The sequence below is a fragment of the Strix aluco genome, chromosome 8 (genome assembly GCF_031877795.1).
Source record: "Strix aluco isolate bStrAlu1 chromosome 8, bStrAlu1.hap1, whole genome shotgun sequence".
NCBI classification, from domain to species: Eukaryota; Metazoa; Chordata; class Aves; order Strigiformes; family Strigidae; genus Strix; species Strix aluco.
In genome coordinates, this window is record NC_133938.1 from 22,788,459 (window position 1) to 22,859,350 (window position 70,892).

Genomic DNA, 70,892 nt, shown 5'->3' on the forward strand with positions numbered 1-70,892 from the left:
TTACTTTAGTATTGAAAAAGACAGTATGTCCTTTCTTCCTCCTAAATTAAGGAATGAAGATTAGGAAATTCCAGTGGTTCCCTAGACCAGGGTATGCCATATGCATGTTCTCCTTCAATGTATTGTAAACTCAAATTGCATTTTCCTAGTGGATTTGAAGTCTGAACTATATTGAACACTTAGACCTCAATCCAGCCACTAATTAATGAGACTAATGTGCTTACAGCCTGTGCTTGGAGTGTTTTATTTGAAGTAGTGTGCCTAGCACCACGCATGTAGAACTTTTGGCAAAGTGAGAAATCTATGTGTAACACTTATTGCAACTACTAGGATTCAGTGAAACTGCATGGAATGGTCTTAGCCTAAGGTAATCTGGTCTGAAAAGTATTAACCTTATAGGAAAAAAGGTCTAGTAAGATGATGATCTTTCACTTGAAGACCTCTGCCAGATCATTCTGAAAGCATACAGATGAAGGCATTGTGATGCTTCACTGTGTAGATTTTATCAGTTACACACAAAAAATATTGTTCTATGTGTACAAAATGCTTTGTTAGCCCCACAGCTTTTTTTAACTAGTGTGCAAAAAAGAAGAATGTTTGTCTCAAGGGGAGGATTAATACTTAAATATCATCATATAAACATAAAAATAATTTGCTTTATAAAAGCCAGAAAAAAAACAAGTGGAGTTATGAGAGTGTGCACTTGAAAGCCTTCCAAAACAGTCATGATCTTATTCAGTAGAATCAGAATAATACACACTAGATAAAAACTCTAATTAGGGTACAACAAGGATAAGAACCTAGGGGGAAATGCAGCCTTTTATAGTACTGTCTTAAATGAAGCAGAGCTGCAAAAGAGCTTTTATAGACACTGCACTGGAAAGAATTTAACCACTAGTTAATATTCCTTATGTTTTACAGTTTGACTTAAGATATTGTCCTTTCATTCTTCTTTGTTCCTCATTTTAAGTATGACCTGACTCCAATCTCAGGTTGACTTTGGCACCAATATATACAGTAGATTTAGACATCTGATATTAATGACTGTTTGAGCTCTTCTATTTATCAGTGACAATGGGTGAAATCCACTATCTTCCCATATTTGTCATCTTCTTCTGTGGTTTACACAAAGTCTTAGTGATAAGTGAGCTGCTGTAATTCAAGTCAATAAATGTCCAGATGACTTTTTAAAGTTATCAAAGAAAATTCTTTTTGCAGCAGGGAAGCTTCTTCTGACCAATGAAATTCTGCCAGAGTAGAAACAGATATACCTACTAGCACTAGCATCTAAAAATAGTTGAGACACAAAAAAGTTTTCAAAAAAAATAAAAATCACTCTCTCAGACAAAATAAGTGTTTCTTACAACTCAAAACTCTTCAGGGTTTGGGAAATAAAAAGACTCTACTCCACTCTTGTGAGATCCCACCTGGAGTCCAGTGTCCAGCTCTGGGGCCCCCAACATAAGAAGGACATGGAGCTGCTCGAGCGGGTCCAGAGGAGGCCACAAAGATGATCAGGGGACTGGAGCACCTCCCCTGTGAGGACAGGCTGAGAGAGTTGGGGTTGTTCAGCCTGGAGAAGAGAAGGCTCTGGGGAGACCTTATAGCAGCCTTCCAGTGCTTAAAGGGGGCTACAGGAGGGATGTGGAGGGGCTCTTTATCAGGGAGTGTAGGGATAGGATAAGGGGTAACAGTTTTAAACTGAAAGAGGGTAGACTTAAGTTAGATCTAAGAAACAAGTTCTTCACTGTGAGGGTGGTGAGACACTGGAACTGATGTCCAGAGAAGCTGTGGCTGCCCCCTCCTTGGGAGTGTTCAAGGCCAGGTTGGACGGGGCTTTGAGCAACCTGGTCTAGTGGAAGGTGTCCCTGCCCATGGCAGGGGGCTGGAACTAGATGATCTTTAAGGTCGCTTCCAAACCATTCTACGATTGTATGAAATATATAGATTTATTTAAATGGAAATTCTAGCGATGAAGCCTCTTGTATCAGTTTTATTCCTTACAGTACATCAATAGTTTTAAAACCAGCTAAAGTGCAGGTAGAATGCTGATATCCTTACTAATATTGAATAAATACTTCATGAAGTACCTGGATATCAGTCTAAACAAGGTTCTAAATTGCCCAGTCATGGGGTAGAAGAAGAAAAACAAGTGGCTTTCAGTCTTTGCTCTAGGTCTCTTAGAACCTAAGACTAGCCTCTGGTTAAGCCTGAAGAAGCCTTATGATTGTTGTGCTGCCTTGTTAGAATGTGTTATTGCATGCACACTGTAACTGTGTAAAGCATGCTGTTTAGATTTGAGGTCCTTAACACTGTCATCTAGTGGCACACAGTTTTCAACAAATTTTAATGGTAAATATTTCATTTAAGGACTTCTACTTCATGCACTTGTTGCCTATATAGGTATATAATGACATTTTTGGAAGGTAGTTTTAGATGTCTTTGCAGGTGCCGGTAAGGTTTTACTTGGAAGTAAAATGAGTAATATCCTATATACTGAGCATAACTACTGCAACTTGGTGTCCTTTATATAAGCCTACCTCAAAGTAAATTAGAAAAGACATACACCAAAACAAGAGTTAGCATGCTTATGTGACAGGAGTTCAGTTTCAATATCATTGTTAATGAGTTTGCAAAAAGGAAGCTCACTTTTAAAATGGATGTTGAATTACACCTGGACTCGGAGCCTGCTGTGGATGTAACAACATCATGGTGAAGCTGGCATTGTAGTGCAATGTAGCCATTTCCTGATTAGACCCCAGTGTGACTAACAGACTCTATTTCAGTGAGGGCAAAATAGGCTTTATGTACTACTTATCTCTCAAAGAGGGTAATTTCCTTGCTTACATATTGAAAATAAGATCCAGATCTCTGACTGGCGGAAGTATACTATATGCATATCTAGGAGTGGGAAAGGCTGGTATTAAGCTAGTTCCAAACCTCTTTTATGCTGGAACTGACAGGCAGGGACCTAGCTTACAGGCTGTTCTGAATTGTATAACCTGTTTGCATTCCTGTGCTTTTTTTGACATATGGGGATCACCTGAATGGAGCTGTGCTTTTAACACTCCTATACAGGAGGTGGCTAGTTGAGTATGTATGCTTTGTCTGCTGCAATCAATTCAACCTTATTGTAGTTAACATTTCCCATAAGAAGATAGAAGAATTACTGCAGAAATTAAAGCATTTGTAGGAGTTCATAGAAATGACAAAAGGCGAAAAACAATTAGCTCAAGTGAAAGAATGTTGTTCTTTTGAAATCACTTTGAGAAGATCATCAGTAAAATGGTGTCATCTTTGAAAGTCTAATGGATTCTTTGTCTAAGAGATCCAAGTGTGGATCAAACCACTGCACTTCTTAATATAAAAAGGGGAATGACCTATGGCAATAAAAATCAGAAATAATGCTTATGAAACTAAGTAAGATCATCTCATTTTAAGCAATGGTTGCAAAATAGAAATGTCACCCTTAATTCTAGATACAGTTACAGCTTAGAAAAATAAATTCTAAAACTGAAACTAAAAACACCATTCTAACTAATTATGTAGGACAGATAAACAGAATGAAATAAATATAAATCTGAATTAAATATATCAAATCTCTTCTCAGTATACTTTTCACTTTTTGCAAAAATTTTTACTCAAAGCAGTTTACATATGCATCTATGGAGAATATATATTTACACAGCTTCTAGAATCACGTGAAATTCTCAGTATTAGCAGAAAGAGCTACTGTTAAGATGTCTGTATGGATTTGTAGAAAATATAACTAGTCTATATATGGTAACAGCTACAATGCATGTAAGAACAAGAAAGAAAATACCAACTTTTCATATATTAAAATGCTGCAGGGTTTTATAAAATGAAAGAATAACAACAAAATGTTAACAGTACAGTATCATTTACAATTAAGAGTCACAGCATCATCTAGTGGTGAAATATGAAAAACAGAATTCTAAGTGAATTATCCATTGTTTTGGTACTTTATTCAGACAGAAAAATTAAAAGTGGAAGGCAAATGGCTACTTACACTTCAGGGAGCATTGTAGGCAAGGTGCGGGAAAGCAGTTACCTGACTTGAGGCTTTTTTAAATATCTACTTTTTCTTTTCACAGAAAAGAAATTTAATAAAGCATACTCATAAAGGAGACATCATGTACTCTTACTTGCTTTTTCTTTAACTGTATTCAGATATACTCTGAATTGAAATAAAATCCCCCATGAAATGTACAATCAAGTGAAATGACATTCAGCAATCATTTTGCAGTCTCTTTAGGGTTATATTTATGCTTACATAGCTGTGGTGGGTTGACCCTGACTGGATGCCAGGTGTCCACTCTATCACTCTCCTCCTCAACTGAACAGAGGAGAGAAAATAACAAAAGGCTCGTGGGTCAATATAAAGACAGGAAAATCACTCAGCAATTACTGTCATGGGAAAAAAGACTTAACTTAGGGTAATTAGTTTAATTTATTACCAATCAGAGTAGGATAATGAGAAATAAAACAAAATTTTAAAACCAGCTTTCTCCTACCCCTCTCTTCTTCCCAGGCTTAACTTTACTCCCAACTTTCTCTACCTTGTCCCCACCAGTGGTACAGCAGGCAGGGAATGGGGGTTGTGGTCAGTTCATCACACGTTTTCTCTGCCACTCCTTCCTCCTCAGGGGGGAGGACTCCTCACTCTTCCCCTGCTCCACTGTGGGGTCCCTCCCACAGGAGACAGTCCTCCATGAACTTCTCCAGTATAGGTCCTTCCCATGGGCTGCAGTTCTTCACAAACTACTCCAGCGTGGGTCCCTTCCACGGGGTGCAGTCCTTCAGGAACAGACTGCTTCAGTGTGGGTCCCCCACGGGGTCACAAGTCCTGCCAGCAAACCTGCTCCAGTGCGGGCTCCTCTCTCCACAGGGCCACAGGTCCTGCCAGGAGCCTGCTCCAGCATGGGCTTTCCACAGGGTCCCAGCCTCCTTTGGGTGCATCCACCTGCTCTGGTGTGGGCTCCTCCCTGGGCTGCAGGTGGAGATCTGCTCCACCGTGAACCTCCATGGGTGCCGGGCACAGCTGCCTCACCATGGGCTGCACCACGGGCTGCAAGGGAATCTCTGCTCCAGCACCTGGAGCACCTCCTCCCCCTCCTTCTGCACTGATCTTGGTGTCTGCAGAGTAGTTCCTCTCATATATTCTCATTCCTCTCGCCTGCTGCAATTCCCGTGGGATTCCCCCCCCCCCTTTCTTAAATCCCAGAGGCGCTACCACCATCGCTGATGGGCTCAGCCTTGGCCACTGGTGGGTCTGTCTTGGAGCCATCTGGCATTGGCTCTGTTGGACATGGGGGAAGCTTCTGGCAGCTTCTCACAGAAGCCATCCCTGTAGTCCCCCTGCAACCAAAATGTTGCCATGCAATCCCAATACAATAGTACCTAACAAAATACAGCTCTTGTCCATGCCTGAAGCTTCAGTAACATGTATACATGATGCTAGCAGTAATAGATAGCATCATGTCAGCAGTATTCTGGTCCTTCTGAGACCTTATTTCTAAGGCTACTTTGTTACACTACACTATTCATATTAATATGAAGAAAGTTACAGAACTACCACCATGAAAATCAAATTTTCCCCAGCAGTTTTGCCATTTATGTCTCAAAGCTGCTCTTGTGGTTTTCTTTTTTCCTTAGTAATTAAAACATTTTGTCCTGGGGTTTCTAAAACTCTTAACAAATGCCTTGCTAGCCTTGACTAGCTTACAAGCAATTAGGCAGAAAAAATATCTTTTGGGAACTGAATTTGAATAACATGTAATATTGCCTATACCTCCAATATTCCTGATCTACAGAGTTATTAAAATAATGACCTGGTAATACAGGATGTTACACTGTAGGCCAGTAAATACAGTATTGCCATTAGTAATAACGAGCCACCGGCTTTCACTGAGTTTGCAAAGCCTCAGCACTGAGGCATGTCAGACTTGATTTGCTTGAATTCATCTAGACCTGTCTGGAGCTCTGTCTTGATTCGTTTAGATGCAACATTAATTTTTCTTATCAGGTGGCTATGCCTAATTTAATTTACTTTTTTTTTACCTCTGTACTGAAAAATAGATTTGATATAAACTGTAGTAACAAGTAGTCATTCTCTTTAGAATGAAACATTTACCACCATGCAGAAACACAGGCCTAGTATAACAGCAGAGGCCTTGAAATCAATGAGGTGTATGGAGACATTCTTATCAACCTCTCAATTTGTCTGTAATTGTATGCAAACATACAAGAGTGGTTGTAGAAGCTTTGTAGGAACTGGAATGCTACACAGTATTTGTACGCACACCTGTATTTTGCATCTATCAAGGAAAAGTAAAAGCAGACTTCCCTCAGAGAACCAGTCAAGAGTCCTGGCTGCACGTTCTACAGTTCTGCAAGTCACTGTTAGTATAGTTACAAATCAGCTGTTTCATGCGGAGTTTGAGAGCTAAGATGGAACCTGTACTTTGAAATAATATTAGTATTTCTTTGATACTTGTCCCAAGATTAAGGCTGAGTACCCTAATGTTGGGTATGGTTTGATACAGAGACTTCTACTTGTGATGAGGGCATATTTGAGAACTATATGGTGTATTTTCCTGTGAGGTATTCATGCTCTTCCACAGAGGAAATGTATTTACTTGTCAGCCAACCGATAGAATCTACTCTGCACCATGATCCACAAACTGAGTTCTGCTTTAAAGGATGCAATTGCAGAAACAGCAAAGTCAGCACTGATACCATCCTAAAGAACAAAGTTGAACAGGTCAACATTTTTGATATTTTGAGAAAATCCACATATCAACATACAACTGGAATGCAATGACATTTATGTAGAGCTTTGAATGTCCTTGGTTTCTTGTGCCAAACACTTGGTATGCAAATATTAAAGTAACTAGACAATTTTAGCACTAAAGTCAGAGTAATGATGTCACCAAATCCTATATGATGAATTAACTCTGATTCACAAGTAATGAATGTCCTATACTAGATGGTCTTTGATTAAACCAAGTCTCTTTTGATGACTTTTGAAATAAGACAGAAAATATATTAATTGAAAAAACAGGATGAGAGTGAAAGAATGAATTTTGACAAGTGCCAAATTTGCAACTCTGGACATCTAAAATGATATTCCTGTGGATGATATCATTCTAAAAGCCATTTGCTTGTTATACATTCCTCTTTCTGAAGGAAACAAAGATTCCCCCACCCCTAGCTATTTTTTTGTCACCTATAATTGTTTCTTACATAGTTATCGATATCGTTCCACAAGGCAGGAGGAACAGAAAGAGGGGAAACTGCAGATTGCACTTGCCAGATCTTGCGGTGTTTAACAGCCTGCTGAAAGTAAAATCTCAATTACTTCTGGAATGGCAATGTATCTGAGTGTACAGGCTCTTCATTTCAATATAAGCCAGCATATCTGAAAACTCATAGCCCAATGATCTAGAATGAAGTTGTACTTGCATATAAAGTATCAATTGTATTTGGTGGAAAAAGACACTAAGTGTCTTACATAGAAGTATAACACACAAAAGGCATTGGTCCTGAACCTGATCCCCTGTGGGTAAAAAAACCCAGGCACTCAGCTTATGCAGAGTGTATTTATGCTTTCACATGAAAGGTTGTTGACACTTGCTTTAAGATGTGAAATGCATCACCTTAGCATTAGACATGTAACCTGAGAACTGACTTTGAAAACTGACAAAATGCATCACACAGCTGGCCCCTCAACACACTGAGCGAAAGATAATTTGTTTTGATTGACATGTTACTGTTAAAATGTAGCACTTTATAATACAGTGTTACACTAAATGGTTTCTTACTCCTATGCTGCAAGACATGCTTAAACATGCAGATGCTGTTACAAAAAATTTTATTCAAACAAAGGCTTGGAGGAAAAGCAACCAGCACACAACTGCACAGGGAAAGAATGACAAAAGGCACCACTGTTAGCACAAACTCTGTGAACTTTGCTTAAAAAATAAATGAATTATTAGAACTTGCTGCTGAGGCTTCTCAGTGTGCAGGGACAATGCTTTTCTTACTCTGATACTGGAATTCCAGTTGCCACAGTCTGAATAATGTACACAATACATGGAAAGTAACAAGTCTTTCGTGTGTTTTATTAAAGTGAAAAAAAAAAAAACAAGAAAGACAATCATATAACTGAGGAAAACATTGTTTTCTTCCCTTTAGTGAAGAGATTGTTTTCTTTAAAGAAGCTTTTTCTGACAGCCTCTCAAATTGTATTAAAAGTTCTGTCTGTTCTTTCTGGGGGAAGAAACTTGAATTAAGGTTATTTGGAGTTGCTGCTGTTGTAATCTGAAGGTTTTTTTCTTGTGTCAGTAAAGGATGAATATAAAACCAGAAGAGTCAGTAAATTCAATTTTACACTCCGTAGTTTTGTGTAAATGCAATTTAATTAATGAAATAATGTGACCCCATTATACAGTGTTATTTAATCTGTGGATTGTGCAACCAGTTTTGGGGGCCATTTAAAACTCTGCTTCTAGTGGCCTTTCTGATCCTAGTCGTACAAGAGAGTTCCAAAATGTAGGTTGACCTTAGAAATACATTTAAGTACATGGGTACACCGTATTTTGTAGACAAGGTAAAACAAGCCATACTACCTTGGGCTTATCTTCATGCTAATGCAGCTACTTGTCTCATCACTCAGAGCTTGCTTGTGTGCAGTGAACTTGAACATTCACTGGAGACAACAGAAAATACCTAGAAGCATTAAAAAAAAAAAAAAAAAGAGACATAATCAATAATTATAATAGCAGGGTCCAGAAATCCCACACTGCAGCCTTTCTTCAACATTTAGCCTCTTTCTGGTCTCACTTTGTTAGGATGATGATGTAACAGCATCCTTGTGTATCTTAATTGCTCCAAGAAACAGTAGCATCGTTGCTTTCAAAATTATGCTCACCTTTCCCTGTTTAAGGATGCAGATAAATGCTTTCCAAAAAAATTGTGAGCCTGCTAACTCATACCATCTAAAAGTAAATTCATCTGTTTCAAGTAGGCCCTTACATATTTTTTTTTAAATAAATTTAAAAAAACCAGTTTACCATTCAGTGTGTCACTGATTTGCTGCTTTCATAAATAACTAAAGGACGGGCTGAGTTGGGCTTCTATTATTTTGGACAACTGCATCTGCCCCTGGCCACTGCTGATTTAATGTCACTAATGGACAACTTTATGAGGTGGGTAATGAATGGTGTGCAGAACATCAGGGAAGTCTGCAAAGCTAGCTTTCCTGATTTTTTAAAAAGCTTGTATTTCTTACCAACTCACTACATTTTAATTGGGAATTTGAAATTTTGGCTTTATGAAGTTACCACACATCTATGCAAATATAGTCACTTCCAACTGGATAAAAGGGGAGAAAAAAAAAAAAATCACTGGGACGTTAATTAAGGAGTGGAAAAGCTTGTCTGTGCAGGCTGTAGAATCTTCACCCTTAGGGCCTTTTGAGACCAGGCTGGAGAAAGTCCTGAGTGATGTGGTTGGAATTCAGTGCTGACCCTGCTTTGAGTAGGAAACTGGACTAGAGAGCTCCACAAAAAAACTCCACTCCTTTCCTTTCCTTTCCTTTCCTTTCCTTTCCTTTCCTTTCCTTTCCTTTCCTTTCCTTTCCTTTCCTTTCCTTTCCTTTCCTTTCCTTTCCTTTCCTTTCCTTTCCTTTCCTTTCCTTTCCTTTCCTTTCCTTTCCTTTCCTTTCCTTTCCTTTCCTTTCCTTTCCTTTCCTTTCCTTTCCTTCTTTCCTTTCCTTTCCTCCTTTCCTTTCCTTTCCTTTCCTTTCCTTTCCTTTCCTTTCCTTTCCTTTCCTTTCCTTTCCTTTCCTTTCCTTTCCTTTCCTTTCCTTTCCTTTCCTTTCCTTTCCTTTCCTTTCCTTTCCTTTCCTTTCCTTTCCTTTCCTTTCCTTTCCTTTCCTTTCCTTTCCTTTCCTTTCCTCTCCTTTCCTTTCCTTTCCTTTCCTCTCCTTCCTTTCTGACCTGAATGAGTCTGTAGTTCTGACTCATACTGGTATTACAAAAACACTTACATTGAAATTTCTCTCTGGATAAGCAAAGAAGTCCAGAACACAGAATTTCAACACAAAACCATGATGTGTTTGTGTTAAATAACCCTATAGTTCAAATATCTACAAATCTTGGAAAGTAAAAAAAATTAACACATTAGTAGTCTATTTTGAATAAGTGGATGAGGGGGAGAGAAAGGAAAAAAAAAATTTCTTTCTGCATCTTAGAAAAAAAAACTCCACATTTTTTTGCCTTGATTTGCATGTTAAACCTCTGCTCTAGAGATGTTCAGCTTCAGTGGCCTGGTCCATCAGGGTGAACAGACTTTAAAATTCTCTTTCTTTGAGGGGGATTCTGTGCTGAGAGGGACAGGTGGGCTGAACAGCCATGAGATATTACAGTTGTTTCCTGTGAACTTGTTCTTGTTACTTTAGTGTTCAACATCACTACAAAATACATGTTTTTCTCAGCCTACCCTGACTGGAACTGAGAATAGTGTTTCTTACTTCTGAGAGGAAAACATATTCGAAATTATATCATTATTTCCCTATCTGGTGACTGATGTGCAGATTAAGAATTGGAATGTACTAGAGAGCTATAAGGGAAACAGGGAAGTTTGGTTTGTCTACAAGTTTCACAGATATGCTGCATAAAAAGTTCCCCCATGTCATTACCCAGGAGCGAACTAAAAGTCAGGCCAATTTAAACAGGATACAGCAGCACAGCCATCACAGACTTGTTTTTGCAATCCTGATGCTCCCATCTGCTGCAACTGCATGCTGACCAGCATATCCCAGAAAGTTTTCTGGACTTTGTACAAACCACAAGCCACACATGGAACTTACTAGTCTGGGCAGTGTTACTTTTAGTTTCAATAGCTGTGACCACCTACAACAGCCAGATCTTTCCTCAGATTGTCAGTGTTAGGTCACGAAAAAAGCATGGTGCAAGACCCTTCAGGTATTCTGCACATACAGTGCCAGGTCCGTCATGACTCTTTAAGGAAAAGTAGCCTTGAGGACTTTATGGACTGAAGGCCTTATTTTTTCTACTGAAAGATACAACAAACGATACTTTCTATTCAGCAGGTACACTGCACAGCCTACAAAAACATGTTTTCTTTGTGGCTAGCTTCAGTGCACCCCAGACACCAGTCCCAGCGCTTGGGTCTCCTGCTGTGCTCTTGCTGCCTGGTGGCAGAGCAAGTCCTTCAGGCTCTGCATGGTGGCATCAGGCGCTATGGCTCTGCCAGACCCAGAGCCAGTGGCAATAGTGATCCAGGCAGGCAACGCTTTTTACAGCCAGCAACCAGCTAATTAAATATGTTAAGACCTGAGATTTCATCAGTCAAGTTTAGGGATTTTTTTTTTCTCCCTTCTGAGATCTCAGCCTCTGGCCTCAGAGAAAAGGGCAGCCTTTGGATCAGCCTGTCTGGTTGCTGTAGTAGCTGGTTGGTAACTGCCTCTGTACTCACTGCTCACGCTGCAGAATCCCGTCTCATGCCCATAATTACAGGTTGTAATTATGGCTGTGCTTCACCCGTGCTGCTTGCCTTGGCCAGACACAGCTGCTATCCTGAAGTGGCGTATTAACATCTATGCCAGAAAGATCTTGATACCATACTGTTCAAGTGGCAGGAGGAAAAGAGAAGTCTCTTCAGCTAAAGGCTAATGAGAATGGTATTTTCAAAGCAATACAACTTCTTACTATTTAGTCTGAAGACAAGCTCTTAATTGTTAAGGGAGGGGAAGGAGGGAAGGGTCATCTCTCCTTTGGAACATTATTTCACATTTGAGTGAGGCAGACTGGGTATATCATATGTCTAAGGCATCACCTGACAGGGTCACGGCCCTAAAGAACGGCTCACGGGCGGCTCACCACAACGCTTACGGCCCCGGCGAGACCGAAGGTGGGGGTAGGCCCTGGCGGCTGGCTCAGGCTGCCCGTCAGCACAGGAGCCACCGCGGCGCCCCTCTCCGCCCCCTGCTGCTGGCAGAGCCCCAGCCCCGACCACGGCCTCAGCACGCGCTTCCCGCCCCTCCCGCCCGCGCCAGCCCCGTCCCACGGCGCCGCCAGTCTCGCGAGACTTGCGACCCCAGCTCCCGCCTCCGCTCTCGCGAGATTTGTGTCCTGGCTTCCGGGTGCGCGCGCTGTCGCCCCGGCCCTGCGCACTGCGATGGCGGCGCCGGGCGGCGAGGAGGCGCGGGCGGCCGGCCCGGGATTGGGGGCCGGCCCGGGGCTGGGGGCCGGCCCGCCGCACCCCGGCGTCCCGCCGCACCCCGGCGTCCCACCGCACCCCGGCGTGGCGCGGCGGCGGGGCCGGACGCTGCTGGTGCGGCACCTGCCCGCCGAGCTGGCGGCGGCGGAGAAGGAGGATCTGCTGAGGCACTTCGGGGCCGTGTCTGTGCGCGTCCTGTCGGACCACGGGCGGCTGGTGAGGGCCGGGGCCTGAGGAGGGCGGCGGGGGCGGGAGGAGAGACCTGCCGCCGCCCTGGGCCGTTTGCCGCGCCGGGAGAGCACCGGCGGGCCGGGGCGGTCGGGAGAGCGGCTGACACGGGGGTCCCGCCTCCCCGCCGGCTGCAAGTCCTGTGCCCTTGGCCGCGGCTTTGGCCTCGGCTCTGTTAGGAGTGAGGCTGTGGAAAAGCAGTGGGGAAGGGTCTGTTGGTAGGCGTAGGGATGCGGTTTCATAGGTGTGTCTCTCGAAATCTTTATTTTTTCTTCCAAATTACAAAAGCATCGGAGTATCTGTCTGGTGATGGATGCTGTTTGTAAAGAGCCTTGTATTCCTGCAGAAAGGCAGATAAATTACAGCCGCGTCTTGTGTCAGGGTCATGCTTTCTTTTACAGGATGTTAAAAATACTGACTTCATTACAATGATTTTCCTGATAGCTGCTTTTACAACAGTTAATGTTTTGGGTTTTTAATACCGAATCATGTAGTGGCAAGATGAAGTGGTAAAGTTTGTTAAAACAAATTTAAGATTAACTGTGTATTCTGTGAGGATTTGATCTATTTTGGAAAGTTTAAAGTTTTTCGAAACTTAAAAAGTAAGAGAAGATGTTAGTTAGAAGCCATCCAAACTTTCAGAGCACAACAATAGTTATGACTTTTGTAGCAGGGAAGGTATTACCTTTAGGAGTTACTTTGATGAAAATGTTCTGATGAGACGTGCTGAAATAAATTTTCATTTTTGAAAAGAGGATTAAACTTCTTTATCAATCTATACTTCTTGCAGTTTAGGATGGCTTTTGCTCACTCGTATTCTTCAAACTGCTGACATCCTGTCTTAATTTTTGACGGCAGGAGGTGCTTGTCCTAAATTCTTAAGAAAAACGTTTCTAGTCCTTTGCCTTTACCCCAAATGGGAGTTAGATGACTACTATCTGGAAGCTTTCAACTTTGGCATTACTTGTGGATTCATGTTTTACATGCAATTTCTTAACCTTTTTGATTTGAGTTCAGTGTGACTGGGGTGCTTCTTTTTCTTTGTTTTCTAGAAACATACTGCTTTTGCTACCTTCCCTAGTGAAAATGCAGCTGTGAAGGTTTGTATTGAATTTGTTGAAAGTTTTAGCAAAGTACTTTTCTGAATTGCCAGCTGTGCTCTAAAATGTTTTGCACATCACCTAGTACTTGGTGTTGGGGAAAAAAAAATGCAGAGCAATGTAATATTAGAGTTCTATTTCAGGAGGTGCTTGAGAGATTTGATAAAACGAACGCTTCTGTAGAGTTATAGGAAAGGTGGGTTGGAAGGGGCTTCTGGAAATCATCTGATCCAACCTGTCACTTAGAGTGCTGCAAGCTTATGTGAGTTGAAACTGCTCAGGGCCTTGTCTAGGGGGTGTGTGTGCATTTATGTATAAGCTATAAAGCAAACATAATTTACTTGTCTCCTGCATAATTGCATACTTGCCATAAAATTCAGACATAGTGATGTGCACCATTCAAGACTGCCTTGAATGCTCAAGTTTGATAACAAAAACAAAACTACCATGTTAATGGGGTAGATGGATGCCAAAAAGGTAATACTAATATTGTTTTTTAAATATGAATCTGGTAAAAAGACTGTGTCCTGAATTTCTTATGCCCTGATTTTTTTAGTGGGCTCTTTAGGTGTTGTTTTTGTTTTTTTTTTTTTTTAGGCCATGCTCCAAAAAGTTACAAACACTGTGAGGTGAACAGTGGCGAATTTAGGTTGCTTTGTGTCAGTTGTTAGCAGCCTGTCAGCATCTGGACTTGCAGAGTGCTGGCGCTTCCTAGCATCACTGTTAAGAACCTTGATTTTAAAATTCCCAGCTATTACTAGTGGACTTCATCGTGTTGGTAGTTCACGAGCAAGAGGTTGGTTACTTGAAATCAGAGATATGCTAGGCTGTGTAATAAGTATCATTGTTGAGGTCGCAGTCTCGCTACTGTGTTCAGATGACCTAAGCCTCTGCAATGGTTCTTTTTCCTTCCTGCTAGCAGGAAAGAGGCTGCTAAAAGCAGGACAGCGAAGGCAGGAGCAGTGCAGAACTACCTGTGTCTGTAGCAGCACAGACATAGCTTAAAGCAGCTGGGACTGCATCCTATGGCTAGTTAACCAACCAAAGAAAAAACAATGATGCCTTGAAATAGTTCTGATGTTTTTCCTCTTCCCTTTCTTTTCTCTGTTATAATTATTTGAAGGCTTTGTCAAGACTGCATCAGCTGAAACTTTTAGGTCACACCTTAGTTGTTGAATTTGCGAAGGAGCAAGATAGTGTGCAGGTACTTAGCCAGCCTTCTGTCTCAGAGAAGTGTAAAAGGTATGTGCGTAATAATTTAGTTTCTGTGTTTGTGGTCAAGGAAAGGAAATTCATGATACTTTTGTAGTACTGTTAAGTCAAAGGCTAAATTGAAACCATTTGGAAGTGTGAACAGGCAGGTTCAGATCTATAGATAGGTGACTGCATTCCTCCCATTAGTATTGTTTCATTCAGTATCATCATGAAACAATTTCCATCCTTATTGCTATAGTAATTAATATCTTTAATCAGCAGATGGTCCTGTTTGTTCTCATATACAGAGCAAGACTCCAGTCTGCGTAAGCTGGCCTCTGTGTTGCACAGGTTTCCTGTGTTAAAAAAAAGACTTGTACTTTTTTTTTTGTTAGGATTATAATTTTCTTTTGCTGTTAAACAGTGCATGCCATGCTTTCCTGATGTTTCTTTCTAATCTAATGGAGAGTCAGGCAGAACTGACACCTGCTAGCATAACTGTATAAGACTATAGTTACAGTCACTGACTTCTAAGCTAGAGCTGATTTGCGTGTGTCTAGCTTGAAGCATGAGCAGAACAAACACAAAACTGTCCAAATCTCTCTTTAAATAGTTAAAAATAAAAAAAAAATCAATGAATCCTAATGCTAGTGTGACCAAGAACTGTGATAGTTTGGGTTTCAATTGTCTATCAAGTACTTAATTAAAAAAATAAGTTGCCTAGTTAGACTTTCAGGTTTACCTGTGTAATATGTAACTAAGTGACAGAAGCTATGTGATAGTGCTTAATTAAATCAATCATAGAGGGTTTAAGTTATTTATTCCACTCTCTGATCAAATCAATAATTTAATACCTTTGATTTTATACAGTCTCTGAACAGAGTGTAACATGAAATAATTTTAGTTCTTTTCCTGTGAGTAGATTTAAGTCCAAAGTGTTTGAATACAGAGAGATTTACTTAAATCTGCATAAATCTTGATTTTAGAAGTCTGGCTACTATAATTATCCACATGTATTAATTCTTAAGAATTAATAATGCCTCTAGTAATGCTATTGATAAAAGATGTTAAAAATACAATACTAACCAATTTCTTATATTTTTAATATATGAGATTAAACATATTTCATACATTATGTAAGGCACATAAATTTTGCTCAGTTTTTTAATATATGCTAAATTAATTTTCAGTTCAGAAGAGCCAGTGAAAGAAGAAGAGAAGAAAGAACCAAGCTGTGTTAAAATAGAGAATGGAATTGCACCCAACCATGGGTTAGTGGGTTGTTTTTTGTCTTAATTATTTTATTCCGTTACAGTTTATTTTGCAATCAGTGTTACACACTGTTGGAACAAGAGAGAGTGCAGTGTGCTGCATTCTTTCTTGTTTTGTTTCATACTGTGCTGCTGTTCTACATGCATAGCTGTAGGAATTGTCATAAAGATGAAATTTTAGTTATTCAAGTTTAGAACCCTCACAGCTGAGTAATGACTGGTACTTTGAGCCATGAAGCTGTGGATTGCATATGGGCAGAATAAATTTCTTTTTGGGCTAATAAATTGAGCACTTTGAGCATTGAGTTTATGATGTTTGTACAGCATGCTATGCTGTTCTTTTGACTTTGAACACCTGGATCGTTTTAGGCTTTCTGCGTGTGTTGGTACTTTCATTGTGCCCAAGCCCAGTCAGTCTGTCATACGTGAGGGGATTGCTCCCTGATGTTAAAAGACAGAATGTAAGTGGATCAAAACTGTTACAAGGGAAATAATATTTCTGTGGTACTTCAGATGTAATCAATAGTTAAACCTCTAGTAACCATTAATTATTATCAGCCATTATGTGGCAATGGTGCTAAGATGTCTTGTTTTTAATCTTTTTTTCCTCAGTCTCACCTTTCCCATCAATTCTTGCCTCAAATATTTGTATCCACCACCTTCAAGTACAATTCTAGCAAATATAGCAAATGCCTTGGCAAGTGTGCCCAAGTTTTATGTTCAGGTAAGTAAAAAATGGCAAAAAAGTGTAAAAGTAAATCTATCTTTTTTTCTCTTTTAATTATCCACAGAAATCATTTTTGTCATAGTAAATATTAAGTTAGTTTTCCTGTGATGGTGTTAACCAGTGTTGTTTTTTTATTATGTTGAGATAATAAGATTTCATTGACCAGAAGTAACTTGCTTCATTGATGCTGAAGACTTAACTGGATATGATCTTCCTAGTTGGGATGTCACTTGAGTACTTGGAATTTCGTTCTGAGAAGATGCTTTACTTTTTCTTGATTAGCCTTTTTAGGGCGTTGCTCATATTGACCATTAGTGTTGGATCCCAAGTGCAGGCTTTCACATTGTTTAGTAATCAATGTAGTTGTGTCTTCATTAAAATTATGTTGATTTACACCTGCCATAAGTTATCGGCTATGACACCTAGCAAGAAACTGTTCTCATTTATCTATTTAAAGGAAATCTTGCTTATCTTGAATTATTTCAGGTACTTCATCTTATGAATAAAATGAATCTTCCTCCACCTTTTGGACCAATTACAGCTCGCCCTCCCATGGTAACTTTTTTAATATATGATTTAAGTACTGTAAAATGGATTCACAGTTTAAAATGTTAGCAACGTGGTAGGAGATCTAAGTTCAAACTTACAGAAGTTGGAGAGATCTCTAGAGGATAGCAAATACTGCTGCATTTAATTGACTAAGATCACAGAATCATCTATGTTGGAAAAGACCTTGAAGATCATCCAGTCCAACCATTAACCTAATGCTGACCGTTCTCAACTCCACCAGATCCCTCAGCGCTGTGTCAGCCCGACTCTTAAACACCTCCAGGGATGGGGACTCCACCACCTCCCTGGGCAGCCCATTCCAACACCTAACAACCCGTTCTGTAAAGAAATACTTCCTAATATCCAGTCTAAACCTTCCCTGGCGCAACTTGAGGCCATTACCTCTTGTCTTATCACTTGTTAATTGGTTAAAGAGACTCATCCCCAGCTCTCTGCAACCTCCTTTCAGGTAGCTGTAGAGGATGATGAGGTCTGCCCTCAGCCCCCTCTTCTCCAGACTAAACACTCCCAGTTCCCTCAGCTGCTCCTCAATCTTTTCACCTTAGCAGGATGTTGGGCTTTTGGAAGGTCCTTAGATTGGATCTCCACAAGCGGACAGAAACAAATGCATTCATTTCAATTTTTAGGATAAGGGAAGAAGAAAATAAGTGCAATCAGTTTTCTGGCACTACTCACTGCATGGCAGAGCTAAGAGAACCCAACAACTCCAACAGTTCCATGGCCTATCCTCTATACATGAGACCACGCTGCCTCCTACTTATACATAGGAGCAGATTATTCAAAACACAGTGTGACCTTCACCGAAGTGGAAGTTAGAGGCATTCCCTGAGACAGGTCCTGTCTGAGCAGCAGCACAATATTCCAGTGCTACTGTCATACATTTATATTTCTTTGTTCTAAAGAAATATTTTTAACTATACTTAGAAGATGTGTTCATCTTTATTCTAAAGAAATATTTTAACTATGTTCTTTAGAACAAAGAAATATAAATGTATGACAGTAGCACTGGAATATTTTAAACTGTTGAGTATAAAAAATGGGAGGTTGTAGCATCATGTTACAATTCCAGGAAATAAACAATACCATTAGCCTTTTGCCTTACAAAGATATGTTAAGTCCTTTGATCCATGTGTTTCTTTGAGCTCTGATTAGATTCAGATTGGTAATGCAATTGTACAGTGCTTTTGAATGTAACTTGCTCAGTCTCAGGGATGTTTTTTGAAAGAGACAGGGTTGAGGGAAACTCGGAGAGGCTTAGGAGGAGCTGTTTCTCGAGGGAAATAGAAATACCAGCTCTGTGGTCTCTGTTCTCTGTTGATGTGATAGAGTAGCTTGACTGCCAATGGAAGATAGAGCAAGTGAGGGCTTGAATTAATAGCGATAGCTAACAATATTTGAATATAGTGCAGTTGTGCTGTGCTACACTTTGTGTTTGCCCTCACAGAACACCTGCTCCTAATAACAGGGGAGCTAGCTGGTAAAGAAAACTGAAATCTGTCAAATAAATTCATTCACACTCATTTTCTGGGAATAATTTTCCTAGTTGCCTGGTATTCGACCAGGTTAAGCACTGCAGATTTAGTGGTCATGCAAAAAAGTGTTGTAAGTTGAGAAGTCAGTCCTTGAAATTCCTAGAGCATTTTCGAAAGGGCACAGAGCGTATCTAATGCCAGAAGACATCAGTGCCTTATGGAACTGATGGTACATAAAAGTAGCTGTTAAGTGTAGTGAGATTGTTGAAAGTGGGGCTGGAGATGATTTTGTACATAGAGAATTCCTTATGTGTGTTTTTTGCTGTCTCAATGAAAAAACTGATTCCTTTCATGAAATCTTAACTCCTTACAAAAATAGAAATGTAACTTTGATAGGTGATGGAAGGTTCAGTGTAGAAACTGAGATAGCTTGGGAGCTTAGGCCTCCTCCCATATGTTTTGACCATATTCTTCTCAGGGAAGTCCTCAAAGCTGAGTGCAAAGTGAAAACTCAGGGCTGTGGTTGCTGTATTTTTTCTTCTCAAAATAATTAAAACATTCACTGTTATGCTTCAGAAAGCAGCAAATGTTTTTTTCTTGTCGAAAGGTTTTCATTAGTAATGTAGTTTAGCAAAATAGCATCTAGATTCCTATAAACATACTTCGAAAAAATACTTCTTGTCATCTTCTAATTTATCGCTTTGACTGTTTTTATTACGTAAAGGAAAAAAAGATATGCAGATTTTTTTTCTTAAAACATTTAATTACCTTTTTGAACTTTTTCCCCATTATTAGTATGAAGAGTATTTACCAGTGCCTGTGCCACCTCCCCCAGTCCCACCTCTCCCTCCTGAAGAGCCTCCTTTGCCTGAAGAGGAAGAAGAGCAACTATCTAGTGGAGATGAATCAGAATATGAAAGTGATGATGAGGAGGAAAAGGAGAGGTATGCATTTTAGTCATTTGCAAGCTCTTGGGCTCTTTTAAAGTGGTGTGTTTACTTTTCTAGCTTCTAGTTCAGCAAATGGTGGAATCTGTTAATGTTTGCAGTATATAGATAATCTTTCCAGATGCTTAAGGAAGCTCCAGAGTGACTTAAAAACAGAAGGACAGTGCTGTTATGAATCACAGCAAGAGAAATAAAATGGCCAAATGGTATGCAGATCATTTGTTCCCATGTCCAAGAAACAAAAACCCAACAGAACAAAAACTCAGAGTGAAGAGGGTGTGTAGATATAAGGAAGCAATAATTAGTTTGTTTTCTGAATTCTTCATTTTTCCACATCTTTACTGAGTAAGCTACTCAGCCTGAATCATATGTGCACTCTTGACTTCAAATGTTCTTTGCACATCAGTGTGTATTGCTAGGAATAATACTAATGGGAGGTGGTGTGTGCTGAGGATTCTCTTGGAGTTTTGGGACTGAATTACATCTTATCTGGTTTTCTTAATCTTTTAAACTACTGCTAAACAAAGAAGCAATTTTCTTTATTTGCTATTTGAACTGAAATGTAAATCAGAAAGACCCTATGCTATATTCAGAAAAATACATGGCATTTGGAAAAAGGCACTCCTGTCAAGCGGAAACAGATTTTGATCGGTCACTTAAATGCTCTGTGTGTATTGATTTGCTATGTGTTACAGTTTAGTAATGTAGTTTTGGTCTTAACCATATTCTGAAAAGTTGTATTTCAGGGGCTTTAAGGAAGGGGGAAGGGTTTTCAAAATTAGTATTTTCAAATAAACTGTAAACCACTTTGGTTCTTTTTTAAATTTTGTTTAAAATAGAATGACCAAGTTGATGGAATTAGCAACTCTTCAGCCTAAAAGACCAATAAACACTAAGAGGCGTGGTGTTAGAAAAAAGCAAAGAATTAAAGACTTATTGAATCTTCCTGTGTGTACTCCCCACAGGTTTGTATTATTTCTGTGGTTTTTGCACTTTTTCAGAAGACTGTTCCTTTTACTAAATGATGTTCTCTTTATCATGTTTGCTTTAGTGTTGCTGTTTTAAAACAAACATTCTTCACTGATATGTAAATTTGGTAGTGGAGTTGGACTTCCCTTATAGTCATGCTTGGTTTTACTGATCTAAAGGTCCAGATTTTCCATGTAATTTGAACTCAAGTTTGCTCAACAGTCTAAATCTGTAAAGTGTGACTGGTTCAAGCCCTGTGTTTCTCTTGCTATCAAACTAACAAAAATCCTCTATTCATAAAAAAGTAACACAGTTTCATATCACAGCCCTGACAGAAGCAATCTGGATTTATTTTTTGGGATACTTACTAAAATAAAAAAAAAAAAAATGATACTTGAAGAAGAAAAAATTATTTAGTTTAAAATAAGTTTGGTTTCTGAAACTGCAGTACTATGGCACAGTAGACACCAGTGTAGTATTTCTGTGTAGTGATCATCAATTGTGAATGCGTTTTCACTAATACCCTTCTCACTCCAAGTGATTTGCTATATTTTTTTAAAATTTGGTATATTTTATACACTGTGAGAGCAGTGGCAAGGCCAGTTATTTTTCATATTTACGTTACTGATAAAGCTTTTCATAAGTGCCTGTCTGTACTGTAATGCGGTATGTAATTCTTGGTTTTGCTCTCACTGCCAGACATACGTACTGTATTTGTAGTGTTTTAATCAACTTGAACTGTATTGGGTGAAACTTACGAAATGGAAAACTCACGTATTTGTGGTAAACAGCAGCATAAAATCTATCTGGAAGAAATCTTGTATTTGACTATGCATTCATCAGTGTCCAAATCTTTAATTGACATGTTGTTTTAAACAGTAATTTGCACCCTACGCTGTCACCTTCAGATGTCTTTGAGCAGCCACAGCATGTAGGTCCAAAAAAAATAGAGTTCCATATTACTACTGACATCCCAGCTGTTCTTCAGATAAACTCGGAAAAAGAACTGAAAAATGGTAAGAGAGTTCATTCTTCAAACGTACTTAATATTAAACTCATGGTTTCAGTGTGTAGAAGGCTGCTGAAATTTAGGCCAGGAAAATCTTTTCTTCTTTTGTACTAGAGCTTTCATAAATAGTATACATCAGAATTTGAGAACACCAACTTGCATCTTGTCTGCATTTTTGCTGGTTGTCCCATGGTAAAGCACAGAACTGTGTGCTTTGGTACTGTAAAGGATCTAGAGGATTTTAAAGGTCTCTTTCTCCCCTGTGTGATCTGTGGGTTTATGGTGAATTGCACTTTCTTTTAAATGTTAAGGTGTTTTTAACAAATGTTAAAAATGCATTCTCAGTATTATATAGTGCAATTGAATATATCAGGCTAATTTCAGATTTTCCTTTTCCAGCTCTTAGCAGCATTGAAGTGATTGCCATCTCCTTCTCTGTGATGCACTGATTATCTGCTATAAAAATGCTGGGCGATAATAGCAATGAGGTGTGATGGTTTCTTACAGGGTTATGGTCAGTCTGTGTTTTGTGGTACTTCACAGTAATATCCAGTTTCTTTGAATGAAAATTAGATAAACCGTTGAAATGGATACAGGCTTGAACAGCAAGGTTAATTTTACCCTCACTGGCACGTGCCATGGCTTTTATTTGTAGTACAGTTGATTGTATAGGACCATATAGAGCAGGTGTGTTTGTCAAACCAGGGATTAAGACACATTTCTTTAAGGATATGTTCAGATTTCTTTACAAAGTCTACTATATTAAAACATTAATGAAAAGAGTATACTTTTTTGCTTGCTGTTGATCCTTTTGTGAATAAACATACAAACCACTTTATATAATGTGTTGAAATTTCAGACCTTTATGCAACCACAGAAGAAATCAATAATACAGGCTTTGGAAGGATCTTCCCAACTCCTAGTTCAAATGATAAAATGGAAACTGAAGAGGAGGATGATGAAATACCATCAGAATTTATTTCTAGAAAGGATCTAGAAAAAAACAGACTTTCTAGAGAAGGTATAACTGTCAGAATAAATTATCAATTAATAGTTCTTTGATTTGTTGCAACAAATAGTTTAAATAAGTATTTCCTTTATTAATTGATCATATATTAAATTATTTTATACTGAGCAAAAATACAAAGTAAGTAAATGAGCTAAAACGTTGTCTGTCTGTTTTTGTCTTCAAGAAATGGAAAAATTTTCTGTTTTCAAAAACTATGAGCCAGGTGATCCAAATTGCAGGATATATGTGAAGAATTTAGCTAAACAAGTTCAAGAAAAGGTAGGTAAACAAGAAAAGTAAATATTTATCAAAAGGGCTGTTTATCAGCTTTTCTCTTATGCCTACTCTTTAATTTCAGGATCTCAAGTTCATTTTTGGAAGATACGTTGACTTCCAGTCAGAAGTGGAACGAAATATGTAAGTTAATTTGATACTTGGTTAAAATTAAGCCTTTTATGTTAACTTCTATAATACGGTGAAAATTGTGATTTAGAAACTAGTCATCTTTTTTCTTTATGCTTCTGCATAAAGAAAAAATGCGTTTCACCTGAAAATCTTCATTTATCACGGGTACAGAAATAGAATTATTTTTTTGAACAGTGTCTGAAGACCCTACTATTTTCCTCTTATATTTTCATTACCAAATTTACTGTTTATTGGCTGAGTAACACAGAATGAACAGTGTAGATGATTGTGTGTATCTGATTATCTTGCATATGTCATATTTACTCCAGTTGCACACCAGTTTGCCATCCTGCAGTCTAATGTCACTTTTTACTAAATGGTTGCCCCAGGCAAAATGGTCTGCAAATGACATAATTCCTGGTTGTGGGCTCTGCTCCCATTTCTGTTATTTCTCCAACTTGAAGCGTGAGAATTATATTTGTTCTGTGAAATATGAAAGTGTGGTTAAACATGAGTAATTCCCAGTTCTCTTATTTTGCCTCTAGGTTTGATATACGTTTGATGAAAGAAGGCCGTATGAAGGGACAGGCTTTCATTGGACTTCCTAATGAAAAAGCAGCTGCTAAGGCTTTAAAAGAAGCAAATGGATATGTCTTATTTGAAAAACCCATGGTGGTTGTATCTTTTTCTTCAAACATTTACATTCTATTCTTTGTAATCTGTCTCTCAAGCTCTAGTTTTGCTGTCATAGTGTTCCACTTATTAGAAATCTATGGAAAGGGGAAAAACCTTAAGAAAACCAGGCAGCATAGCATAGTGTACTTACTATTGTTAATTTTATGATAACTGAAAATTATATAGAGGCACCTCTTCTGAAATAGGAAAGTAAATGTCCTTTATTGAAGACAATAAAATTGTCTTGTCTGGTTTTAGCTCTTTGATCCTGCAAGCACAATAGAAAAAATAATTTTGCTTGTATGACCATTGTTTTTAAATAAAGTAACCTTTTTGACTTGGTTAAGATTGTGTTTACAGAATTAAGAACATAAAGAAATGTTCCTGTCAGGGTCAGTGGTCTCTATTTAGACCATATTTAGCTTTCCGGTTGGAACTGTCAGTTACTTTTTAGGCCTGTGTAACATGTTGAGATTTCTACACTTTTTGATTGCATTGCCCTGTTTTTTGTCTATAATTCCTTTCTTATTTTTCACTTAAATGTTTCACAGTTTATTTCCTTTTCTTTGTAGTCTTGTGCACCCCAACCTCTGTTCCTTTTAGCTTTTTTCCCCTCCCAAATACCTATTGAGACATCAAAGTTATGGAATTAACATGCTGGGATGAAGAATTGTAAATATCAAGCATTTATCCTGCTGCAGTTAATTCTGTTTGCACCTAACCCATCCCCAGTTAGTCCTCCTTATTTACTTAGTATTGTAAACTGTTGGACAGGCTTACTTAAAATTTTTTGTACTGCAGATCAGTGAGGTCCTAATCTTTGACTTATAGACACTACCGTTATAAAATTTAGACAATAGACACTATTGTTATAATATTTAATACTGTAGTTGATTCACAGATAAAGGCCACTTTTTACTGAAATAATACTACTTTGCTTCTTGATTGGCTTTTGTTTATTATTGACACTTGTAGTCCTTAACAGAATCTCAGCAATTTGCTCGCTCAGCTAGACCAAAACAGGATGCCAATGAAGGGAAAAGAAAAAAGTAGAACACTGCATAAGGTATGGATTCTCTACCTGAAAATAAAAATAAGAAATAGGCTGGGGTTTTATGTTCATTTGTTTTCTTCAGGTTGTTTGTTTGCTTTTATTATATTTTTAATGACTTCTTTAGGAATAGTGATAATAGAGGGGAAATTCTCTATACAATTTTAATTTCTTAAATGTGCACTTACATCAGAAAACCAGAATGCAAGATATAGCTGGTGTAAGTTTAAATGTTGCTTCTTCCTCTCTTTAGAAACTCGGAGACTGCCATTTGCCTAATCCTGCTATCCTAGGGTAGTTGTCAGTTTGTCTAATCCTTAGTCCGGGAGCTAAGGAGAATAATTCTGTTGACTTGGACTATTTACCTTTTAGTAATCTTTCGGGGTTTTGGCTTTGAAAAGAGTTGCTTCTTGTCTCCTTCCCTTCTGTCCCTGCCATTTTAAAGTGATCCTGAAGAACTGTTTGCAGCAATAAACTCACTTCTGCTAGCTCTGTGAAAGGCCTTTGGCTTTGCTAACTTTGAAAAATGAGATCTGAGTGCTGTTGCAGCATCCTTTAAACTTGTCTGATTTAGGAAAATATATTGTGTCAGAAAGTGCTACTTAATGTTGCATTGATCAAGGCTTTTGCTGTGGAATGCAGAGGTCCTGATTTTTGGTATTAGTGTCTAAACTTGATATGAAAGTAACTTTTAGCAGAAAGTAATCACTTTATTTCCTATCATATAGCTTTACTTCTGATTATTTTTATATGAGAGTAACTCAAGCAAAATCAGCTCTAACCTAACTGTAAGGGGTTTCATGGCCTAAAAACACTTGAAAAGTGAACTGTCTCAAATTAGCATGTGAAGTAACTGGTGCAAGAATTAGAAGCACTTATTTCTCAATCTGCACCCTCTGATAGATCAGCCAGCTCAGATTTAAAGGGCATCACTCTGGTTACGCTTCCACCTAAAACCAAATGAACTCGAAGTTCTGAAACATTCTACTTAATCCATAACATGTTCCTAATCTGGATGTTTTGATCATTGTTACTTCGGAGAAAAAACCCTGAAGTTTGACATAAAGGATGTGAAAAGCTGGTTTTGATTTTTAAAAATTGGTTGGAGGCTCTGCAGTATGGTTGTTGGGAGGGTAGTATTTATAACAGTTACTTCAACTGTAGGTTTCTTGTTCTGTCACTTGGCTAAGGATTTTTGACATCAGATTACATTGGAACTTGTTTTCCTCATTTCTGAGATGCTATTGGGTTTTTTGAGTTACTGATTTGTGGTTTGCAAAATCTGTATTTTACTTTTATCAAGTTAAAGATCACTGGTTTTATAGGCATTCTTCTGTACTGGTCATTGAAAAGAGGCAAATGAGCCTTGGCTCAAGTTTATGGGAATGTTTGTCTTGTTTCTTACTCCTTCCTCGTTAGAAAAAAGCTTGTATTATTTTATCCAGTGTCTAATAAGAAAATTACTAAGGCTTCTTTAAATGCAAAAAAGAAACTTGAAGTATTTTAGCTATTGGAAAGCCTTATAAACAAAGTCTGAACACTTTTATTCTTTTAGGAATTTCACGTCTTTCCAACTAATTTTGTACATTAAATCTAATTCTGACTTCACTAAACATGCTAAAAAATACTTGAATTACAGAAAGAATATAATGAGGTGCTTATTTGGTTATTAATCATGTTGATGGTCAACTCAGCAGCTTCTTTTAGAGTGAGCAATCATGTACTTATGTAAGACTTATTTGTGCACCTGAAAGTCTGACATGAGTTACCTTGGTGTCATTGGTTTAATGTGTCATGGGCAGGACTTCTTCCTTACCTTGACCATTTGTATGTAAACATCACAGAATGTGCCATAGACTGATACAGATTTCTAGGGATCAGTGAGGTTTAACTAAAAATACTTACTTCTCTTCCCAACTAATGATGAAATTGAACCCTGTTATGGTTTCCTGTTCCTGATGGAATATTCTGATGGATGCTGATTTATGATGCAAAATTCCATGACAGAAATCTGAGTCTGTAAGGAAGAACAGTGTCAGAATCTCATGTGAAACATAAATATGCATATAAACAAGCTTATGCAAACATTTGAGGGACTTCAAATTTGATCTGTATTCTGCATCTCAGTGTTGTTCGGGTTTTTTTAATCAACTAAATTGACATAAGTTTAACTTTTGATTATTTTTAAACAGGAAGAAGCTATGTTAAATTCATGAATGTTATTGCAAGTATTTTTAGTATTTTTTAGTATTTTCTCTACAAATATTTTATCCTTTGTAGAGAAAATAATACATATGGTTTATAAAAATTACTATGTAACTCCTTGCTGGCTGAAATGTCTTTTTCTTGAGGGACTGGCAAAAATTTCAGTTAGTATTTGGGGTGACTGTTTTTTCTGTAGCTAAAATACAGCTTTTTGGGAGAAAGGTTATGTAGAAGAAACTGATGTTGAGAGGTCTCCAGCTTCTTCATAGAGAAGAAGTGACTTGAAAGTCTGCATTGAATTGAAACATGATTGGGTTATGAACCTGATGGAAAAAGTGAGTCTGGAAAATGGTAAAGACTTGAAAGAGAATTAATGAGACAGAAAAATCTGGTGTTGTCCTACTAGTTCAAGTTATCAAAAAATGTATTTACTTTTGAGTTTTGTGTTGGTGGACTCATCAGCCCTCATTAAATCTCATAAGGGGTCAAAACTGTATTTTATCAGAGGCATATTTGCTTTTGATAGGTAGCATAAAGTTATGTGTATGCAATACTGAGAATCAAGTAAAATTAAACCACATTCTGCTGTTCTTCTTTAGAAACATTCCTGCGTAAATACTGCAGTAATACTGTCATGCAGAGTGTATCCTTTCTTGTTGTATCCTTTTTTTGTGCAATGTTTCCCGTAGCACTCAACTACATCTAAGTTTTATATAGAGTAGGTGTGGGGAGGAGTTTTACATGTCTTAGAGCTTGAACTAATCTGGTAATTTTAAAAGCAAAGAGCACTTTTGGGGGAAAAAAAGGGAAGGAAAAAAAAAAAACAAACAATGCGTTGTTTACGTTGCGTGAATAGACACAATGAAGGTTTCTATTCTTAAAAGGTGGCCTCTACCTTCTTCCTCAGAGGTCATATAACTTGCTAATTTGTGGTCCAATTCCTCAGCTCATATGAGCTAGAAGTGTTCCACTGATGTGTGTGGATCTGTGCTGAGCTCACACTGAGGATGTCTTCTTTTTTTTCTTTAAATAAATATAATAATATTTTGGTTAAAATATGTTGCAGAGCAATTCTTAATAATATTAAAGGGTTGACCAGTAATTTAGATCATTTGATGGTTACTGTTGTCCTGGTATATGAGAAATGATCTGTAGTTGACTTAGTTTGTACATTCCTTACTTTTTCTTTTTTGACTAGAGAAGAAAATCTAACAGTATCTCGCAATGAAGTATTTGGAATTGAACTATTTATCAACGCTACATTTTTATTGGATGTTTTTTGTTTAGATTGGTCTCTGCACTGAGGTAGTGTTGTAGCTAGTGACTTATTTTTCTTGTGGGTTTCATATTACATTATTGTTTAACTTACTGTAATATAAAATTAATACAGCCTGTATCTATTAAGTTAGATTTCTTTCAGACATTCGGCACTTCTCTAAATACTAAGCATCTTTTGAAAAATTTAGTTGTCAAAAGAAAGCATAACACTATTATTTCCTGATTGTTCTTACTTTTAACATGCCTTTGTGATGTTCCAGGTCCCTTTTGTGTTCCATCTCTTTCAAGTATTATCAAGCTGGGGGAAGAAGCAGTGTAATCATCAGGACTCTTTGAACTGTGCGTAGTAGCGTTTCTAAAGTATTTAAGGCAGAGTATAAATTTTCTCATCTTAAAGATTCCAGATATCTTTAAACTGTCACAAGACTTATATGATAAATGTACGTTAGTTTGCTTGTGAAATCTCTAATAAATTATTTCCTTTCTCTTCATTTTGACTTGTCTTTTGTTGTGGGGTTTGGGAGCAGGAAGGAGGAAGAAGACACTTTTTTTGTTTTGAAAGGGTGAAGAGTCCAATTGTAACTGTGCAGCATGTTCTACATGATTCAGAGCGTATATTCATATGCACCTCCTTGAGCGTGGTGTTTAGCTGTTAGTGTTTCAGGGTAAAAAGATAAGAAGATCTAAGGATAATCTCATTTTAGTGTAAATCCTTTCCTTCCGTCTTGGAGATGAAGCAGGAGGATACACTGGCATGAATTTGTACTGTGAAATTAGGCACTGTTTTTTCTTCAGTAATTAATTTTCATTGTTCATCTGCATCTTGAAAAATATCACTAGTGAGCCTAAAGTCATTAAAACAAGAGTAGCAGTTAAAACAGTGCTAAACCAGTGTTGGTGTGGTTGAACTGTGTTTAGAAAAATCAATGCTATGGAGCTTGCATAGTAAGATTTGTTACATACTAGGAAGATCAGTGTGACTTTCTAAAACCGCCTGGGAAATATTGCAATGATGTTTACTTGGCAAGAGAGTCCAATGGATTTAAGCAGAAAACTATTCCATAAAATATTAATTCATAGTTAATGGTGTGGTAACAGGCTGGTGTAAAGACTTGTTTTGTCATCATTCCAGCTGCAAACAACCTAAATCACTAGGACTGATTGCTGGACCAAAATAAGTGTATCTTTGCTGTTTTTTCAATATGAACTGATTTAGCAGATTACTTTAAAATGCTTTTACTGGAATTCTGCTTAGCTTATTTGCTGTGTTCCCATATGGACTGTGTAGTTGTTTGTTAGTTTATCTTACCTGTATTTGGAGTAGTAGGCCAGGAAAAATACACTTAGAGGAAGTTTTATGAGAACTTCTGAAGGATTTATGGTGCTTAGAAAAGAGAAAAAAGTGGCTTAAAAAAATTTGTAGTGTTCTGTGGCCATTCCATTATGAATGCTAATGCTAAGCTGTGCTCTTGGTGGGGTCATTATTAAAGAACAAATGAAACATACTGCCCACCATCCTATTATTGATAATCTCTCAAGGAAACTTCAGTCCAGTTGAGAACTTTTTTTTTTTAAAGTCAAAAGGCAAAGCTTTTGTTCCCTTTTTTTTTGTATACCCACTTCTGCTGGTTGGTTTTTGGTTTGTGGTTTTTGGGTTGGTGGGGTTGTTTTTCCCTTAGAATGTTTGTTCTGTTTGATCTGATATTTCAGGTCAAATGACCTCTTTTTTTTTTTTTAACACGTCATTAGAGCAGGCTTCAGAGATCACACATAAGCAGTGAATGCAGGCTTATTTCACAATTTCTTCATTAGCTAATGACATATAGACACAGCAACATTTCTTATTTAATTAAACTTTTGAATATACTCATATCACTAATTTTCAAGGTGAGGCTGACTCATAATCTAGTAATCAAGAATTTTTGTACAGTGCTCTTGTATAAATTGACTCCTTGATATAGCAAAGGTCTTGTGATAGCAGAAGCTAAATTAGATTTATTGTTTATATATAAATGTGAGTTGTATGCCTTGTCAGAATTTTCCTTGAAAGCCAAATTCAGGTGGTCATTCTAATATGCTTTTAATTTTAAAGAGATGAATTTTTAAAAAGCATGCACACTTCTCCAGTGTCCTCAGTGTGAGTTTGATATATAATGCTCCCCTTCAGTTGCAGTCTTTTGAGTGTTTGTTCCTCAAAAACTTCGATTTTTAGGGACTTCACTATATGGTCGTGAAAAGAAGTTTTGGTTTTGAGAAGGTAAAAATAATAATGCCATCTGCAAAGTGGAGTTAATGTGCATTCAGAAATGAATGGTTTCTAGTTAAATTACCCTTGCGACAATAGCAACTTGGAAAATTCACTAAGACATTGCTCATTTTATCTAGTTTGCATCTTTGTTATCCCTTCATATCTTTGGAAGTTGACAGCTAAGCAGGCACCTAATGTCAAACAGAGAATCACTTTTCCTTTATTGTTTTCTAGGACATTTCCAACTGCTTCCAGTTTATTCCTTAAATATATCTCCCTCGATACAAGACTGAAGAGAACACATTTGTCGTTGTAAATACTTTGGTTTCCTTAAGTAGCTACATTGCTACAGTTCCTATTGTAGGAGAAACACCCGAGTCCTGCAACTCCTCCCTGAGTCTTACTCCAGCCTAGCAGGCAGCTTCTGGCAAGATCCTTTTGTTACATACAGACAAATATTTCGTTGTGGTTTTGACTGTTCTTAGAGAAAAGCAGCATTATTCTGATAGTGACAAACTCATTTGTTACTTGGTATAGCAAAGCCACTGTAGCAAATTAAAAGTAGGAAACACTAGTTAATCCACTGTAGCCTTCAAAGATGCAGAACCCTTCCTTGTGCTACCACATTTTCAGTCTGCATCTGGATGGAGCCACTTTACAGAGCTTTGTGACTCAACTTATTGCATGTAAAAAGGTGTATAGTAACCATGCCCTACCTCCCGACACCACAGAACCAAGCGATTACCGTACTGCATAAAAAGCCAAGTAGCTTTCCAAAGCAGTGGAGTAGGATAACAGCAAGGTGGTGCTATATTCAAAGACAAAAATACTTCTGGGGGAAAAAAAAGGGGAGATCAGGCTGTAGGCAGAGAGATTTTCTTTCTCAAATCTCGAGAACAAATATATTCCAGAATGTAATTTTATCTTGGATCAACATAATCACGCGTAACACAAAGCCTCCGGATGAACCGTTTCTGACGGGCAGGCCCGGCGCGAGGCTGAGGGGCCGGCGCGTGCTGCGAGCGGCGGGGCGGGGCGGGGCCTGGCCCGCCCCAGCGGAAGGGGCTGGGCTGGGGGCGCGGCGGGGCTGCGGCGGGCCCCAGGCCGGTGGCCCCCGCAGGTACGTGAGGAGCGCGGCTGCGAGCGTGCGGTGGGTTCATCGCCGGCGTGTGCGTTTGTGGCGGGCAGAGCTGCTCCCGGCGAGGGCTGGGCGGGGGGCAGAGCCGAGGCGGAGTTGCTTCGCCTGCGTGAAGCATGCCGCTGCTGAGGGAAGTTCCTCGGGGAGGGCCTAGAAGTTCACATGGAAACTACTTTTCTGTAACAGCTTTTAACATCTGAAGTTTCAGCAGGCCTGCGTCAAACCTGTCACAAATTTAGATATCGGTTGTTGCTAGTATTTCTGAGGTAGCAGCTGAGTTTCGTACCACAGATTTTAACCCAGCAGAAGACATTCTCACGTTGTCCAAGACAGCAATAGCGTTCTTCAGAAACAGTTTTCTCCCATGTTCTTTGAATTGCTATCAGTTGTCCTCCCTTTTCTTCCACAGGAGAATACAGGCCTCCTTTTTCTAAGTTTCAAAAGCATTTTGAAGCTAGAGCCTTCAGAGTGTGTTGGGGATTTCAACATCTCCATTCTCGTCATTACTTGTACTGAAGTCAAAGCAGCCGTAAACCTATTTCAAAGAAATGAAAAACGATATTGAATCTTCTTGTCAAGCACTAGGCCTTGGAGCTGGTTGGGTCAAAGTATATTATTCTTTCTGCTTTCTGTAATTTACTGCTTTGTGTACTTACTGCTGTAAATAAAGGTTGCTAATCTGATAAATGGCTTCTCTCACCAGAGAAGATCAAACTTTCTTAGCTTGTTTTCTGTTAATGTATGTTCTTCCTATCAGGGCAAAGGAGCATTCTTTCTTGAAAATGGAAGCACACAGAGCAACTGCTTATGGCTGAAGTTTATCTGTATACTATACCGAAGATCTACAAGTAAATAATTTCATTAAAATTATTTTGTTCAGAAGCAGAAAAACCAGCAAAATTTACCGAATGATTCATTCTCAATAACTCTGGCTGCCTGTGAAGTACAGTGACAGCTGATAGCGACCGGCTCTGGGAGACAGGTTCTACACTTTATAAACTGGCATATTTTGTGCTTGAATTTGCTCCAAAGAGTGCAGCTCCACTGACTGAGAGATACGGATCATCTGTTCCTTGAAATAAAAATTAGGGTTTGCAAAAGATCTTGTAGGACTTCTTTGTATCTCAGTCTCTCTAAATCAACTTCTAAACATGAAGAGTGCAAAATGGGATCCTAAACAGTGTAATGCAAACCTTGATAGTTGTTTAACTTCTGGTTTGTTATAAGTTGTATCTCTCTTTGCCTGGAAAAAAGGAGAGGCAGTTTTAATAGGCTCATCATCTGTGTTCGTATATAAGTAAATACAAATACAATATGATTTGGATAGTATAGTTCCTGGGTAATGCAGCTAGTTTTCCTCCTCTCGAAAGCTCCTTCAGTGCATTTGCAGAACTCTGTACCTGGGCACTGTGGAGACTTCTTGGTTATGGAGCTTCACAGCACTTCAGACCTCTGCATGCCATTGCACTGTGTTCTCTGGAAGAAGAGTATCTCCACGCAAATTGTACAGGTGTACAGAGATTAAACGTTTAGCATTTCTGGTTTTGAGTCAGTATAGCCGCTTCTGTATCTGAGAGTCCTTCCAATATTAGGGCTGTTTGAATGATAGATGTCATGTGTATCACAAATGACAGCCTCACATATGTTAGACGTCCAGAATATCTGGGATTTTGCAGCAACTCACAAGAAAAAACATGCCGCTACCCCAAGGCCTTGTCTAAATATGCACAAGTCACAGTAACACGGATTGGGGAAAAAAAGATGCCTCTCAAGGATAAATAAGAATGTAAAATACTATCCATTAAAATGTCCATTTCAGTCTATATGAGTACTCCTTTGCATTTTGGAGTTGTTTTTGGCTTTGTACTAACAAAAATACAACTTTTGGACACTAAAGACAGCCTGTGTTAGACAATGTCTGAATTTTAACTTCAGAAAAACAAAGTTACCATTAGTGTGGGAGGTTGATGTAGCTTAGAGTCCAATTCTCAAACTAAAGGACAATCAAGTAAAGTTAAATAAATATGATGCCAGAGCTGGGCATTTACTTTTAAAAGTGTATTTTGTAATGTGTACTTTACCCTCTTGCAGGAACATCAATTGGCAGTAAGAAGAGTGCAACTGATCACAGAGCACAGGATGGGTATCTATTTTCTTCTGTTAATTGTAGGGTTTTGCTGGGCACAGTACAACCCCAATACTCTCTCTGGGAGGACGTCTATTGTACATCTCTTTGAATGGCGCTGGGCTGATATTGCTCTTGAATGTGAACGCTATTTAGCTCCTAATGGATTTGGAGGAGTTCAGGTATGTCTGTTCCTATCAGTAGGTAGTAAAATTGCTACATGGATGATAATTTGTTTTTCAGAGAAAATGTTCAATTCACCAAAGGACAGGTACTGAGAAAGAAAAATAGAAATTGGTAATGGAAGTAGTAAATGCTGACAAATATATTCTTCAGCAATCATCATGTAAGCATGAATTTATTTCATTGCTCCAAAGTGCATGTTTTGCACTCTGTGCTGTTACATTTAGATGAATTAGAATTGCATATTACTGGCTAAATCTTTTTTTTACTGCTGTGAAGAGTAACCTGCGTTTATCTGCTTGATATTATTTAAATCAAGGGAAGCTCTTAAGAGCTAGATAAACATAAAATGAAACTATGACTGGAAAAAAAAAAAGTGCTTCCAAAGAGAATATCAAAGTGCTGAAGGTTTTAAATGAACAAATATAAAAAGTTGCTAATTGTGTTCACCTAAATTGGCAAGTTTCTCTCTATAAAGCCTAGAGTCAGAGTAAGCCATTAATAGACCTTCTTTGCAGGAACCTGGTGTGAGCAGGCAGAACTGAACTGAACACAGGTTCTGGTGGAGGTGTGTCGATGTGAATCTATTCCGTCTGAACAACAAACACGTGTTCCTGTGGAACCAGTAGTGTCAGATGGGTGGGATTCTACAGCTGGAGAGCAGTCACCCATTAAACTATTTCAGTTTGTTTGTCAGATTGCTCACGAAAAACTGGTGAGAGAAGTCTGCCTGTCTCTTGTAGCCCAGGAGTTTTCAAGTTGGCCTGAGTGAGAACTTTCCCATAATTTGCAAATAATACATCTTTTCTTTGCAGCCTTCTTTCCAGGCACCCAGGCCCGATTGATTTTAAACTGATTTCTCAGACTATGGTAGACGTTTGGATATCTTTTTAATCCATGCTGTGACAGGGTCTCAGAGAGAAAGTTTTTTTCAGATGCAGACTTGCTGAGCTGGTCACAAAGGCGTGGCAGCTAAGTAGGTTTCAGCTAGGTATCTTTGTGAGAAATGGTGGGATCAGGTGATTATGCCCAGAGAGTTGGAGGTAGCAGCAAAAGCTTGTTGCCTGAAGAGTAACCTGGAAAAAGTCTATAAAAGGAGGAGGTACAGCTTATCTGGAAGCTGTGGCTGGTCTCATATCAAGAACCCTTTTATCCAAAACATTACAAAAATGAAAGTCTGATCAATTTTAAGGGTAGGATGTTATGTCAATTGTTCTGCAGTTCCTTCTTGATTCTGGGCTGTCTCTGCTGACCTAGTCCTTCAGATTTCAGATCCTTCTTTTGATCTTTGAAGCCTGCATTTATGAGGATAAATAGGACACTATGTCCGTGGACCTCATTTTTATAGTACATTTCTACTTGCTGAAGGTACAGGTCTAAGTCTTTTATTTCCAGCCCCCTACAATGTAAGCAGAGAATACTGAGGATCTATATAGGTTAGGTATTGTGAGCGTCTTCCATTAAAGGGACTTGATTTTCTATTTTAATATTCTTTCTCTAACAATACTGGGGAAACAAATAAACTATTATCAGTATCCTGTTACCAAGAGATACCATCTTATTCACAGATTTCACCTCCAAATGAAAATGTTATCGTTACTGACCCCTGGCAACCATGGTGGGAAAGATATCAGCCCGTCAGCTACAAGCTGTGCACACGATCTGGAAATGAAACTGAATTTAGAGACATGGTGACCAGGTGCAACAATGTTGGAGTAAGTGCTTTGAAAAACCTTCTGGTGTTAACAATGCAAGGATATAGACAACCAGTAATTTAGAAGCGAAGACATGGTAGTACTGAAGATGTTTGTTTTTTCGTAGAATCAGAGAATAGTTTGGGTTGGAAGGGACCTTTAAAGGTCATCTAGTCCAACCCCCCTACCATGGGCAGGGACATCTTCAACTAGACCAGGTGGCTCAGAGCCCAGTCCAAGCTGGTTTTGAATGTTTCCAGGGATGGGGCATCTACCACCTCTCTGGGCAGCCTGTTCCAGTGTCTCACCACCCTTATTGTAAAAAATTTCTTCCTTATATCTAGTCTAAATTTAGCCTCTTTCAGTTTAAAGCTATTACCCCTTGTTTATTGCAACAGGCCCTGATAAAATGTCCCTCCCCATATTTCTTATCGGCCCCCCTGAAGTACTGAAAGGCAGCAGTAACGTCTCCCCAGAGCCTTCTCTTCTGCAGGCTGAACAACCCCAACTCTCTCTTCATAGGAGAGGTGTTCCATCCCTTTGATCATTTTTGTGGCCCCTCTGTAGACCTGGTCCAACAGGTCCATGTCTTTCCTGTGCTGAGACCTCTAGAGCTGTACACAGGACTCCAGGTGGGGTCTCACCAGAGTGGAGAGAGGGGCAGAATCACCCCCTCAATCTGCTGGCCACACTTCTTTTGATGCAGCCCAGGGCATGCTTGGCTTTCCAGTCTGTGAGCACACATTGTCGGCTCGTGTCCAGCTTTCATACACCAGGACCCCCAAGTCCTTCTCTGCAGAGCTGCTCTCAACCCCTTCATCCCCCAGCCTGTACTGATACCGACGGTCGCCCTAACCCAGGTGCAAGATGTGGCACTTCGCCTTGTTGAACCTCACAAGGTTCACATGGGCCCACTTCTCGAGCTTGTCCAGGTCCCTCTGGCTGGCATCCCGTCCCTCGGGTGTGTCAACCGCACCACTCAGCTTGGTGAGGTCTGCGAACTTGCTGGGGGTGCACTCGATCCCACTGTCTGTGTCACTGGTGAAGATACTAAACAGTGCTGGTCCCAGTACGGACCCCCGAGGGACACCAGTTGTCACCAGTCTCCATCTGGACACTGAGCCGTTGGCCACTACCCTCTGGATGTGACCATCCAACCAATTCCTCACCCACTGAACAGTCCGTCCATCAAATCCGTATCTCTCCAAATTAGAGAGAAGGGTGTTGTGAGGGACCGTGTCAAAGGCCTTACAGTTGTCCAGGTAGATGACATCTGGTAGCTCTTCCCTTGCCCACGGATGCAGTCATTCCATCACAGAAGGCCACTAGGTTGGTCAGGCAGGATTCACCCTTGGTGAAGCCATGCTGGCTGTTCAAATCACCTCCCTGTCCTCCATGTGCCTTAGCATAGCTCCTGGGGGGATCTGTTCCAGGATCTTCCCAGGCACTGATGTGAGGCTGACAGGTGGGTAGTTCCCAGGGTCCTCATATCTACCCTTTTTAAAAATGGGTACAATGTTAATCTGCCTGTCTGTTGAGATGCATGTTGTATCACCATCGCTATATGTTAATAATAGAGAAATTTTTAAAATAAGATGTTGGGGGAAGCAAACAAGCAGAAATAGGGGGATAGGACAAGAGGTAAGAGAGAGAGCATGTTGATAAGTGGTGCCGTGGGAAGTAGCTTTCTCAAATTGGAATGTGAATACTGTTCTCTAGGTACATATTTATGTGGATGCAGTAATCAACCATATGTGCGGAGCTAATGCTGGTGCTGGTGACCATGCTACTTGTGGAAGCTATTTCAATGTGAAGACTGAAGATTTTCCAGCTGTGCCATATTCTGGCTGGGACTTTAATGATGGTAAATGTAAATCTAGAAGTGGAGACATTGAGAATTACCATGATATATCTCAGGTAAACTGAGACCTATAAATATATTTTTCACGTACATCCATTCCTGGGCTGTGATTTCCTTGCTCCCCTTTAGTGTCAGACACTTTTAAAAAACAAAACAAAACAAAAACCCTCATGGAAAACCATCCAAATTGATAATAGAGGTTAGCATTGCTATCAGGAACACCACTTCTTAAAGGGATAGCTCTACTTGAGCCAATGGCTCAATTTCAGATTTAGACAAATGTACTTAGGTACTTTATGCAAACAGTTTTAAAGCTCATAAATACCTATTTAGGGATTATCTTGTGTGGGGTTTTTGTGTTCAAAAAAATAGTTATTATTTGCAGTAGGAGTTATTATTTGCCTTTTATTGTAATTTGGAAATTTTCTTTGGTCTTAGTTTCAGAAGAGAGAGATTAGCATTTCATAAAGAAAAATAGAATCTGGAAAATTAAGCTTCTGTTTAGAGATTTCCTAGGAGTCTATCTGTTCCTCTATATCAGATTACAAGGTCAGGACTTTAAAACTACCACAGCATTAAAAAATATTTTATAAAGGTAAATACCTATCTTTCTTGAATAATATCTTATGCCTTTCAAATACATCTGATCTTTCCTGAGTCTAAGTTGAGGGGAGAGGGTTTACGGAGAAATGGCAGAAGAAGGGGAGACTTTAAATGTCCCTGAATTCTTGAGCAGTTCTAAAGGAGCATCTTTATAGCCAATTCTTTAGTGCAGTTTACAGCATAGGCTGATGCACCTTGCTCTCTCTAGGCAGATGTGCATAGCCATGGAAACCCATCATAAGAGTTATTAAAAAAAGCATTTCAGTATATTCAGTGTATGTTTAAAGTATTCTTTTGATGAAAATTGATGCCCATCAATTTGTATTTACAGGAAACAAAGGCAAAAAGGGGACAGAAAACGAAAGTTTAATGTTTCGTAAGGCTATAATAACTCAAGATTTTTAAACGGTTTACAAATACAATTTCTAGAAACCTTTCCTACATCAGAGAAGAAATGAGAGCATTTGAAATAGTAATGAATCTGCTCCTCAATACACTGGAGTAACTACAATTTATCATATTTTTGCCCTGTACTTGCATTAAAAAGCTGATTATAGATTTAATGGCTTGACTCTGTTATAATCCTTCAGCACCTACAGCTGTTTAAGCTGGGTGAATGCAGACTTCTTAATGTTCCTTCTGTGTAGATGACTGTCCCAGACAACTGTCCAAGGCAAAGATATGCATGGTGAACAATGGCTAGTGAAGGTTTTATTTGGCATTGTAATGCAGGTAACAAAATTCAAAAATGTATGTAGAACACTACATTTAGTTTATTAGGTGAAATTACTCATTTCAGAATTTTTATATAGGTCCGAGACTGCCGCTTGGTTAGCCTTCTTGATCTGGCCTTGGAGAAGGACTACGTACGCTTAAAAGTTGCTGAGTACATGAACTACCTCATTGATATTGGTGTAGCAGGCTTCCGACTTGATGCTGCCAAGCATATGTGGCCTGAGGATGTGAAGGCAATTTTAAAAAAACTGAAAGATCTAAATACTAAATGGTTTTCTGCAGGAACCAAACCTTTCATTTACCAGGAGGTAATCTTTATTTTTTTAATTGTACTTTACAAACATATTTCTTGCAGACACAGTATAGACTCAGTCCCACACTGTAAGTGATGCTTTACTTGAGCTGGGCTGGAGCAGCTTTCAGTCTCAAGATCTATAGAAATCATCATCGAGATTTAATAACCATGATTTACAAATATCTGATCTGCCTACAAATGGTAATTGACATGCAAACTGCCCCAGCTGGACCTGCTGGAACTAGGTAAGCTGGAAATTTCACTTGGGATGAAATTCACTGCAGAGAAGTTATTGAAAACTTCTGTTGGTTTAAAAAGGAGATTTTACTCCCTGAATTTTAAATTCTGGATAATAAATTGAAGCAGAAGATATAAATGGTGATTATGGCCTGATACTTTTTTTTTCAGTGACATAACCAGTGTTAGTTGACATTCCAAAATCGGGTTTTGTGTTTGAATAGCAAATATTGACAAGACCTAAGAAGCAGGTAATTGTTGGTTTCAGTCAGCAGAAGCTAAAGTTGCTAGACACATTTTGGCCTGCAAGGTCTATGGCAAATAGTGAAACATTCTTTAGCTACATAGTGAAATGAGGCTGCCCATGTGCTGGAAGCAGAGGCATTGGTCACTAGACTAAATACAAAGTTGGTACAGCCCGAGCCTTAGATATGTGGTAGTGATGAATCAGGGTAAGGAAATTTAGGATGGAGAGGGAAAACAAGTTCGCAGCTAGCCTGAGATAAAATGTAGAAAATAGCTTTAAATACAATGTTGCAAGTAAGCCACCTAATATACTTAGCTCAAGTAGTGCCTCTTCCTTAGAACAATGTGTAGGGCAGTGCCTTCTACTTGTTTGGGTTTTTTAAGCAGAAAGGAATGTTCTGTTTCCTGTACCAGGTAATTGACTTGGGCGGAGAGCCGATCAAAGGCAGTGACTACTTTGGAAATGGCCGAGTGACGGAATTCAAATACGGTGCAAAACTGGGGACAGTGATCCGCAAGTGGAATGGGGAAAAGATGGCCTACTTAAAGTTAGATTGAAGATGCTGCGACTTATCCGGGATACGCTGGATACACAGGTTGACAGGGTAGCTTCAAGTCCTTGTGTTTTTGACTAGGAACTGGGGAGAAGGCTGGGGCTTTGTGCCTTCCGACAGAGCCCTGGTCTTTGTGGATAATCACGACAACCAGCGGGGGCATGGGGCCGGTGGAGCTTCCATTCTGACCTTCTGGGACCCCAGGTAAAGGATTGCTCTTGTCTGGGTGATGCTTCTTCCTTTTGCTTGCTTGTCTTTCTGTTCTCTGGCATGCTTTCTCTTTCCATGTCTCACTACTTTTTCTGTCTAACAAACAGGCTTTATAAAATGGCAGTTGGTTTCATGCTTGCTCATCCCTATGGGTTCACACGTGTGATGTCAAGTTTTCGCTGGCCAAGATCTTTTGTAAATGGACGGGTAAGCTTGTAATGCTGAAGATACGTTCACGGTGAATAAGGATCAGAACAGGCCCAGAGCTGCAGTCCAGTGCATTTAAATTTGTTGAGTGATTTCTCTGTCCCCTGCTGGATCTAGCAGGTGGAACTTTGATGCTCCATCCAGCTTTTCTCTGCAGATAGGCTCTCTGCATTTTCAGTGAGAAGTTATAAACTTCTCTTTTTCATTACAGGATGTCAATGACTGGATTGGCCCCCCAAGTAACTCGGATGGGTCAGTAAAGCCTGTTACAATCAATGCAGACACTACCTGTGGCAACGACTGGGTTTGTGAACATCGCTGGCGTCAAATAAAGTAGGACACTGTGGAGAAAACATGAGTAAAAGCAGTTGCTTTTGCTTCCTGTTCCTTGTGGCTTTAGAGCTCTTGCAGCCACAGTGACAGCCGTTCCTTGCATTTTCAGGAACATGGTTATCTTCCGTAATGTGGTGGATGGTCAGCCTTTCTCCAACTGGTGGGACAATGGCAGCAATCAAGTAGCTTTTGGCCGTGGTAATAAAGGCTTCATCGTTTTCAATAATGATGACTGGTAAGTAAGAGAGGAATACATTATAATTCTTCTAGTTAGCAGAGAAAGCTTTTAAGGTGTTGCGAGGTCTTACAGATCTTTGTAACAGACGCTTCCTCAGTCTCAGTTCTTGGCAGTTTAAGCTTAGCATTCTCCACTCTACCAGGAGCACTCTTCACTATCCAAGCTTAGGCCTTATACTGTGTTCTTGCTATTTCCCAGTTCCTGGAGTTGGCTGTGTCACTGAAGAGCATGGTCAGCCAGCAATGTCTGAACTTACAGAAATGGGGGTACTTGTGGTCTCGGGGATATGGTCCAAAAGCGACAGTTTTAAAAACTGTGTTGCAATCTTATATGTAAGAGTGAGATTATTTAAGAGAACGGGAGGGTGTCAGATCTATAATAATTAGAAGTAGATTGGGGTGAGGACCAATTTGAAGGATGTAGTAGCTGAGTTCTCAGTTACCTTTGTTTTCCAGCTTAATGTGCTGTCCATTACAGAAGTTCCTATTGGACATCCTGCAACAATTTGAGGGGAGTTTTATTAGGGCTGACAGTTTTTAGGCTATTTTGATATGTTCCTCTAGGGTACCGTGATTTCAGAAATACAATATTTGCGTGGAATCTGGCATTTCTCAAGTACCTTTAAACTCCTTAAAAAACAGGTTACTAACAGAGACATTTCTGAGAACTTGTAATGGGATAATCTAAAAAAGCTAACTGGGGTTTGGTACAGAAAAATGAAAATTGCACTAGAGTGCAATTTGAAGTTCTGGAGGTCAAGTCCTAAAGTTCCTGGAGAGTGAGAACACCCAAGCTTCCTGTCATTGCTGGTAAATACTTAAATACTACTATATTAATTTATTTGTAATTATTTTTCTTCATTGTTAAGGGATTGTAATTAGAACCAAATTCCTCTAAGTGCCCATAATTTAAAGGAGCTCACATGAAAAATTATTTTAACTAGTGTGTGTTGACTAGCCTTACGATGCCTGAGCACAGCATGAACCTTTGATGTTTTTCTCGGCTCCTCACTCAGTAGTCTTAGAGTGTTGTCATTTTGTGGGAGAATAGATTCTGGAGTGTCCAGAGAAGTGCTGCAACATAACAACTCTGGAATTACTTAACATCTGAGAAGGTCTCTAGCATGAGTTGCAAAGCATTTGAGAGTCCAAATAATCCTTAATGCATTTCAATATTTTCCAAAGGCCTTTGAATGTAACTCTGCAGACTGGTCTGCCTGCTGGCACTTACTGCGATGTCATTTCTGGACAAAAGGAAGGTGATTACTGTACAGCAGTTGAAGTTCATGTTGCTGCTGATGGCATGGCTAATTTCCTGATTAGTAAAGAGGAAGACCCATTCATTGCAATTCATGTTGATGCTAAATTGTAACCAGACCTGTTGTGCATGTGTTGTTTCTTCTCTCTGTATTTGTGCTAGTAGCACGCAAGGTGGTCTGATTGTCTCGGCTCTCCAACACCAAATGAACCGCAACAGAGCAAAGCTTAGATTAATGAAATACTGAGTAGCTGCTATACAGAGACAGGAGCTAGTGGTGCTAGTGGAGATCTGGAAGAGGTGGTATACACCTCTTTGCCTTTGTAAGTGCGCTTTATTCAGTTAAAGGTACTCGTAAAAAAATGAGAAGAAAATTGAAATGACTGAATATTAAATTGTGCTGCTCTGTGCTTCTGTGAAAATGTAGTTCTCTTTATGGGGAAGCTGGACTGGGAATTAACAACGTGTCCAAAAATCAGAAGACACCCTTGTGCTGAAACATGGCACAATTCAAGTTGATGCCAAGTTGTAACTCAGTTGAAAATATGTTTCTTCTATTTACTCTGTACCTTTACTGTTTCCCCCCTATGCAATTCCCTGGTATTCAAGCATGAATGATTCTCTGTATCTAGTGAGTAATAAATGGCAATCAAATTGAAGAGTAATACTTTTTTCCTTAGTGAGTTGGATTGTAACTTTATCACGTCATAACTAGTGGCAATGCAGTGGTGGGTTTTAAGGTAATGCAGCACTCCATTTCCCACATCACAGAAACATGGGAGGAAATAAAATAAACAGAAAGGAGCCAGACCAACACCTGGGTAAGTTACAATGCCGTCTGTATTCCCACGGCCGGTACATACACACACATCTGTATCCCAGGGCAGACACACTGTGGGCAGTCAGCTACGAGCAGTGCCTACACACACAGACGGTTTATCCGATTCTTGTGACAAACCACACTCAGGGTCTGGGTCATCAGAGGAAGGTGGGCTGGGCCAATCAATTATTCCATCCTACGACGTCAGTCAAGCCAGCGGGTTGCCTGGTTCCCAGTCAGTTTGTGCCTGTACAAATCAAAACCACAGCTCTTCCATCGTCAGCCCCAATGGCTTGCAGCAAATGACCCTTCACGGTGGCTGTTCCAGAGGTGTCTGAGAAGTGTGCTGTATATCCACGCACTGCTTAGACCTCGTGACAGTGGCTGAGGCACGGCATATCCTTGTCTTTGTGATGCGTTAGGCTTGCTTATTCTGTAATACCTCAGAGAATTAGGCAGACAAAGTATAGACTTGGCAGCTTTCCCAATTTTGTGGTCAGCCATGAGAAAATGCCGAGGTAAACGCAAGAGCGCAGCCCTTGCTTTAAGTCAGAATGTCTTCTTGGCCAAAAGCACTCGTTGTGACCCAGTCTGGAGGAGCAAATGGAAGAGGAATGCTTGGATTTACTATTTTTGAGGTCAAGGTGTATTTTTAAGGCCTGTTTCCCTTAAAACTGGGGGCGGCTGTTGGCTCTCAATGTGCCCAAGGGCTTGCAGTGTCTGTCAAGGCAGTCGTGGTGTGGGAGGAGGGGCCCCGGTAGTGTCCCTGGCCCAGAGGCTGGACCTGCCACCGGGCTCCCTTGCTTGCTGTGGCCAGCACCACCTTGCTGAGGGCAGGGGGCCTGCTGGCAAAGTGCAGCCCCTGGATCTGCTGGCTGGAGCGGTGCCAAAGGTTGGGAGACCCATGTGGCAGGATGTTAATAGCCATTGCCAACCTGTTGTGTGCCCCCAGGGTCAGGTCAAGGAGCCCTCCTGCCCCTTTGAAGCACACTGGCTCCACTTGTTTGTGCAAACTGGCGTGGCAAAGGGATGGGTTCACATCTGTTGTGAACAGTCCTGAAGTCAATTTTCAGGAAAAGTCGTTTAAAAGCATGACATCTCATGTAGTGCTTCTTAGTGGCAGTATCCTGGCAGTTGAAAATTTACAATCAAGATGATGAATATGCCTCTCCTGTAGAAACTGGCATGATTTTTTAGGTACTACAGCTATGAGAGCTTAATCCTTTCTTGTCCTGTCTCTTTCTCTGCTTCTCTGAAGTCACAGTTTGCCACCCTTCCTGGGATTTCCAGTGGACTTGCTATTGCAGATATCACTAAAATTTGAGAACTGTTTCTTTCCTGAGAGGAGGACAATCTCAACTTTGTAGCATGTTATGATACTCACTTGTCTGGTGAATAGCAGTAAATGTTGACGTTCTTTTTTTTAAAAAGATGATAATTCAAGTCTAGTATCTCTAACTGAGCATCTTTAAGACTGTAATCTCCCTTAATGTTGTTTCTAGTAACCTGTCTGGGAATGGTTCAATGCTGTGTTTAATATGCAGGCACACTTAACCACCTTTTCATACCCTTCAAGCCATTTTTATAACAGAGCAAGACAATATTGATTATTTATTTGGTCAAGCTAAATAGCAGTCAGGCAGATGATTGCACTGTAAGTGCTCTGACTGTGTCAGAGTCCAGTACTCTGACCAGCTTCTTTTAGATATTCCACGTGTGGAGGGTGTGATGTTTAATATGAAATTTACTTATTTGAAGATAATTGACGCTGGATACTTTTTCTGACTTAGCTGAGTGATACAAAATATATTGAAATCACAATCCAAATGCAAGCTACACATAGCAAAATATAACAATTGCAATATACAGGTCAATCACAATATCAATGTGATCTCCATTACAGGATGCTGGGTGTCCCCAGTCAGTGGAAGGGAATATGTGGGTTGAAACCAGCTAAAGTCCATTGCTATCTTCAGAAATCTTTTGTAGATTGTTTAGTTTTTATCATCTCAGTTGTGCTGAGCCACGTGTACACTCCTCCAAATGCTGGTCTGGCTAAACCAGGGGACATTCACACTCTTTTAATTTACTCGGGGATAAACAGTTCCACTACCAGCTGATACATTCAACTGACATAGCTGTTTATCTAAAATAAAGGCCACCCTGTAGCCCTCTTTGTGTTGGGATAAAGTCAGCATTCTTTGCAACACTGGTGGCCAGTCACAGCCTGCATTATTCCATGAGCTTCATGGGCAAGTCCTTCTTGCCTGTCTCCTCTGAGCCTGCTTCCTCTGGAGGGGTTTACTGGTCAGTCACGTGGTGGTATGTCTTGTGTGCACATTGACACTGCAGCAGTGTATTGGGAAAACGCTGCTGTTGCAGCATAGTATCAATTGTGTATTTGATTGACAGAGCTGTGCTATGAGCACATAGGGACATATAAGAGCAGGCCTATTTTTTTAGGTTTGCAGTGTAAAAGCTTGCAAATAAAAGAGTCTCATTTCAGTGTCTAAAACCCACATCCTCTAGTTCTTCACAACCAAGTTTCCAATAATACTGGGGGATCAAATGGATTAAAACGAGATTTCAAAACAAAGCCAAATCCCTCCAACGTCTCATCTGCCCAAAGCTTCAACTTCCCTAAAACTCCCTGGAAAATCAGAGCCAATTTTTTAGGTAGCTGATGTTTTTACCATACTGAAAGAGATGCTGTGTTTGAATGTGTGCACATTAAATACTTTCTACTTGGGGTTATGCTACAGAAAGACTCATAAATCATCAGTGCTGGATGCCCACCGTCTCTCCTGCTCTCATGCATTTCCTCAGCATGCTAAAATACTGCAGCCTGCTCAGTTTGAGCTGCTGAATAGCCTGTCACATGAGGGCTCCCAGTCCCCTTGCCAGTGGGTTGGCCATCCGTTGCATTGGGCTATCAAGGACGGGTCCTTATGTCCTTGGCTGATAGCAGTGTATTTCAGTGGAAAATGCATGTCATTAGAAACTGAATGTTATGCAGTGACATGCCATTGCATCAGTGGAACCCCACAGGGAATGGTGATGCAGAAATTAACCTCAGGCACATTTGGTTGCTCTCAGTAATACTGAGGAATGGGACAGGGGGGGTCTGTTCTCACTGAATTGGTAATCATGAGGTGGAATCATCTCACTGGTTCCTTGTTATTAGGTCATTTGCAGTAATTTACTATTTCATTGTTATAGTGGAAAAAGAGACCTTTAATAAGGTCTGTGATATGAAAATGAACAGGTGGGCAAATGGGAGCTGCATTCATCCTTGAAGACAAATTCTGGGAAACAGAAGGATGCATGTGACATTCAATGGCACAGCTGGTTTCAGAAAGAACATACAAGAGGCAGTTCAAGTACAAAGTGCACTAAAAAACTAAAAGTCTTTTTTTTTTCTTGGAGTAGATGTGCCAATTTGTGGACTTTTCGTTTTTGTCATGGATATTCATCAAATGTCAGGCAGTTTCTGGTCTTCGTGTTCTCTCAGAGTATTGTTTTATCGTTGGCATGTCTCAAGCTTATTCATGGAGCATTGTTGCTGAGACCTTGATCTTATAAGTCAGTTCCAAATGAAGATCTGAAATTATGTCATGAACAAAAGTCATAAGGTTATTTGAAAGAGGAAAGTGTAGGAAAAGCCAGAAGGGACTTGGGCAACAGCTCTGGCTTTCAAATTCAGTTTTATGTCAGGCAGCTAAAACTCATCCTCTGTATCACTTTTCATCTGATTTTGGGTTTCCTTCCTTGACTCAGATGAATCATTGGTCATTTAAAGTGAGATGAAACCTTATTGTCCAGAGTTTGGCTAGGATAGAGTTAATTTTCACAAGAAGCTGGGAGGGGACACGGCCAGTATAGCTGACCCAACTAGCCAAGGGGGTATTTGATACTATGTGACGTCATGCTCAGTATATGTACTGGGGGAGCTGGCCAGGGGGTGGAGGGATTGCGTCTCAGGAACAGGCTGAGCATCAGGCATCGGGTTGTAGGTGGTGAGCAACTGCATTGTGTATCACTGGCTTTATATATTCTTTTATTAGTGTTTTTGTTATTATTATTTCTTCTCTGCTTGTTTTGTCCTATTAAACTGTCCTTACCTCAGCCCACGAGTTTTTACTTTTTTCTTCCTATTCTCCTCCACATCCCACCAGTGCATGGAGGAGTGAGTGAGCGGCAGTGTGGTGCTTAGTTGTCAGCTGGGCTTAAACCACGACATTTATGCAGACTGTCTGTTGGAGAGGGGAACACTTGCAGCTTGATCACTTTCAGTCAGGTCGAGCAACGGGTGCTCTGCATGACTGTGTGAAGAGAACCAGTAACAGTTACTAGCAGGGACTCGGCAATGACGCTAGGAAAACTGCAGGCATGAAAAGGAGTCAGTTTCTAGTTACCAGTGTGATTCACCTGGTGAAGACCCATGATGTGTTGTGTGATACATCTCTTATTGACTGAGAGCGGCTGATCAGGTACCTTGGTTTGAGCTTGGACTAATTCTGAGAGCTAGACGCCTCTGATAGCCTGCAAACTCATGCATTCTCCTAGAGCCGTTAGATTTCCAGTTGTCTTTTAATCACCTATCTTTCCTTTTACCTTCCAGAGCCCCCTTTGAGGGTCTATGCGTTATGTTTTGGAATAGTTTTGATAAAGTATCTTTGTTTACATGGTTGGAAAGAGTACAATTCTGAATTTAGGTGCACTGTTCACAGACTGCTTGGTTTATGATAATGTGTAATCATTGTGAAAAAGTATTTTATCTTCAGCTGCTGGGCAATCCAGGAAAAAACAAAACAGAAGAATGATATCGAGCTTGCTAGCCAAATAATAACTGATAGCATCGATCTGTGTGAATTTTGACAGCTGCAATAGGAACTTTGTCAACTTGCAGGAGTATAAATTGCCAGTGGAGAGACAACAGCCTTATACTGAAGTCATCATGCAAGTCCTCCTCCTGCTCACAGCTGTAGGGTTTTGCTGGGCACAGTACAACCCCAATACTCTCTCTGGGAGGACGTCTATTGTACATCTCTTTGAATGGCGCTGGGCCGATATTGCTCTTGAATGTGAACGCTATTTAGGTCCTAATGGATTTGGAGGAGTTCAGGTAAGTATGTTGTCTGTGACTAGGTAGGAAAATGGCACTCAATAAATGGCATTCATTTAATCAATAAAAATGCCTGAATTGGGAACAGCCAGCTCTGGGTAACTTTGGTGTTGGAAAGGGGGGGGATGGAAGTAGTAGCTGCTGTTAGACACAAGAGCCCACAGGGCCAATGAACGATATTGTATCTCTAGAATATCAGTTACAAAGGGGCATGCTTTCCTCTGAAAGGCTTCCTCTGCAAAGCTAAGTTCTCCTCTTTACGTTGTTTGAGGGAAGGGCATAAGTCTTTCCTTAAGGGTGTCACCATTCCAGGTAAAAATAATTCCTGTGGCTTCAGCCCTCCCATGTGCCTGTCCTTGAAGGCAGGCCCATGCTGGACCTGAGCAGCCCACAGGAATAAAAGACAACTTCTTTCTTGCCAGTCTGTAAGACAGACATCTCACAGACTGAGCTTGTGCTGTGGGAGAGAGACAGACTGGGTTGAGTGGTAGCCTGTCTCTAAGGGTAGAGGTGCTGAGCACAGATTTTGCCCTTAAAACATTAAAATAAATTCAACTGATTCCTTATCAAAGTACATAATTTCATCTACAGGTTTCACCTCCAAATGAAAATATTGTCATTACTAACCCGAACAGACCCTGGTGGGAAAGATACCAGCCCATCAGCTACAAGCTCTGCACTCGATCAGGAAATGAAAATGAATTCAGAGACATGGTGACCAGATGCAACAATGTTGGAGTAAGTGCCTTGAAAATCTGTATCTGATATGGCAAGAAGTGCTCTGTCAGCTGAGGGAAGTTACTGCTGCTGTCCTCAAAGGAGGCATAAACTGAGAATAAACTGAAGGGGAAAAAAAAAGATCGAGTTAATAGTGGTGTGATAGAGCTCTGGCTATCACTTCACCATCATTATAAAACATACTGAAATGCACTTACTGCTTTTCCAGGTTCATATTTATGTGGATGCTGTTGTCAATCATATGTGTGGGGCTGCAGGTGGCTCAGGCACACATTCTACCTGTGGAAGCTATTTTAATGCTGGGAACAGAGATTTTCCAGCTGTGCCTTACTCTGGCTGGGATTTCAATGATGGCAAATGTCGAACTGGAAGTGGAGATATTGAAAATTATGGTGACATGTATCAGGTAACTTTCTCTGGCAAAAGTTTGAAATATTTTTCTTTTTTTTTAACCTGTTGTGTAAACATTAAAGTAAGGCCAAACAAAGGGAGTAGTTTCTCACAAAACCTGTGCTTAGTCACCTGACAAGGGAATGAAGTAGTGAACACAGGTACTGGAAAGGTACTTGTGGTGCAAAATACCCTAAGTACTGAGAAATCAAGAACCCTCCCTGCACGTTTCATATGGGCATGTGCAGGAGTTTGCTCCTGAACAGAGCCCAGTGTACTCAGCTCAGCTGGTGAGCTCTTTCTTTTAGCTTGTAAACTCAGCTGATCTTGATAAGGAGCCCACTTGGAAAATTGACAGGAGTGCAAGGTGCTACCCTGGTTGAGCAACTTACTCTTTTTGGTAGATGGAATATGTCAGTTCTTTCTCAAGGTTACTGCTCTTCCTTTGGCCAATTTGCAACAATATACTGTGCCGTTTCTCATCCTCAGTTCTGAATGACATCTGCACAGGGAGGTGATATCCTTCACCAACTGTCCTAACTTGAGTATTGAGCTGCATAGTAAGTTTACCTATGTCTTGGTGCAGACTGTTGTGGTTTAACCCCAGCCGACAACTAAGCCCCACACAGCCAGTCACTCACTCCTCCCCCAGTAGGGTGGGGAAGAGAATCAGAAAAGTAAGAAAACTCATGAGTTGAGAACAAGACAGTTTAATAGGTAAAGCAAAAGCCGTGTGTGCAAGCAAAGCAAAACAAGGAATTCATTCACCACTTTCCATCGGCAGGCAGGTGCTCAGTCACCCCCAGGAGAGCCGGGCTCCATCACGCATAACAGACACTTAGGAAGACCAAACGCCATCACTCTGAATGTCCCCTGCCTCCTTCCCCCGGCTTTATACGCTGAGCATGATGCTGTATGGTGGGATATCCCTGGGGTCAGCTGTCCCGGCTGTGTCCCCTCCCAACTTCTTGTGCACCCCCAGCCCACTCGCTGGTGGGGTGGGGTGAGAAGCAGAAAAGGCCTTGACTCTGTGTAAGCACTGCTCAGCAATAACAAAAACATCCCTATATTATCAACACTATTTTCAGCACAAATTCAAATCGTAGCCCCATACTAGCTACTATGAAAAAAATTAACTCTATCCCAGCCAAAATCAGCACACAGACCTTGGCATAATTCTCTTCTGTGCAAATTAGATATCCAAACAAACTTGATTTTATGTCTCAAAACATGCAAATATTTCATTGACAGGTTTTACAAGCTTGACAGAGTGGCACCTCAAAAAAATTTTTTTTTTCATTACACAGGTCCGGGACTGTCGCTTGGTTAGCCTTCTTGATCTGGCCCTGGAGAAGGACTATGTACGCTCAAAAGTTGCTGAGTACATGAACTATCTCATTGATATTGGTGTAGCAGGCTTCCGACTTGATGCTGCCAAGCATATGTGGCCTGGGGACATAAGAGCCTTTCTGGACAAGCTGAAAAATTTAAATACTAAATGGTTTTCTGCAGGAACAAAACCTTTCATTTACCAGGAGGTAATTGTGTTTTTTCCCTTATGTTTGTCTTTGTCTTTGCTATCTCTTTTACCTTCCTCCTTCAGAGGAATGGTGGGATTACATCTTCATCCAACTTTACCCCAGAAAGAGCTATCTTTGGAGCAGCCCTGCAGACATAAGTAGTTTTGCATTTTAAAAATACCTCCTCAACAGATTGTCATTAAACTTTACATTTTCTTTCTTCAATTATGTTTTTACATGTGTCCATCATGTATTATACTGACTTTGGGTTGATCTACACAGCAGAAATAAACATATTTGAGTACTTTTTCTCTCAATGTAAAGCAAGAACTAATATTGAGGACTGTACACTGCATTTTTGTCTCTCTGAGATATGAACAGATGCACAGTTTCTCCTTTGTGTACCAGGTAATTGACTTGGGCGGAGAGCCGATCAAAGGCAGTGACTACTTTGGAAATGGCCGAGTGACGGAATTCAAATACGGTGCAAAACTGGGGACAGTGATCCGCAAGTGGAATGGGGAAAAGATGGCCTACTTAAAGTAAGATTGAAGATGCTGCGACTTATCCAGGATACGCTGGATACACAGGTTGACAGGGTAGCTTCAAGTCCTTGTGTTTTTGACTAGGAACTGGGGAGAAGGCTGGGGCTTTGTGCCTTCCGACAGAGCCCTGGTCTTTGTGGATAATCACGACAACCAGCGGGGGCATGGGGCCGGTGGAGCTTCCATTCTAACCTTCTGGGACCCCAGGTAAAGGATTGCTCTTGTCTGGGTGATGCTTCTTCCTTTTGCTTGCTTGTCTTTCTGTTCTCTGGCATGCTTTCTCTTTCCACGTCTCACTACTTTTTCTGTCTAACAAACAGGCTTTATAAAATGGCAGTTGGTTTCATGCTTGCTCATCCCTATGGGTTCACACGTGTGATGTCAAGTTTTCGCTGGCCAAGATCTTTTGTAAATGGACGGGTAAGCTTGTAATGCTGAAGATACGTTCACGGTGAATAAGGATCAGAACAGGCCCAGAGCTGCAGTCCAGTGCATTTAAATTTGTTGAGTGATTTCTCTGTCCCCTGCTGGATCTAGCAGGTGGAACTTTGATGCTCCATCCAGCTTTTCTCTGCAGATAGGCTCTCTGCATTTTCAGTGAGAAGTTATAAACTTCTCTTTTTCATTACAGGATGTCAATGACTGGATTGGCCCCCCAAGTAACTCGGATGGGTCAGTAAAGCCTGTTACAATCAATGCAGACACTACCTGTGGCAACGACTGGGTTTGTGAACATCGCTGGCGTCAAATAAAGTAGGACACTGTGGAGAAAACATGAGTAAAAGCAGTTGCTTTTGCTTCCTGTTCCTTGTGGCTTTAGAGCTCTTGCAGCCACAGTGACAGCCGTTCCTTGCATTTTCAGGAACATGGTTATCTTCCGTAATGTGGTGGATGGTCAGCCTTTCTCCAACTGGTGGGACAATGGCAGCAATCAAGTAGCTTTTGGCCGTGGTAATAAAGGCTTCATCGTTTTCAATAATGATGACTGGTAAGTATGTGGGAGAGACCGTGTCCTCAAAAAGAACTATAGCATCCCTCAATAGCGATACTGATGGGAAGGGGAATGTCATTTTCTCATAATTAGAGCGATCACTACCATCTGAGCTAAAGACATTCAATTGCACGCCAGGTCTAGAGAGCCAAAACGGGAGCATAGGGGGGGAAGCAGGGGTAGGATCAGAAAGCTCACACCTTTACATTTCCCTTCAAAGTAAGGGAGTAGCAACAAGTTCAAAAACCCTATACCCAGCTTGAAATAACTGTTTTGAAAACACTGGATAAATAGCATTCACTTGTTTTCACATAGGAATATGAACGTCAATTTGCAAACTGGACTGCCTGCTGGTACCTACTGTGATGTTATTTCTGGACAAAAGGAGGGCAACAAATGTACTGGAAAACAGGTGTATGTTTCTGGTGATGGAATGGCTAATTTCCAGATTAGTAACAATGCCGAAGATCCATTTGTTGCAATTCATGTTAATTCCAAGTTATAACTCAGGAGAAATATCCTTCTCTATTTACTCTGTACCTTTACTGTTTCCCCCCTATGCAATTCCCTGGTATTCAAGCATGAATGATTCTCTGTATCTAGTGAGTAATAAATGGCAATCAAATTGAAGAGTAATGCTTTTTTCCTTAGTGAGTTGGATTGTAACTTTATCACGTCATAACTAGTGGCAATGCAGTGGTGGGTTTTAAGGTAATGCAGCACTCCATTTCCCACATCACAGAAACATGGGAGGAAATAAAATAAACAGAAAGGAGCCAGACCAACACCTGGGTAAGTTACAATGCCGTCTGTATTCCCACGGCCGGTACATACACACACATCTGTATCCCAGGGCAGACACACTGTGGGCAGTCAGCTACGAGCAGTGCCTACACACACAGACGGTTTATCCGATTCTTGTGACAAACCACACTCAGGGTCTGGGTCATCAGAGGAAGGTGGGCTGGGCCAATCAATTATTCCATCCTACGACGTCAGTCAAGCCAGCGGGTTGCCTGGTTCCCGGTCAGTTTGTGCCTGTACAAATCAAAACCACAGCTCTTCCATCGTCAGCCCCAATGGCTTGCAGCAAATGACCCTTCACGGTGGCTGTTCCAGAGGTGTCTGAGAAGTGTGCTGTATATCCACGCACTGCTTAGACCTCGTGACAGTGGCTGAGGCACGGCATATCCTTGTCTCTGTGATGCGTTAGGCTTGCTTATTCTGTAATACCTCAGAGAATTAGGCAGACAAAGTACAGACTTGGCAGCTTTCCCAATTTTGTGGTCAGCCATGAGAAAATGCCGAGGTAAACGCAAGAGCGCAGCCCTTGCTTTAAGTCAGAATGTCTTCTTGGCCAAAAGCACTCGTTGTGACCCAGTCTGGAGGAGCAAATGGAAGAGGAATGCTTGGATTTACTATTTTTGAGGTCAAGGTGTATTTTTAAGGCCTGTTTCCCGTTTGTAGTGGGAGTGAGTGCGCGGGTGTTGGGGGCAGCTGTTGGCTCTCAATGTGCCCAAGGGCTTGCAGTGTCTGTCAAGGCAGTCGTGGTGTGGGAGGAGGGGCCCCGGTAGTGTCCCTGGCCCAGAGGCTGGACCTGCCGCCGGGCTCCCTTGCTTGCTGTGGCCAGCACCACCTTGCTGAGGGCAGGGGGCTGCTGGCAAAGTGCAGCCCCTGGATCTGCTGGCTGGAGCGGTGCCAAAGGTTGGGAGACCCATGTGGCAGGATGTTAATAGCCATTGCCAACCTGTTGTGTGCCCCCAGGGTCAGGTCAAGGAGCCCTCCTGCCCCTTTGAACTAGAATAGCATTGCCTGCTCTTTCTGGGTTACTGTTCCTTTGTTTGTTTAAGCCATGCATTCATCTCTAACCCTCAGAAAATGTGTGATTCTATGCTAGCTATTATTCAGACATTACCTAATCCCAAATGTAATAGTCCGTCTACCCTTAAAATTACAAATCCACACCGAAGCCCCCTGGCTATTGTGGTAAATGATTGAAATGACACACATTGATGTGAGGTATCCATAAATAAACAGGAGGTGCTGAATATGGAGAAGGATATCTCTGTGCCTGTGAACCTATGTGGATCCACTTTTCAATTACATTGGAGTGCAGTGAGTGTTTTGCCTGGTGTAGGTAGATAGCTCTGCATTTAACAGTGGCATTAAATACAATATGGAGAAAAAGAAAGCATGAGACAGTTTCCTTAGGTGTTAAGTAAAACATTGTGGGCCAGATGTTCACCGAATTGAAAGATCAGACCTGTCTCCAGACTTTGTTTTTTTGTTCCTTTTTTTTCAAGCTTTCTGGCACATTGCCTTACAGTTTGAGCACAAAGAAGATGAAAAAAGCAACAGTGTCATACAGAGCAACACGAGGTCTTTCAGATGAGTCATGATACTTAGAGTTATAGCCAGCTTTAATATTGACCTTTAAGTTTTTTCAAAAATTATTAGCACTAGGAAATTTTTATCATTATTTTTGTCATTTCTATTACTACTCTTCTATATGTAAAGTGATGTCAAAAAGGCTTTAATTTTGTATGACAGTAATGAATGAAAATTTGAAATCCTGTTATGAAATTTATCAAGTTTAAAGTAAGGTATTTGCTAGGGCACAACAGGATATCTAACAGATTTGCTGAAGTGTAAGATTTCAGAATTTTGTGAGCATTATGTAACATCTCATTTTCTGTTGCAAAGTAGTGCTCATGTTCATTTGTTGAACCGTGAGTTTAATTGAGTAACGTCAAAACCTGTTATAGGCTGATACTCTAAATTTTGTTGTAATATTGCCAGTTTCAAGCCTTCAAAATAATATCTCAGACCCTAGAAATTCTGAAATTTAAAATAATGGTTTGAATTAGAGTTGGTTTTTATTTTCACTCCAAGTTTTGAATTTTCTAGGTACACTCTCTTGGTTTTATATTTTTATTTGAAATTTGGTGTAGAATTTAAACATGCAAAAAGCCCCCAAACCTAACCAGCTGGGATTAAGCACATAAAAATAAACATTTTCATTTTTAGTGATATACCATGTGGCTGATTGGAAAAATCTTGACTATGATCAAAGGTAAATACTGTTACCTTTTTCACATACTATCAGTTTATCAGACTGGTTTTAAAGCGAATGAAAGAAAGATGAGGGATAGTAAGAGCTTATTTTTCCTTTGGGATCTGTGAGATTTCTCTTCCAGAGAAGTTTAACCAGTTCTGTTACACAATTTCCTTTTCAAGTTGCTTCACTGCAGAAGAGCATGACTACGATTGCTGGGTCATGAGGAACCACTCAGTTGACATTTGTGGAGCAGAAGGTGAATCTGTACATCTTCACTTATGAGAAACAAGATAATAGCATATCTGAGAAACCTGCCTTTCTTTCTTCCTTCTTTTGTCTCTGGTTTGGCTGGTCCCACTGCCCTCTGTTCTACCCTCTTCTGCTATACTTCCCCACACTTTTGCTTTTCCTGCTCCTCTGTCACATGCTGAGTACCATTTTGGGCCTAGTCAGCTCTTTCTTTGTGCTCTTTGGAAAGTTCAGAGCAACTGTGTTAGATTCAGGCAGCCATGAAGAGGGAATGCTCCTCATATTTGTTTAGTTTGTGAGATAGGAAACCCATATGAAATGTTGCAGACTATATGAGGGGCATTTTCATCTCCACTGTTTGAACAATATGATTTTTACAGAAATATAGTGTCCTCTTGGATAATGTGCAAAACAAACAACCCCCCAAAGCAATGATGATTTTGTGGTAGGTTTTGCATTTATGGTACACCAAACAGTAAAGTAACTTAGCTACCAGTAGTGAGCATTGAGGAAACCTTTAAATAAAGAACAAGCTGGATATTGTCTTTATATTGTGCTGGAGCAAAAGTGGAATGAGTCTGGCTGTAACTACTATTCTGTACTACCTTCTTCAAGCAATATGAAGTCTGTAACGGTATGATTTGGAATAGCTACATTTCATAGGTACCATAATTCAAATTAAACAGAACTTGGTATATATCAACATGTTGTTCAAGCATGGTTTGTTTTGTGCCATACAACATATGGAGGAATTTAAGTAAAGTAGACTGGAACAGAAGGAAGATCAATGAAGAGATAATTAATTTGCAGTGTAGGTATGAGAAAAATTCCTTGACTTATATCTCCCAAGTGGTCTATAAGTATCCATTAGTGTCAATGGTATCCCTCAGAGAACATTTTAGGGACAGTAGTTAAATGGTTTTACAAAGAAAGTTTAAAGACTTTACCAATTCTTGTTATAAATTTTATTATGGCCCTCTAGCTGACCATCTTAACTTCTTTCATTTCTACACTAAGAAAGTTTTGGGACGTTAGATCCTGAACAGTAAAAACTTGCAAAATCAATGAGGAATAATTTATACTTTTCTCATTTAACTAATTATAGTTGTGTTTAATTGGGTGGTAAAACAAGAAAAAAAGTCCTTTGTTTTCTAAATAAATGTGATGTTTTAATTGTAGTGGTGTGGGAAAGGTAATGGAATGTTGTCAGTTTGGTAGGTGTAAAACACTTGTTCACTTAAACTTCTCGTGATTAAAATACAGGAAAAGAACAAAAAAAAATGAAGCATAGCAATAAATGTTATTTTCTTGTTATGTCCATTTGTTTTGGCCATGTCTTTTCTGAATATATGTAAACAAAGGACATTGCACTGAATTTAGCAGAACACAGCGGTTTTACTAGTGGAGAAGCTATCTAGGTAAGTTATAAATTGGACATCTTTAATGTTATCAGTAGATTATGTGAGGAAAGTAAAGTATAGAAATGTCCTCGCAAAAGGAAAGTTCCTCAGTCCCCTTTAGAACCTAACATGAATTATTGAGCCTAGGGCTATATGACTTATTATGCTATAAATTGTCAGCTATTGTGTTGCTTGATCTGGTCACAGCAGTATTATATTTTCAGTGAATATTTATAGTACAGTACTCATGTAGACTAAACCAATAGTTATCAAGTTGAAGACATCAGCATCTGCATTTCCTTTAGAACTGGGAAAAAGAATTCACTACTGAGCTGTGCAACTTTTCTGAACTACCTGTGTAGCTTTCTGTATCAGCTAAACATGTTCTCAATAAGGTCAGTTTTAAATATATTAGTGTCAAATCCCATATTTTATCTCACTGGTAGGGAAAGCAAAGTATTCAAAGTGACTCAAAGACAATGATGTGGCTCAAAGAAAATGTGGTATATTTCACCTTTCTCTATATGACTAGTATGGCATTGTTTATATCCATATAATTAAAAAAACTTAAAAGATTGTTTCCTGTTCCTTTTTTGTAACTGAGAAATGCAAAACTAATAAAACCAGTGGACTTGACATCTTAGTAGCCTCAACTACCTCCCATTTTTTTCTTTCCCATTCTTTGTTTTGTTTTATTTTCTTTTTCCTTTTAAAATTTTCTTTTCCTTTTAAATTTTCTTTTCCTTTTAAATTTTCTTTCTTTTTCTTCTTTTTCTTTTTCTTTTTCTTTTTCTTTTTCTTTTTCTTTTTCTTTTTCTTTTTCTTCTTTTTCTTTTTCTTTTTCTTTTTCTTTTTCTTTTTCTTTTTCTTTTTCTTTTTCTTTTTCTTCTTTTCCTTTTTCTTTTCCTTTTTTTTTTTTTCCTTTTTCTGTTCCTTTTTTTTCCTTTTTTTCTTTTTCTTTTTTAATTTCTCACCATACTTCTGTCTCTATATGTAGCTTTCAGCATAATAGTGATCTGAATTTAATGGAAGTGATGCACAATAAAGCAAAGTGAATGGCTACTTGTTTGTGCAACTGCTCATGAATATTTAAGTTATATATAGAGACACATTCAGGCAGTAAACTTTCACAGTCACCTGATCAGAAAAGAGAAATGATGGATATGATACATCACAAGATGATTTGTCCTTTTAGTGGGTTTAACTCACAGAGTTAAAATTATGTATTTGTCAGATAAGATGAAATAAACAGTGGTATTAGAAAAACCATGAGCTTATAGTGGATTGTCTATGAGTGGACCAGAAGGTTAAGTTTACTAAATTATTCATGGCAATTTATTATCTCAGCTCAATTTAATGGCAAAAATGGAAACTTTTGTTCAGCTCTGCATGCCTCTGTGTCAACTCATTATTTCCCTGAATCACTGTTGTTTCTCTAACAGAAGAAAGAGTGCTGTAAAGGGAAGCTAGCTGTCTATTGTCTTTTTTATAGAGACTATGAAAATTTTATTCAAGTTACCATTTTAAAAGGAAACAAATTAAAAACTCAACACATAACACTAACTTTTTAATTACTGATTGTGTGTTTTGTTCCTTTATCTGCAATCTGTGTTTTTAACAGTCTTAGTCTAGTAGTCTTGCTGCACAATGTATTCTGAACAATACACAGATATTTCCTTCACAAATGTTTTCATGCCAGGGCAATTTTCACTTCGCCTTGATGTTAAATCAGAATGGTGGTAAGAAAGAATGCTACTAGCAAAAATACTACTAAATATGTTGCTTTTGAGATAACATTTAATACAAAAGTCTTGGTCATAAATACTACAGTGACACCGTTTGAGATGATAGTGGTGAATTATCTCCAATTACTAGAGTCAAAGTGAAAGTGCTTGGGTTTTCACACAGTTGACACACTAAGTGCTCTGGGCTAAATAGAGTATTTAATGTACGATTAAGAAAGTGACTTACACCCTGTAGGAGAGCAGTAAAGTGTGAGAGATTCTGTGGCATTTGTGAGTTGAAAATGGAAATAGCAAACATTTCTCAGAGAATGAAATTCCATTGCCTTCCTTGATCCTAAACTAAGAATTAGATTGCCTTATCCAGCCACCAAGACTGAGAAGTAGCCAGCTTAATTAACTATATTATACTTCCTTATTATTCCAAAGATTACTTTTTTCCTTCTGTTTTTTTTTGTTTTTTTTTTTTCTTCCCCAGAAAAAAAGAAAGGCTGATGTCATGGTAAATGTACAAAACTACAATCACATTTTATTTTTCATTCCAGTCTTTGGAAGCTTAGCAATTTCTTTGTGTTTGTAGTTGACAAATGGTAATAACAATGGATGTTAATTTCTGCAATGTTCTGAATACTCTGTGGAGCATGAAGTCAGTTAGAAGACCCTTGAAGAAAGTTAACCTTTAGAATTTGGGCAAGATGACTACAGGGAACTCATTATGTTTACAATAATGAACATTCAGATATTGGCCCAATTTACACTGGTATTATTCCTGAGGTGGTCCCTTACAGTGTGTGTGGGAGGCAGTCACTAAAATTTTGATTCATTATCTTACAGCACCTCATGTATATTTTAAGTATAGGAATTCATCTGTATTTAAAATGAACTGTATTGTCCGAAGTCTTTAAGATTTTGTCTTTAAGATTTTTGTCTTTAAGATTTTGTAAGCGTATCTGTGTCTTGGTAATTGTCAAGACTAAGCTTAAATAATTGCTGCCTGAGCTCATAGGATAAAAACATTCACTTGCAAAATAGCCACTGACTGAATTTAAGTAAGTCATTTAGATACTAATCAAGCTGAATCTCACCAGTCATAGTGTTTAGCAACAACAAAAAGAAGAGGAAAAGACCACTGAGCTGGCCAGATTAACACCAGTGCAAAAGGGTAATTTTAGCTTTTTTATTTTTTCTTTTTCTCGGGTGCTTTCTTCTTGTTTTTTCCTGTGTCTTCTTTTCTGGCACTAAAACCAAAGTGAATGGAAAAAGTCTCTTGTATAGCCTTAGTTAGCAAGAAAAGTGAAGTAAGCAAGCATTTGTTAAGAAGTTATGGGGCCACAGCCCACTGTTAAAAGCACAACAGATGCAGCAGCAGCAGCAGCCTTGGTCTATAGACCTACTAATGCTTCCCACAAAGCAATACAATTGCAAGAAGAGCATTTTCCTAAATGGAGGTTTCATGGAAATAACGGTAGCTTCAGAAACATATATCCACACCTCTCCACAGACATCTGAAGATCTCTACATTTGTCTTTTACTCTCCTGCTTTTCAGCATTTGTAATCACCATTTTGATTGTATTTAAACATATATAGTTTGCATGGTCTGGTAGAAAATGGCAGGACAATATCTTACTGTGAAACTGCAGCAAGATAATCGAGGCATCAATAACACGTCAGAACCCTACTGTTGAGATGGACCCTAGGGTGGCTAAACTGGCATAAAGTGAATGTGAATTTCCATGAACTAAACTCACTGCAACTCAAACAAGTTCCTCTGAACCCTATCAGGTCAGATAATGGGACACAGCAGTAACTAAGGAAATAAAGGCTAAGACGGAAGGGAAAAAAAAAATAGCTTTCATGATCTGGGTTCTGTGCACATTTCTGCCTTCGTACAAATAGTCCTTGAATCTACCCTTTCCAAGACAGTGCAGTTAGCAATGGACAGCTGATATGCACAGTGGTGACAGTGACAGGACAGAGTAGTCAGTGGTGGACAGACTGCATGGCAGAAGAATTAGATAGGTGGTAAGCTAGAATGAATGCCAATGTTGGCAAATATGATATTGACGAGATGAATAAACACAAATGATAGATAACAAGACAGAATACAGAGAATAGGCAAACTCCTCCTGGATGACATGTCTAGAGCACCAAACTGTGTATCCATGGGTAGGAATTGCAGATGATTGAAACAACAAAAAAGACAGGACTAAAGCAAGTGGATCAGCAAATGCTGTGTTTATGTATTGTAGATAGGACTTTCATGCTTTAACTGGGAAATTATATCTTAGAACAGCTGTGATGATAGAACTTTATGAAGCTGTAACCTGTAGCAAATTGTCTTTTTACTCTATGAAAATAAAAGTAATGACCTTGTGCTGACAATAGACTGCCACATTTTGGTGTCAGGATCGTATACTGTGTAAGAGGAATGGGATGTTAAAACCTCCTGATAGGAGACCTCAGATGATACAAGACAGAAGTAAATGTGGTAGAAAAATTTGAGCAGTGGATTTGGATCTAGTTCCCTACTTTTCTTTGGAATCCATTTCAGTATCTGCTTCTACAGATTTTTTTAAATTAGCCATCTTTTACATATAAGAGCTACCACATTCATTGCCAGCCTTACTATCATAAAGTAAGTTGTGGTCTCTAGATAAGTACTCTGTTGCTTGCCAAGGGAAGTGAACATGGCAGCCCTGCATAAGAAGTCCCTACATACACAAAACCAGAATTCAAAATAGCTGCAATAAAAATCACTTTCCTGACTTTCTACATTGTGGGGAAAATGCCTTCTAACCCTCTTCATGAGGAAAACCACATATTGTCTCTGTTGATATTCACTTGTGGCACTGTGTAAGTGTCATAAACTCATTGTACAACCAGTCAAGTCATCTTCTTGCCTCACATGAGATTGGAGAATGTTTGTCTCAACAAGTCTGCAGCTCATTTACAAAGCTGGCAAACTGGAGAAGTGATATAACTTCACTGTGGAAGGCAGTGTTTTTCTAAAAGAAGGAAACATCACGTAATCCAGCCCTGAATTACTACTACCATCTTCCCATTTGTCGTGGATGCAATACAATTGCTCTTTCCATGCCTGCTGACTTTGGAAAAATATTCATCTTCTAGTGTCACAGGTGGCTTTCTGTTCATTTGATCTTCACACCTAAATGCCATGTTTATCCCACACTTAGAGATCAGAAGGTTGGATAAGACCACTGGGGTCATTTCAGTTGCACTATAATTACAAGATGATCCTCTTCACTTCTCTCTTAAATGTTTTATCTGGTCTACTTTGAACACAGTTTTGTTGATGCATCAGCAACTTCTTTTGAAAAGCTACTCTACTGCCTAATGGACTTTATGGGCATATTTCTTTTTATCAGTAAGCTAAAATTTACGTTTTGATATTATAGTTCATTACTCTTTAATCACCTTAAATAATGCCTTGTCTTTCCCCTGACAATATTTCCTATCAGTAGCTGAGAAACTAAGTGTATGCTGAATGTCAGTGTAATGTAGATTAATCAGAATTAAGTCCACTGTCACAAAATGGAAGCCACTTTCAATTTTCCCTTCCTGTTTTTCATCTAGGTAGACACAAAAATCTAGCAATAGATTTTTTCTAATCCTACATGATTCAGTAGATTTTTGGCCTCACATGATCTGATACTTATATGCTTACAAACTTTGTTAGTTAACCTGTAATCATTGCAGGCATAACCTTGTTTTGATGTATCTGTCTACCCTGAAAAGATTAGGAAAGAAGTAGTCTGACTAATGTAAAATCAAATAGCATATAAGCATGTGTGTGTATAGTGTGTGTGTATCCATACACATACACATCTACATGTGTATATATATTTCCATTCCCTATGCCTGCAGGACATCCTTTATGGAAATTACATGATGTTAAATTTCTGCTATAACTGTTTAGGGATCTGAATTAACAAATAAGGTTTTATTTCTGGGATAATCAATGGTCCGGTCTCATAATTCTTGTGCATCCGGAATTTTCCTTAAGACATCAGTATGAAAAAATAAAAAAACCCCAACACTTAGACCAGACCGATCAGATACACTAATCTTTTTGGTTTATGCATATTTCCCAAAAAATGTTTAAAATAATGTCTTATTTTTATATTGAGTTCTAATCTCAACTTCTAAGATGCTTGTATGATTTTCCAGTGAGATGGAATTTTAATTCACCCTTATCCTAACAAATGAGTGAATAAGTGGAGAATTTTTTACTGAAGTCCAACACCCTTTACACAGTAAAATATCTACAGTCTGAACTCTCTCTGCTTCCTCTTCTATTCCTCAAAAATGACAGAAATGGCAGTTTCTTTTCAAACTTGTATTTAAGCAAACCAGATTTCTGCCCTTCTCCCTTCACTATTTTTCAGGTGTACACTCTGTTTCTACATGGCTACTTGAAATATTTGCTGTGGTGGGAAGTGACTTGAGATTTGGAAGAAGGAAAAGAGAATAGAAAAATGATTTTTCTTGCCTTCTGTGTACTCTGATGGTGGACACTTAAGGATCTGATGATGAAGCTGTGGTATTGTGAGACAAGTCAAGGGCTGTAAACTGTGCTGCAGGATGCTTTTGAGTTCAGGGATTACAGCAGGAGACAACACCACTACTGTAGCACTAAGCAGCATCATGGGTCATCTGGTGTGCAGCCTGGAGCCAGGGAGTTGCTTTGCAAGTGCTTATAATGCCAATACTGTGGCTGGGGAGTAGCACATGGAGCCCATGTGGAAGAGCGTCATAAAGAAAGCATGAAAGCTGACAGGTCTGTTTGGTGTCTAGTTACAAGGCGGTCGGAATGAAATAATTACTTTAATTAAAGTAATACTTGTCCTAAAATTAGTTCAGTTTAAGGCTGAGAGTGGAGTAAGGCTGCTTCTATTCATCTTTGCATTTATGTCTCATCCCTTCCTTCTCCTTCGAATACATAAATATCTGAAAAATATGAACAAATTTATCATCATGGCAACTTGTTTTGGGGAAGGATTTGTGTTACAGAAGGGTAACTGAGGCATAAACAGCCTGGATCTGCCTGGTTCTCAGCCTGCCAAAATAAAGAGTTGGTCAGGACAGACTCAGGAGGGAATAGGGTGATGTCATGAAAGCCTTAGAACAGCTCTCTAAGGCCCAGAAAATTATTACCTGTACAGGAGCCATGGGTGTTTCTGGACACTCCCATGCTCCTGAATATGAAACTGAGAGCCACACATCTCTTCCCAGGAGGAAACACTAGGCCAAAAAGTATTTTCAAGGTAATGCCCCACATGCAGCCAGAGTCCTAGCATTCCTCCTCTTAAAGGAAACTGGTCTTTGGCTACTGGTCTTTGGCTCATTTAGACACACAATCAGTCTTACTCTTGCTTGGTCTCTCTGTCACTGAACTTTGGACAGCCAGTGACACCGTTTCAACAAAAGATAAAGGACACCTTTCCTGCCCCTCCCAAATAATTTGCAGCCTAGTAGAGCAATGTTAATCCCCAACACACAAACACACACCAACACACACACACACACCCCCCAACACACTCCTTCTCTCTCCCCTCCCTTCTCCCCCACCTCCCATGGGTCCTCTAATCACTCATCTCATGTACCACAGGCACATAACAATTCTGCTCGTATATCCTGCATTCCGAAGAGAACTTCAGATTGAATGAATCCAAGCTCAGGATGGAGGATGGGAACACAAACCAATCTGTTTTCAGTCCGTTTTGGTGCCTAAGCTGCAGCTATGCTTGGTCTGTGGCTTTCTGGACCACTTAAGTCTTTCTGTTGAATGTAATCTACAGTTTGTTTAGGTGATGTAACATCTATTTGGGGCACTTAGTCTAAGTCATGACTAGACTGTATACCTGAGAACAAACAATGTTGGGGGCCTGATTCACAGGTTCCATTTTGAAAACTGTTCACAATTAGGAATGTAAGATAGCATTAATGTTATTGTATTAATTTTCCTTATTTATACTGAACCCACTGCTCTCACTGAATACGTGGAAGAGGAGATATTTGATGGAAAGGTTTTCAACTGTGCATGCATCCTGTTTTAAAATGGAATGATGAATAACGCAAAAAAAATTATATTCTCAATGGCAAGATATTAGCCATATCCATTTCAACAAAATGTGCTTTATTTTTAGGGAATAAATGTTCAGTAAGTTGATCACAGTGATGGATAAAGCCACAATCTAAATGCCAAAGACAGCAATAAAAAATAAATATCAACGCAATGTCAAGAAATTCATCTTATGAGAGTGAGAGTTATTTTGTCACAATGGTCTATTCTCATGACTTTATTGCTTTTTGACTACTTGATTAACTATATATACAACCTTGTGTTCATGTTCCCACATTCTTAACAGTTTCAAAACACTGTGCCTTTTTATGCTTTAACTGTTCCGCAATAAAGTGTATATTTTCAAGCCAGATTTAGAGTAGACCTAATGAAAAACTTCCAAGTAAATCTACAGCTCAATTCTTCTGTTATTAAAAAGCTGTCTTCTGATTGACAATAAAGATATTTTATTGGCATATTCACCCACCAGAAAATAGATAATTAATAAATCTATTATTTTACGATTATGTTTTATAAATGACCTAGGTAAAGATTTTTGTCCCCAAACAATTCCTAGGAAACGCTACTCAGTTTATATGTGACCACTAATTAGTATTTGCAGACTCATGATAATATTTTTCAGCTGTTCAAAAAACATTTGTTCTGCTACTAATTAAAATTACTTTGAAGTTTTAGGAATGTACTGCTGTAAAGCACCTTAGCAACACCTCTTCAGTCTGTGGCTCCATGTATTTTTCTATCATTGAAAAATAGTAGATATTCTGCTCTCAAAAAAACAAGCAATCAAAAAAAGTTTCCTTGTGTCATGCCATTAGAAAACTATTTTTTCATTGCTATAATGACAGTGATTACATGAAATTAAATCTGCATGGGATTTCCAGTATACAGTATCTCAAACATGAACTGAATTTTCTCAATCCTGCAATATATATATATAAAAAAAAGTACTCTTTACATTCATAACATCTTTTGCTTGTTTTTAGCTTGGAGACATACCACACAGCTCCAACAAATGCTTGTATCGGCAAAACTGAGAAAATCCCAAACTTTTAATATGTGGGAATGAACACATTTTCTAAAACAAATATCTAGAGATTCTAGAGAAGCCATCTGTGCTGCCATTGAGGTCATGGTCACATTTTTGCTATTTTAAACCATGCTGCTATTTACTTTAGAAACAATATACACTAAACCAGAGGTAGACTGTATATAAAACCACAATTCTGCTGATCTCTAATTTTGAAAGTATTTAAATTGTGCAAAAGAAATATATTCTTACTCTAGCTACTGGTGTGTATATATTGTATATATACACACATATACACAAAGGCAGTGTTGTATCTATATTTATAATATAGATGGCATCATCTGTATGTTCAGGAGACACTGAATTTCTACAGAATGTAACAGAATTGTAAGCTTTACTGAGTATCTCACTGAATTGAAATAAATAGCTTAGGCTCTTCAAATTCCATTTTTATGCTCAACAAACTGTCACCAAGGAAGTAGTTTTGCATGGTTTATGACAGCTTCAAGAGATTTGCAGTTGTGCCCTGAATGCATTCAATTACACTTAATATCAACCTTCAGAATTACTTTTTACCATTACCTGGAGAACTTTAATGCAGAGGAAAGTGCTTTGTTCAGAGATAGTATGCTAATGTCATCTATTTGAACATCTGATATATTCAAACAAGCCATTCCTTATGGAGAAAAAATTGCGTCAAGGGTATATTAAATATCAGAGACCTTTTTTCCCCAGTATTATCTGGCTGAGCAGTTACCTACAGTGGCTTGGCCAGAGGCTGACGAGGACAGGCTGAGCCCTGGAGAAAGCCCTGCTGCAGTGACAGAGCTTGGGCCCCCGGGAGTGCACATGGACCTTGTACACCAGGAGTTACCTCTTTGTCACTTGGCCATGGCTCCAGTCTCTGGAAAACTTAAGAGAAAAACGTTATTAAAACACTACCTGAAAAAAAATCTAGGATTTCTGCCTCTCTCTGCTTCAGACAAGGTGGATGGTCTCTCATCATTTGCCTCTCACCATGGACTCTGGTCGAAAACAGCTCCACCAGCGCTGGGCCTTAGCAGATTAACCTCACGTGAGTAACTGTGCCTGTAACAGTTGCTGATGACAGTCAGTCAACATCTTTATTTCACATGCATTACTAAGCAGTCATCCTTAGTCTGTGTTTGAAAATGTGGCAGGCCTAAAACTCTTTAAAGCTAAATACTGGATCTGCTATCCTTTGGTCTCTGAAGCCAGTCAGTAAGATGACCCAGCAAACCTAAATATTAAAATATAGATGTTGTCATGGACAGGAAAGCTTTGCCTTAGAGTGTGTATTTCAGGGTATATCACTTAAAAGGCCTCTATCGAGGACCGTGGAAGAGCAGACATCCCGCTGCGGCCTGTGGAGACCCCCACGCTGGAGCAGGTGGAGATACCCTGAAGTTCACTCTGCCGGAGCTGCATCACAGCCATGCCCCTGGCCAGGCCTGCACCTCAGCCAGCCTCACCCCAACCAGTCATCTCAGCTGCCTGCCATGGCTGCAGCCTGGCTGCCTCACCGAGGACCTGCCTGGCCGTCCCAGGCTGTGGTGGTGGCTGTGGCTGCTTGCCTGGCCAGCCCTGCCCTGGCTGCCTTGTGGAAGTACTACGGGATGGGCCCCACATGGCCTCCCTGTGCCCAGCAAAGCTAATCCTGCAGGCGGACCTGGTGAATGTGCTGTTGTGAGGAATATTTTGAAAGAGACAGGGTAAATTCGTATGAGAGCAAAGAAATTTACTTTCATCATGAGTAAATATAGTGCTTTAGTCTTGTTACCTCTACTAATCTACAGCCTAAATTTACAGGTAGTATAGCATAACTAGAATTTTTTTTTTTAATTTCAGACCACCTCTACTCCTTGAATGCAATCCTATTATTGTTCAATTAAAATATATTTCAAGAAGACGGGTAACTCAGAAATAAAGCCCAATTCCTAGGTGTTTCTTGGAACAGAAAGTGATGTGCTAATGAGTCTCCAACAAAAAAATGTGAAAAGATTGTGTACAAAAGAGCAATCTTACATAGACGTGCTGATGTGCCTAATTAAAGAAACTGGATCATGATCATCAGGATAATGTAAGTACTAATAACGTAATAGTTTAGCTTAATCTAAATTGGACTGTTCTGGAAAAGAACCACTAATTGGTATTGAGAGAGAGTGATGAAGTCATGTAGTTTTTGCTGATACTACTATATTTAGTGCACCGAAACAAGTTCGCTCCAATGCTAGATGAAACAGTTCTAGTCAATTGCAAATAAGTGCATAGCATAAATGCTGCCTCTTTGCTAAGTGCTAAGCATCAACAATGTACTGTTATCTGCAGCCTCAACTAGAGAAAACCATTGTAAATATTGGCAGCAGTCTGGAGGCCCAGGTTCAGCTGGCCTGAGCTGCAATAACACATGGCGTTTCCTGTTAGCACAGTCCCTCAGACAGCCTGAGCCGGGGCTGGGGGGGGGTGGGGGGTGTCCATCCCCAATGATTACTGGTTCTGGCAGATTTTTTCCTATGAGAAACAACAGTTTATTGAAGTCTTTATGGTCCTGTAAAGCTTTCACCTTCTTATTAAAACTAACACAATAAAATTCTGCGAGGCCAGTGAGGGCTGTGCAAGCCCATTAACTAACTCAAACGATATGATAGCCTCTTCTCTGACATTTTCCTTTTCTGTTAGTGAGCACTGAAGTCGTGTAAAAGGTTCTACCTCTTATTTTCCCTCATTTTGCCAGTGAGGGAAACAAGAAAAGAAGGCAAAAAATGGAATATACTATTCTGAGTTTGAGCAATTATATTAAAAATCAGAACATTAAAAAACTCAGTTTCACATATTAAAAACTAATTTGACAATTTGTTGTATTATTGTATTATATTTTATATTCATGCAGTTATATAATCTTTCTGTGTTATTAAATGTGTACATATAAAGAGAATAAAAGTTCAGCAGTTTCATTACAGACTTTAGCATCACCTTAAGGAAAGTTTATATGTTTTAATTCTGTGTCACTGGCTTTTATAGCTGTCTGAAGATTCTGTATTACAATTATACAGAGTGACTCTTTTAAGCAATACACCTAATTTCATGCCTTTTAGTTATTGATAGAGTCTAAACATTTTAATTGTCATTCTGCTTACTACAACTCCAGCTGCTAATTTTGACTCAATGAGTATGTACCTGCTTCAGGTCACCATCATACTTACAGATGGCTACCATTAAAATTTTTTTTGTGTTAAGTGAGAACAAGATGCACAAGACAGGTGATCTTTTGATTTAGCTTTTAGAACAAGATCTTTGCTGATGACAGAGCAGATGGTCAACTTTTTGAAATGGAGAATTAAAATAACTGGATAGATTTTGGCAGATGTTCACTACATTCATGCATAAATAAACGTAATCCTCATCCTTTATCTCCCCCAATCTGGTTCTAGGTGTAAAGGATGTGCAGTATGTCATGCGTGGTGTGTTCTGAAACCTGAACCATGATAACTCTTCATTTTCTGGTATCACTACAGTGAAAGAATGATGTCTTTTGTTTTTATCCATCAGAAGACATAAATACTGTTAAAATCTCTATTTTCATATATTTGCCTTATGGTTTATTACAGAGAGAAAGTTTCTTACATATCAAAATGGTATTTTCAGGATAGGCCACTCATTTTAGGAATAAAAATAGGAACTATGTAGCACGGCTCCTTTAGCAGTGCTCACTGCTCAAGCACAAAAAATGGATGTCAATAAGTATTATAACTCAGCCCTGAAACTCATGCATAAATACAGATCCTGTTGTTTGTGTTTAGCTTACTTCCATTAGAAGGCTACTCATCTGGGGACTTTTCAGTCTGAATATACTAATTCCACAAACTCATCTTTTTCGATTCATCACCAGGAAAGTTAAAACAATATTTCAACTTGGGACAGCTTGAGGTGTAGGATTTGTAATACAGCCTGAGAAGTCACCACTATATGGCAGCACTTGCTGTAGATGCCTGGTGCTTGAGGGGCAGATGGGGGATGTGTGTTGTCTTTTACTAGCAATACAAAATATTCAGAATAGACTCTTAGAGCATAATTTTGTGAAGTGCATAGATGCCAAATATACATATCTTTTCACACATCATACTGTAAATCAAGAATTGCCGAATTTCTGAGTCTATGGGGATTTTTCATGAGATGATATCGATTCATCAAAAACAAAATACTTCACAGACATGTACAGCTTTGATAAGCTTTAATATGGGGAAAGTTTGTCAGGAATCCTTGGTTTATCAAGAAAAGCTCTTTGTCAATAACTTTCCCCCCCGACAGTGTGGTGTCCCTGGAATTTACCTGCCAAACAGGAAATCCTTGTTCGTAGGCTCAACCTGCAAGAAAAACAGCAAGTTCATTAGTTCATGTACACTATACAGTGTTTTACATAGGTGGGATTTTCAGAGGTACCTGCTTAGTACTTGGCAGATTTCTACAGGACCTCAAATCCAGAATATTGAAAACTACTGATTTTATACTAGGTAGAACAATTCCAAGATGAGTGGGAAAGAGCGAAGCCCCAGGGAAACCATCGCTTGTTTACAGGGCTTTGGCTTCAGATATGGAAAGCCCTGGCTCTGGACATGAGGGG

At 39.4% G+C, this 70,892-nt stretch overlaps 3 protein-coding genes across 6 annotated transcripts; all 3 read left to right on the plus strand.

Annotated features, from left to right (window-relative positions):
- Positions 1-12,225: 12,225 nt before the first annotated feature.
- On the plus strand, positions 12,226-28,868 carry RNPC3 (RNA binding region (RNP1, RRM) containing 3). 2 transcript variants are annotated; one of them, XM_074832655.1, is made up of 15 exons: positions 12,226-12,483; positions 13,548-13,595; positions 14,719-14,837; positions 15,980-16,060; positions 16,673-16,784; positions 17,274-17,342; positions 19,625-19,773; positions 20,616-20,741; positions 21,625-21,761; positions 22,614-22,775; positions 22,948-23,042; positions 23,122-23,180; positions 23,714-23,846; positions 24,837-24,909; positions 27,699-28,868. In XM_074832655.1, exons 1-14 carry the CDS (start codon positions 12,226-12,228, stop codon positions 24,894-24,896), a joined length of 1,608 nt encoding a protein of 535 aa, XP_074688756.1. In that variant the 3' UTR covers positions 24,897-24,909; positions 27,699-28,868. The 2 variants fall into 2 exon arrangements, with proteins under 2 accessions (XP_074688756.1, XP_074688755.1); XM_074832654.1 differs by having other exon boundaries at positions 28,638-28,868.
- On the plus strand, positions 28,629-43,200 carry LOC141926598 (pancreatic alpha-amylase-like). Of its 3 annotated transcripts, XM_074832650.1 has the most exons (12): positions 31,832-32,371; positions 32,521-32,611; positions 33,934-34,070; positions 35,640-35,786; positions 37,485-37,682; positions 39,042-39,272; positions 40,157-40,290; positions 40,378-40,500; positions 40,614-40,713; positions 40,925-41,046; positions 41,156-41,281; positions 42,469-43,200. In XM_074832650.1, exons 1-12 carry the CDS (start codon positions 32,312-32,314, stop codon positions 42,653-42,655), a joined length of 1,656 nt encoding a protein of 551 aa, XP_074688751.1. In that variant the 5' UTR covers positions 31,832-32,311; the 3' UTR covers positions 42,656-43,200. The 3 variants fall into 3 exon arrangements, with proteins under 3 accessions (XP_074688752.1, XP_074688753.1, XP_074688751.1); XM_074832651.1 differs by lacking the exons at positions 31,832-32,371; positions 32,521-32,611 and adding an exon at positions 28,629-28,716; XM_074832652.1 differs by lacking the exons at positions 31,832-32,371; positions 32,521-32,611 and adding an exon at positions 31,694-31,745 and having other exon boundaries at positions 33,855-34,070.
- Positions 41,159-53,300, plus strand: LOC141926600 (pancreatic alpha-amylase). Its single transcript, XM_074832656.1, has 11 exons — positions 41,159-41,281; positions 48,271-48,486; positions 49,078-49,224; positions 49,433-49,630; positions 50,922-51,152; positions 51,543-51,676; positions 51,764-51,886; positions 52,000-52,099; positions 52,311-52,432; positions 52,542-52,667; positions 52,986-53,300. Exons 2-11 carry the CDS (start codon positions 48,319-48,321, stop codon positions 53,173-53,175), a joined length of 1,539 nt encoding a protein of 512 aa, XP_074688757.1. The 5' UTR covers positions 41,159-41,281; positions 48,271-48,318; the 3' UTR covers positions 53,176-53,300.
- The last annotated feature ends 17,592 nt before the right edge of the window (positions 53,301-70,892 follow it).

Coding starts and splice junctions, on each gene's coding strand:
- RNPC3 (XM_074832655.1), top strand. CDS start 12,226: ATGGCGGCGCCGGGCGGCGAGGAGGCGCGGGCGGCCGGCCCGGGATTG. Junction 14,838..15,979: donor GTCTCAGAGAAGTGTAAAAG/GTATGTGCGTAA, acceptor ATTAATTTTCAG/TTCAGAAGAGCCAGTGAAAG. Junction 19,774..20,615: donor GATGAGGAGGAAAAGGAGAG/GTATGCATTTTA, acceptor TGTTTAAAATAG/AATGACCAAGTTGATGGAAT.
- LOC141926598 (XM_074832650.1), top strand. CDS start 32,312: ATGAAAAACGATATTGAATCTTCTTGTCAAGCACTAGGCCTTGGAGCT. Junction 32,372..32,520: donor TTGGAGCTGGTTGGGTCAAA/GTATATTATTCT, acceptor TCTTCCTATCAG/GGCAAAGGAGCATTCTTTCT. Junction 40,501..40,613: donor CTGACCTTCTGGGACCCCAG/GTAAAGGATTGC, acceptor TCTAACAAACAG/GCTTTATAAAATGGCAGTTG.
- LOC141926600 (XM_074832656.1), top strand. CDS start 48,319: ATGCAAGTCCTCCTCCTGCTCACAGCTGTAGGGTTTTGCTGGGCACAG. Junction 51,677..51,763: donor GAAAAGATGGCCTACTTAAA/GTAAGATTGAAG, acceptor GTTTTTGACTAG/GAACTGGGGAGAAGGCTGGG. Junction 52,433..52,541: donor CATCGCTGGCGTCAAATAAA/GTAGGACACTGT, acceptor TTGCATTTTCAG/GAACATGGTTATCTTCCGTA.